The sequence below is a fragment of the Elgaria multicarinata genome, chromosome 4, assembly GCF_023053635.1.
Source record: "Elgaria multicarinata webbii isolate HBS135686 ecotype San Diego chromosome 4, rElgMul1.1.pri, whole genome shotgun sequence".
In the NCBI taxonomy this organism is placed as follows: domain Eukaryota; kingdom Metazoa; phylum Chordata; class Lepidosauria; order Squamata; family Anguidae; genus Elgaria; species Elgaria multicarinata.
The window spans coordinates 10,169,789-10,241,877 of NC_086174.1; the positions used below are offsets into that span (position 1 = coordinate 10,169,789).

Consider the following 72,089-nt stretch of genomic DNA (forward strand, 5'->3'; position numbering starts at 1 on the left):
GATTGGCAGGAGGAGGAGGAGAGGGGTTAAAAAAGGGAGAGGGAGAGGGTCGCCCTGAGGGGAAAGCCGCCTGTGACTTGTGGTGGTGGTGGGGAGGAGGCGGCCCAACTGACTGAGGAGGAGGGGTGGGTGGCGAAAAAGTGCCTGAGTGGTGGCTCGTGTGCCTGTTTCAGAGGGGCGCCCAAATTGGGGGGCTCTCCCACGTGACCGTTTTTCTTGGGGGGGTGGGGTGCCCGGCTGACCAGGGGGGGCCCTTCCGTCTCATCCTCTCCGTTGCAGTTGGGCAGAGGTGTGTGGGTGGGTGTAGGCCCCTCAGCCCTCCCAAAGGTTGGCAAATCTCTCTCCCCCCTCCTCCTCCTCCTCCCCCTCCCCAACTTCAGCGACCAGCGTGGCTGCGTACCTATGTAAGGCAGTGGAGACTCCTTGAAACCACTTTTAAGTGTGTGTATTAGATCTATATATCTTATTTCTATTCACTCTTGCGGGTGGGTGTGAGCGGGGTGGGGTGGCCTAGGAGCGTCCCCCCCGTACAACTGAGCCTTTAAGGAAAGGGCGGGAGAAGGGAACGCGAGGAGGTTGTGAGGAGTTGACTATTTCTCTCTTCCCCCCCCTCCAAAAAAAAAAAGACCCCTCCCCAACCCTGCAAAACCTGCCTGGAATCAGATCACACCCCTCTTCTTGTCTGCCTGTGTGTGTGTGTGTGTGTGTGTGTGTGTGTGTGTGTGTTTTCGGGGGTGGTGGGAGGGAAAGGGGGGGCTGGGGTGTCTGTGCATTTGAATGGGTGGCAAAGCCCTGGTGCTCTGTGTGGGTGTGTTTGCAACTTTGCTGAGTTTGAGAAACAGAAAGTGACTTCTTGTGTATTTCTCTTCCCCTCCCAAAAAAATAATCCCTCTCTCCTATTCTCCCTCCTTTTTTGATAGCTCATCCATCCCCCCCCCCACCTCCATCCTTTCCTTTTGGTAGTCAGTCGTGGTTCTTTTGGGGGGAGGAGAGGGTAGGGGCGGGTGGGCCTGAATGAAACAGACTTTTGGGCCGCGTGTGAAAATAGGATACCTCTCTTTTGTTTCTGTGTGTGTTGAGGGGAGTTGAGAAGGAAGGAAGGAAGGCTGGACAGGTCTTTTCACCCCACTCCTCCTCCTCCTCCTCGTGCTTCTTAGCTTGGCTTGATTCTTTTTTTATTTTTTTTTATTTTTTTTTTGTATTGCTCTCCGCTCCCTCTCTAGAAGAAGTAGCTGTGATACTCAATTAGGTAAGTGAGAGTTTACAATTGATGGAAACATGTGCATGGGGCATAGATGAGGGTTTGGAAAGGAGGACTGGGGAAGAAAGTTGGGATGGGTGGGGGATGGAAACAAGTTTTTTTTTCGGGGGGGGGAGGAAGGAAGACGGGAAGGGATGTCTCACAAGGATACAATATCTAGAGAAGTGAGAAGTGTGGGAACTGCAAAGTGCGAAGCCTTTGAGGTGATGCGTGATAATTCCAGGGCCTAAACGATGTAAATGGGTGTTCAGATGAAGTCCTTATTGTTTTCCAGGGGAAAATAGTGATGAGGTGGGAGGGGAAGATGGATGTGAGTAGAGGACAAAGTCCGAGGCCTTTCCATAGTACATAGACATGATATGGTTAAGCTTGGAGAGTTGTGCTTCGAGCCTCATGGAGAAGAGAGGGAGGGTGGGACGGAAAGGGGTGTGTATGCCCCAAAAAGGGCGGGGGGAAGGCCACGGGGCTTGGATGGGAGTTCTTCAAAATACGGACCTGGTTTGGAGCCTGCCTGAGTTTAAATAAGCGATGTGCTGCCTGGGAAACCTGAAACAGGCCTTAAAGTAATCGGGTGGAGGGTGGAGGAGAGCCCAGCAGGTTCCTGCAAACCTATGCCATCCTGGGAGCATGGCGGGGAGGATGGAGCAAAGCAGCAAGTGTGGGGTTAGAGGAAACAGGAGCTGGGTGGCAAAATGTGAGTAAGGGGCGGGAGGTGTGGTGGTGGGGAGATGGACTGGCGGGAGATTAGAGGAAGGGCCTTCCCTCGCGGGTAAAGGAAGAACAAGGCGGGTGGCTGGAGACCGGGTAGAGAAAACTAGGAGCATAATCTGTGAATTATTAGGAGTGGAAGTTTCCAGAAATATTTTCGTGTGTGTGTCTCTGTGCAGCAGTATTGAAACGTCCGCCTGGATCACGTGGGGGGCCCTGTATAGAAAGCAGGGATAGAGGAGGGAGGGGCTGCAGTGGCCCAGCTGCTCATTGCCGCTGCCGGGGAGCAAAGGCAACAAAAATCCCCTTTAAAGCTTCGTCTGGCCGGAGCTAGTGACTGCGTTAGATATTTCGGGGTGTTAAACAATAATAGCAGGTCTTACTTGTGTCTCGGTAGTGGCGTGAATGTTGCATGTTCTGCAGTGTGCCTGCTGTTCGGCGAAGGGCGGCAGCCGAGGCCTTTCTAGTGGGTGGGCGTGGAACTGCCGTCTTTGGAGATACCCCATGTGCGTGTGCTTAGATCTGTTTACGTTGCGTATCTATTCCTGATTTCATCGTGGCTTCCCTAATTCGTCCACGTTTTTCCGTAATCGGAAGTTAATGCCTTGTTTCGAGGAAACATTACCGAAGCTGTTATAGGAGGGGGAGGGGCAGACTGCAGTCCTAAATTCCATGTTCTGCAGTCTTCTGTAGGGTTCTTGTTGTGTGCACGTTTGTGCAGCTTTCGTGAAAAGCTTTTACACAGGTATATGATGAACCTCAGAGATAGGGGCACTGTTAGTAACACTGGGCTGATAGCTAAGCTTGTGATGAGTTAGTGGTAGTAAAGTTGTTAATGAAGTGGTTGGAATTGAGAGTACTAAAGGATGGACTGTACAGTTCTCTTCACAACTCTGTTGTAAGTTTGACATTGGGCAAATTACATAGGCATATAAAGTTTGCTGACTTTATTGGTTGCACCTGTTCCAAGTGTATTCCTGATTCAGATGACTAGAAAGTCAAGTGTCATAGATAATTTCTAAACAGATTATGTGAGACTACAGGTAAAAGTCATACTTCACATTTTCTTTTACGCTAATGATTTCTCTATGCCATTTTAAGGATGAAATGTTCCAGTATTTATTTATTTCTAGATTCATTATTTCACTTATTACATTTCTATACCACCCAATAGCTGAAACTCTTCATTAGCATATGTAGGAGTATATTAAACTTCAACTATAGCTATGATATATATCAGCTTGATGAATACTTGCCTTTTTCTTTTTTGTAGTTTGGATCAGAAGCAGGTCATTTTAAAAGAACACGAGTTCTCATCACTGATGAGTTTATAAGATACAGTCATATGGAGAAAATTGTACCTAAGTGTTATGATGCTGTTATGTGTATTAGATGAGGAGGGGTCTGATTAAAGTAAGATTAGTATTTGTGGGTGACAGTTGACAAAGATGAAGCTTTAAAGCTTGTGCATATAAGTGTTCAGCCAGAAACAGTAGATGTAGATAGAAGAGGTGTGTGGCCAAGCATAGAAGCGGTGTTGTAATTTGATACTTGGAGCTAGTGGATTAAACACTTGAGGAAAGTGTACAATTCAGTGTTGAAGTCTTAACAGTTCTTCTGAATACTGATATTATAATGGAAACTTCTGTGGGGGCAATCACAGTATGGGGAGGTTACCTGCTGTGCTTAATTCAGTCTTCAGGGTGTGCTCTTACAAAAATAAACTTAACTTGTTTCTAACAGTAGTAGGGGTATGATACTTGTCATCACAAAGGACACTGCAATCGGTTATAGGCCAATCCTATGCAAGTTTAGCCCCTCTGAGTTCATTGGAGCTTTCCCAAGTGAATGAATATAAGATTGCAGCCTTCGTTTGCTATTTATGCCAGTTCAGTAGGACATCTTCAGCATTATAAGGACTGTTATGGTCCATTATCTGTTTAGCTATTTTGTATTCTGCTACATAGATGATGATGATTGCATTTATATCCCGCCTTTTTTCCTCCAAGGAACCCAAGGCGGCGTACATAATCCTCCTCTCCATTTTATCCTCACAACGATAACCCTGTGAGGTAGGCTAGGCTGAGAGTCTGTAACTGGCCCAAAGTCACCCAGTGGGTTTCCATGGCTGAATGGGGACTAGAACCCGGATCTCCCAACTCCCACTCCAACACTTTAGCCACTACACCACACATAGATGAATGCTAATGTATCATTTCTGTAGGAATGGTATACATTGGGGCAGATTTAAACTGCAATTCTATCATTTAACCTATGAATAAACCCCATTGAATTTAACAAGGCTTTTGAGTAGACTTGCATAGAGTTGCATTGTTAAATGGGGCGGGGATTATGCAGGTGTTGAACTTTCTGAATAGGAGAGAATGCTAAAAGGACTATATAGCAAGGAGTAGCACCACTTCAACTTTTGATTATTTTTTTGTGAGTGCTTGCTGTCTGCTCCTTTGGGCCATTGAAGGCTAAAATTGTGGCAAATTATATGGGGAATCTGCAACAGCAAGGAAGAGAGAAGCAATTGTAGGGTATGGGGTAATAGAAAATCCTGTGGCTTTAAAATGCTGCTGAGCTTGGTTATCTTGTAGAGAAACATTTATCATAAAATATTTTTATGTGTTTATTTGATTCCTTATAGTACAGCTGGGCTGGACCACTAACACTTGTACTTTACTACTCAAGTAATTAATATCTCCGACTGAGTCTTATATATTTTATATGAATAATTCATTTTTATTCCTAGTTAATGAAAAAGGCTAGGCTTGGTATGCAAGAGACTTTACTTTACCAAGTCACTAAATAACAATCTCAATTCTCTCCCCCCCACACACACACAGTAAAAACAAAACTGCTTTAAGTTGTAGCATTCTTTTGATCAGAACTCTCCTAGTTGACAGTATTTGCAAACATGATGTCTTAGGGAGGGCAGAAATCAGATGTTGCTATTATACATCTTAAAGATGTACACATTTTTGTAAAACACTTAGTTGAGTGTGGGCATGGTGTGACTCATTTATTTATTTATTACATTTATATCCTGCCTTTTTTCCTCCAAGAAACTCAGGGGGCATACATAATCCTCCTCCTCTCCATGTTATCCTCACAACAACAACTCTGTGAGGTAGGTGGGGCTGAGAGCATGTGACTGGCCCAAAGTCACCCAGTGGGTTTCCATGGCTGAGTGGGGACTAGAACTCCCGACTCCCAGTCCAACATCTTAGCCACTACACCACACTGGCTCTCATTGGCCCAGTTCACATGTAACGAGATGCCATCATGGCTTCTCATTGCAGCAGTGGCCATCATTTTGAATATGCGTTGCACAGGGAGGATATACTGTAGCTTCTTGTTACATGCGAACCTGGGGAGGGAGGGTTGCTGGGGTTGTTGACAAGCTAACTGCAACCCTAAGACAGCCCCATGGGTTTTGTATGGCTTGTCAACTACGCTAACAACCCACCTTCACTGGGTCTGCACATAATGACAAAACTGCCACCACAATGAGAAAATCCCCTGGGGGAATTCACTCATAGTGGCTTCTTGTTATGTATGAACCAAGTCACTAACTTCAGTTGAGCCCTTGACCTTACTTTGAGGAGGAAATAGAAGTTAACCAAGCATATGGTGTTTTTGTGTTTTTTTTTTCATTTCTAGCAATGCTTTAGGGTGGATTCCTGCATTGAGCAGGGGGTTGGACTCGATGGCCTTGTAGGCCCCTTCCAACTCTGCGATTCTATGAATTATAGAATTTAGTATGACAGAATTATTTGCGGAATAGCTAATATATGTCACCCTTAGCGAAAGGGGAGAACTCATATTGTATTTTATATTATGGTTTTATACTTTGAATGGTTTTAATTTTTGTGAACTGCCCAGAGAGCTGGTATAGAAGTGTAATAAATAAATAAATAAAAGATCCTACAGTGAGTTGGGAAGGACTTTGAATTTCTAAGGTGTTAACCTTAAATGACTTCTTTAACTTGGTTTTTCTCTTTAAAATTTCAGTAATCTATGCCAGCAATTATGACAATGTTAGCAGACCATGCAGCACGGCAGCTGCTGGATTTCAACCAGAAATTGGATATAAATCTGTTGGATAATGTGGTGAACTGCCTGTATCACGGAGAAGGAGCCCAGGTAAAGTATATGTTTGGAAACTGGAAACCTGTGATTTCATTATGCCTAAATTGACTCAGTGCTTGCACGAGAGGTTCCTTTCCTTTCCCCAAATTCTATCTATAAAGGAAGAAACAGGTTGTTCTCTTGAAGAATGATCTTGTGTGCTGGTAAATCCTTACTTGCAATCAATCAGTGTTTAAAGAGACCTTCTAAGCAAGCAGGTACTCAAATTGTGCTGAAAAATATTTAGTCTCTAGAGTCTAGTGATTTCTTGTCAGTTGTACATATCAGTAGCAAAATGATGGAATAACTTGGCTGAACTTTACTTTGCTCTTATCCTTTAGAAAAGGATGCTTACAAATATCTGCAACTATCCCAGTTCCTGTGTCCCATTTCAGCACTGATTCCATCACACTAAATTTAAATGGAAAGCAAATAGCTTACTTAAGGTTCAGATGACAGTTCATTTACCTTAGTAGTTTGTCTATCCTTCTTAAACTACATACATGCAGTTCAGAAACTTAATGATGAAGCCTCTTACCAGTTTTGTAAAACCTCGCACTTCATAGACCTGGATATTTTGATACTTAGTTTCTTTGTATAAACTTAGTTTGTCCAGTCTGATTCCAGTGGCCATCAATGCAAGTGTTCTCTCTATGAAATAATCATCCCATTCTAACATCTAGATAGAAACTTGTCAAACTTCCCACAGTCGAATGTCAAACCTCTCACAGTCCAACCTATATACTACACATACATGCAGCTCAGAGATATGGAGGCATGTGAAGAAATTCAAAGACAAAGATACCTCAAGCAGTGCTGCATTTAATCCATTGCCTTTTCCTACAAGACCCTCATTTGCAGCCTCATTTGGTAGAACCTCATTTGGGGGAGGGGGTAAACAGAAGAACATTGAGTTGTACTCAATAGCCTGGCTGGGCAAGTTATTGTGTTGAGTCAGTTGTATTATGTGGCATAATAAGTTGACCATTCCATATATTTCATTCCTGGTACTTCGGGTTCTTAATGAAAAGAGAGTTGCAAGCGAACATAAAATGGGGTCCTGTTTTAAATTAGCTTGATGACTTTCTAGCCATTATTTATATTTGGGAATAATGTGTCCTTCAGAAGCATTTCTTTCCATTAACATTTGCTTCAAACACTAGAAATTCAGATTCTGCAAATTTGTACTACTCAGTAGAAAGTATGAATAGATTAGGATTCCAAGCACTAAAAGTATCTCTCCCCACACACTTTTTTTTTACATTGTGCACTTGAGATTTCTCACTCTAAGATGGTTCTAGGCAGCAGGTTCTATAATTGATATTCAAGTTGGTTCTGAGTGTGTGAAGTGGGAACCTCAGGCCCAGGGTCCACATCCAGCCATCTTGGGATTCCAATATGGTCCCTACCCAGATAACTATGCTCTCTCTCCCCCCCCCCCCCCCCCCACACACACACCCAACTACTTCTGATTTGGTGGCTTCCTCACTTTTTTACGGCTTTCCCCCATTCTAAGAGGTTGAAATGCCTCTCTTAACAGTTACTGGCAGAAAGCTTTAAGATAAATATGCTGGTAATTTTTGTATTTTGGACCACCAACTCTTTGGCCTTTAGTCCTGCCCCCTTTGCCTTCAGCCCTGCTCACTACTGGAATGTAGTGAGCAGGGCTGAAATGCTTAAAAAGGTTCCTATCTTTGCCTTAAAGACATCATGCCTTTGGAAGTTGGCAATCAAGTTTCTAGAATACAGCATCTATGTTCTAGTCTAAGTTTAGGATGGTTCCCCCCCCCCCCCCAATTCCTACTGGATTGCTAAATGAAAGTATAGCAATGCAGATACAGTCTGAAAAGTATGTACAAATCTGTGCCTTATCAGGTGTCTTTACTTAGGTGTGTCAAAAAAATTCTTCCAAATTTAGATGATTTGTCTTGTGTTACTGTTGTAGATTGAACTAGTGGTGTTTAGTATCAAATATATACTAATTTTTCTGATGTATAAAGACTATATTTTTGTGAACGTACAGTTTTAAAATGCAGATTTTAGTTGTTACCCATTGTAGAGAAACAATTCTAAAGCGTGTTCTTGCTTTTTGTACTTTAAAAGCCGTGGGCAGTATCCAGCGCTTCTGGTCCGCTTGCCCTGTTGATGTACCACTAGCATAAGAGACCTCTAGTGCAGGAGTTGTGACCTCGGGCCCAGGGGTCAAATCCACCCCTCCTGGAATCCTAGGCCTTACCTAGACCTAAGATTTATCCCAGGGTTGACCCTGCCTGCTCCTGGGATATCCTGTATGTTATTTACATGAACAGGGATGACCCCGGGACGATCCCGGGATAAACCTTAGGTCTAGCTAAGGCCCTAATCTGGTCCTCTCCACCATTCCCCAGATGGCCACGCACCCTTCCTCTGGTCCCCACGCTCTTTCCCCCAACCAATTTTTTTGTCAGTTTCCGGGTGTTTATGTCGTCATCGTCCCCCCATCTAAAAATTGAAATGCCTCTTTGAAGGTTTAATTACTGGCAGTAAGCTTTGAGCTACAATATGACAATATTTTGGCCCCCACTTTTTGTCTTTGACTCCACTTTTTTGCCTTCGTCTCTGCCCACCACTGGAATGCAGCCCCTCAAAAACATCTCTGAAACTAAATTCAGCCTTCAGACTGAAAGAGCTTCCCCACTCCTGCTCTGGCAATGCTCCCAATAGCAGAAGCAGGTGAAATGGGTTTTAGAGGGGAAATCTGCTGCACTAACTTACAACTAGAGGTTGCTCATGCTAGCAGTATGTCATAAGTGCAAGCAACAGCTTTGGATATTGCCCTGTGATTTTGAAAGTGAGTAAGTATAGATTACAGCTTGGAATTTAAAAAGCACATTGAGTAGCGTTGACAGGCTCCCATGTTGTGGATTGATGTTGCTTCTGTCCTAACTGAAGAATTGATGATAAAGACAGAACTGCCTAAATGTTACACACCAAGAAAAGTAAACTTAATAATTAAACCAGAAATTCTCAGGCTATGTGGCAGGGTGCACGAGTGAACTGTGAGAGAATAGCTGTTGTGCTGGGAGGGATAGAAACGGAATAATTAAAGACTTGTGTGCTCCAAGTACCAACTGCAGAGCAGGCTGCCCTCTGCATGATTCACTGTTCTGGCCATGCCTCCTTCTGGTCAGACACTATTGGGTGCAGGTCATTGTGCCGCGACACAGGCTCTTTACAGCACTCCCTGCTCAAGCTAAGCACCATCACTTTATGAGCCTGAGGTGAGGGACAAACACCACCTTTCTACAAACTATGTGGAGAAAGGGGGTAAACAGGAATAATTTCAGGTATAAAATAATGTGCTGTGAATTATATGTGCTGATGGTGAATTAATGTCAGAACGGGTGTTAGATGTATATAACTGCAGATGATAAATGCCAAGGAGACACGTGGGATTTTTGTGGTAGTAAAACAAACTGAATAAAAATGTATTTCAATGTTCACAAACTTTGTTTCATAATAAAACTTTTCAGATCCTTGTTAAGACCTCTCATCCAATCTTTTCTCCTCATACACGCTTTCCTTTCTCTCATACCTTCACTCTTGAGCTTTCTTTATTATCAGGATTGTTTAATATACACCAACTGACTATCTGCACACTACACTCAAAAGGCCATCCTCTTTACCCTGATCTCTAATTCTCCCCCGAACCAAATTACTTTAAAAACACCCCCTATCACCTCAGTCATTCCCTTATATATCCTCCTCCCCGCCTCCTAAGATCTTCAATCTCCACCCACTCAGGTCAACATTCTAAACACAATAGACTTACAAATCTTAGACATCCATTAGGGAACTGACTTGTGGGGTGTAACACCACAGTCATTCCTCTGCAAGTCTTGTTTCTGTCACTCTTGATACAGAGAAATAGAATTACTTGCCCTTTAGAAGAAATGTCTGCTGTCTGTAGTGCCTTGACACGGTAGACATAACTGATTTGAACATACCTTCTTCCAGTTAGATAGCACACACAGATTCCTTGAAGGTATTTCTTATGCACTTCATAAAGTTAACCCTTTTTCTGGTTTTGGAATGAAGTGTGCGTCTAATTGTCTTTCATCCAGGAAAAAAGTGTGTCTCAGCTTTCTGAAACTTGGAAAGCACTGTTATAAACCAAGGTGCATAAGCTATTTTGACAGCTGTTAATTATTACCCTTTTCTAGCAAAGGATGGCACAGGAGGTCTTGACTCACTTAAAGGAACACCCTGATGCGTGGACAAGAGTTGATACTATTTTGGAATTCTCTCAGAATATGAACACCAAAGTAAGTACACAATTTTTAATTGATTTCTGTCTTTCTTCCACTCAGACTTTGAGGAAGGTATCTCCATTTTTAGATTTAGCATTTGTTTTAATTTTTATTTTATTTTTGCTTGTTTCTTCAAAGCTTTTTAGTCTGACCCTGTACTACCACACAATGTTACCATGAGGTTATCAGTTACTTTTTTCTTGTAAAAGTCTTGAAAAATTCTGAGTCACTTGGGATTTGTTTAAAAATTCTGGTTGGAATATGAACAGATTTGAGTGTTATAAAATCTTGTAGCCATATCTTGTCTTTAGATAATGTATTTGGCTTTCATTTATATTAATGAGAGCCATATTCACATAACTGAGGGCAAAATACGTTCCTCTGTATTTTTGGGAAAGAGTGGTATTATTCTGTACAACTTAAAGCAGGCTAGGCACCCCAAACACTTTTCTTCAGTTGGATACAATCTGTATTGTTTGCAGTACAGTTAATCAAGCCATATAATCAGTATAGTGACTGGCTAAAGTGGATGCTCCTCAACTTTCTGTAGTTATGTTTTTCTCTAAAAATTTCAAAGATTTAAATATAAGCTGTTAAACATGTGAGCGTGGTTGTCATACAGTTTGAACACACACACACTTGACATACCTTGTATTTAGATAGAATACAGCCATGCTCCAATGAGTTCTTTCAGAATTTGGATGGCATTTATGAAAGTCTTAATTTTTTTTTATAAAAAGAAGGCTTTGTAAATTTTAGGACAAAGTTTAAGAACTTCCTCAAAGTACTAAATTTAAGTAACCATGTTTGCCTGTTTGCTTGCCTGGTAAACTTTGCTTTTTATACTCACAGACATTACTAATGTTTAAGTTGATTTATCAACAGTATTTTTTAAAACTCAAATTTGTCTTGTGAAAAATGAGATGATTAGAGGAACAGAAAGAAAGCAACAGGTAAAGAATTCTTCAATTTACATAAATTGCAAATGATTTGGTGCTAAATTTATGCACTATGACATTTGGCTTTTATGCAGTCATTTTTTTCTTAAAGCTGTTAACACTACCTGATATTAATCATAATGTTCCATTATGTTGATTGCTTGTAATAGGAAGAAAAGGGGTGTCTTCCTGTGCAACTGACACAGCTAGGCTTTGACGGCAGGCCTCCACAAGGTCTACCCTTTTGATTCCCTTTAACTGAATTCTGTTCATCAATTGCTTTTTTTCCTTGTTTTGGTTTCTTGGGTGGTGGGAGGGAATGGGTTTGGTACATAGAATAAATGTCCCATAAAAATTTCTGCCACAGGGATCATTGTATACAGTTTTTTATTCTGTGTTATATCTGTCCCATCTTTTGTAATTTGGTTACATCATATATACACACACACTTTTTGAGACCTGGAAAAAAAATGAAAAATACAGATTATCAGAAATATCTAGCAGAGGTGAGCAACTTGTGACCCTCCAGATGTTTAGGCCTACAGCTCCCATCATCCCTTGCCATTGGTTATGCTGGCTGGGGTGACGGGCATTGTAGGCCAAAATGTCTGGAGGGTGACAAGCTGCCCACCCCTGATCTAGAGGGAAGCAATGCTACATGGAACCTTGAATCATCTGTGTTTGTAAATATTTGCAGATTGTCCTGAACTTTCCCCCAAGACTAGTAGGCTTGCTACGAGACCATATTTCTATTGATTTTAACAAGGAAAGAAGTTGTAAAATAGGATGACCACTGACATACCATTAAGTCAAGAAAACAAGCTGGTCACAGTATCATTTGATTATTTTCCTTCCTTACTATGTTAGGTTTACTTTGCATGTTATGCTTGCATGTGTGTAGGTGTGTGTGCATGTATGGTCCTCATTGGTGAGAGAAGCAAGTTTCCCCTTTTCATGCTACACAGAAATATGTAAAGAAGATGCAAGAGTTGCTGCTTCTGTCACTGTTTCCTTGTAGTTTGTAAGTGGTCCTTAGTATTTTGTGTGTGGTTAATAGTAATCTGTTAGGGGCAGAGCTATAGCTCAGGATGCATGCAGAAAGTCCAGGGTAGTATCCAATTAATCCCTCCCGCTAATGGAACAGTTTCTGTCGGTGGAGTGGGGAGAAGGCGCAGGGCGGGTGCAGGGGAAGAGGTGGGTAATGTCCTGCTGTGTGACCAGACGACTGCTTGTGCAACACTGGATTTCACACTTGTTATCTCACATCTCCAGTTAAAAGGATAAGAAGGCTGGGCGAGTCTATTTGCCTGAATCCTTAGAGAGCCAGTCCTAGTCACAATAGACAATACTGGGCTAGATGGAATTAGGGAGGAATTCCTATCGGATAGCTACATAGGTTGACTGTGACTTATTTTAAACTGGTAATTGTTAGTAAAGTGGGAATGAAATAATGAGGCAGGAAAAATATATCCATAAAACTCTTTGTCAGTGCATGTCCACATGTAAGCTAAAACCAAACTTAAAATATTTTATCTCTTCTGTTCCAAATGTCTTTCTGCACCAGTTAGAAAGCAGGAACACACCCTGCAATTCAGTGCCCCTTGGACTTATTGTTGGATGGGAATGAGGCAGTTTTAGTTCTGATTTGAAGTTACTATTTTCAGCCCCCAGGGTATAGGTATAAGTATATGGTGTTTTACTTTTGAAAACATGGCTTGGTCCTGAATTCTCCTGGTGCCCTCCAGGTGTATTATGCTACAACTCCCATCATTCCCAGGCAGCATGGCTCTAATGGAGTTTCGTCATAGCGACACATTTGATGCTAGAAGCCCAATTAATGGAACTAACATTAGGGCAAGGAGGACACTTGCACTGACATATGTATCACTGTGCGGTATCGATGACAGGCGAAATCTTGTCAGGGCCACCCTATTGTGCCGATGTTGTGGACACGCTGCTCTGATCGCTGCTAAATAACTTGGGAACCTATTCAGAGTTGCTTCATGAATACCAGCACTGTTCAGTAGAAATGTTTGTTCACTTGAGATTTAGGCCACAATACAAAGAAGTTATGTACATTGGGGGGTGGGGAGGAGAGAAGAGAACCTCGCACATTGCCAGAGCTTTGCTTGCTGTTTCTTTGGCACCAGTTCCTATTGTCGAGGACACAACCTCCTGCTCTGTTTTAAACCTAGCTCTTTACTTCAGCATTGAAATTTGCTGAAGAAACAACCAGCAAAGATCAAGCTGCCAATGATATTCGTCCTCATCCTTGACATATAATCTCATTGGATTGCAGCTTCAAATTGAAATGTTTCACCAGCTTCTGTATTGGCAGACACTAGACTAGCCTGTAAACATCACAGATGTATTCCTGAATGTACACCTGATACGTAGACTTCTGTGTCATTCTAAAATATATTGAATGCTAAAGCTATGAGAGAAAGCAGGAGGCAGGTATGAGGAAAGCTAACCCGAGTCTCAAAAATATGTTGGGAGAGTACAATGTAGTTTGGGACAGTCTACATTGTGCTGTTTATTTTAAAATGAGGCCTACATGATCCCTTTGGCTGAAATTCTAATTACCCTACTTTGTATAGACACTAACAGTCTTGAAGAAGAACTTTTATTCTCAGCCAAATCTTGACCAGCCTTATAACTGAAACGTAGATTTGCCTTTCAGGTATTGCCTCCTGTATTCTCACTAACAGTTTCTGATTAAAGGGGATGAGTGCATCTCTTTGACCCCTTTTCCTCCTGTCCTGCAGTTTTGCTTTTAATTATATCCTTAGTTTGATACAAGTTGTCATAGAAGTTAGATCAAACATTTTTATGTTAAGGAGATAAAAGGAATAAAATGGGTTGAAGAGTGTTCCTCATTTTCTACTCATTGTATCATTTTGCACCATGTCTTGGCAGGCTTACCTGGAAGGTAAAACAGCTTCAAGGTGTATATATAGAAATGGTGAATTTTTGACTGAACACAAAAGTTAATCTTGAAATAGTAGATATAGCTGCTATAGGGGAGAGACTTTTGTACCTTTAAAATAAACCTGAGTTGTCTTGCTGTTCCTTAAGTAACACACCAGTGAAGTGTAGGAAATACATCTTTCAGAAGGTGTTGGTGGATGTAATGTTAAGCCCCGATCTTAACAATTCAACTATCAGAAAGCCCGTGCACACCCAAGTTGCTAAAGTTGGTTGTATTCTTGAACTTGCCAGCGGTCATTTAGGCTATGCATTTTTATGTGACTGCTATTTTTTCCCCTACAGATAATTCATTTGGCTCTCCAAAACGTTTTTTGCTTCCCCTTCTGGTGTGATCATGATCAAACAGCAGGACTTTAGAATAGCAAAGGATAAAATAAGGAAAATGCATGGGAAAAACTCAGTAAATGGGTGAATAGCCTTGTTTTTAACCAACTTAGATGTTAAGTGTGAATGATGTCAGTTTGAATGAGAATCCTGAAAGCTGCTGTTAATCATTCAACATACTCACATATTTCACTTCTCCAATTTTCAGTATTACGGCCTGCAGATCTTGGAAAACGTGATAAAAACAAGATGGAAGATTCTTCCAAGAAACCAATGCGAAGGTAGAGACATCAAGTTGTTTAGGATCACTAATGCTAGTATGTTGTGTTCTTTTTTTCCCTTTTTTTTCAAAAAAATTCTTTTTATTAACTTTTACAACAATTAACAAAAAAATAAAAGAAACATAATACATATATATATATATGTATTATATAATACATATATAATAAATAAACATAAAATATATTCAAGCTTAATCTATTAAACATATTCATGCTCAACATAAAAGTGCACCCCCCACCTCTTCCAGTTCCTAGCTACGATTAACCTTGCAGCCGTCAGCAAATTCGTTATCAGTTCCTTAATTTCTTTAGTACATTTAAGATCTTCTTGCAGTGAGAGTAATGCAATCCTTGGTGTGTCCTCTGTTTTCATTCCAACAATCTGCTCGATCTCGATGAACACCATCTTCCACAACTTTTCCACATATTTACAATCCCACCACATATGTAAATACGTTCCTTTTTCACCACAACCCCTCCAACAATCTGCTGAATGCTGATTATTATTCTTGTTTAATCTAAACGGAGTTAGATACCACCTCCATAAAATTTTATAATAATTCTCCTTTATTCTTACTGACATATTTCTCAACACTCTCTGTCTCCATAGTCCTTCCCAACTCTGCTGTCCTATCTGTATCTTTAAATCTGTCTCCCAAACCAATTTTCCTACACTATCCGACAATCCTTTCTCAGTTAATATATTATATAATTGACTCATTAACCCTTTTGTCCCTATATTTTGTCGCTTATCGATTTCTTTTTTTTCAATTAATTGCTCAAACTTCGTCATCTCTCCACACTCTCCATTTTCTCTTACCCAATTTTTAGTCCATTGTTCCAATTGCTCATAATTTAACCACGTTAATTTTATATCTTTTAAAACCTCCTCCATCTTCTCTCTTGTATTCATCCCTCTTAACCATTCTCTTAATTTCATTTTATTTTTCTCTATTAAAACTTTACTTAATCTATTCTTTAAATCTTCAGGAAAATTCTTTAACATTATCACTGGTGTTAAAAAGGAGCTGCTTGAGAGCAATTCCTTTTTATATTTGTTCCAAAGTTCCCAATGGAACTTCAGAAACTGATTACCTAAATCATCAACCCATTTTCTTTTCCCTCTTTCCTTAAAGAATACATTATGCAACTTTAATTCTATATTACTTGTGCTTTTTTCCTCCATCCAATCTAAATCACCTACACCTAAAATTGCTTCAACAATATGTCTTAACCTGTTTGCTACATAATAAGAATTAATGTTTGGGAGTCCCAATCCTCCCTTTCTTTGGCTTAAATACCATTTACTTTTATTAATCCTTGATTTCTTCTCTGCATTACAATAATAATTTATTATATTCTGCCAACTTTTTAACTCTAAATCTGAGATTCTTATTGGTAGCATCCTAAAAACAAAATTAATCTCAGGTAAAATCTTCATCTTTATTAAAGCTATTCTTCCAAACCATGAAAGGTTCAATCTCTTATATTTTTTTAATTTTTCTAATATCTCTTTTTTCAAACCACTTAAATTCTCGTTTTCTAAATCTTCTAAATTTTTAATAATCTTAATTCCCAAATATTTAATTTTTTCTTTACTTTTCAAATCTGTAACATTCCCTTCCCACTCCTTTTCTTCCTTTTTAGTATAATTAAATAACATCAATTCCGATTTTGCCCAATTTATTCTTAACCCCGTAACTTCTTCAAATTCTTTCAACTGCTGTTTAATTCTTTCCATATTATCTATAGGATCTTTAATAGTTATCAAAGTGTCATCTGCAAACATATTCAATTTTATTTTATTACTGCTACCTATCCCCTCTATCTCCCCATCCTCTCTTAATTACATTTGCCAGTAATTCCATAACCAACACAAACAGGACAGGCGAGAGTGGGCAACCTTGTCTTGTCCCTCTGGCTAGTCGTATCTTGTCCGTAACTCCATCATTTACTACCACTACGGCTGTATTTTGGGAGTATAACTGCTCTATTATTGCTTTAAATTTGTTTCCAAATCCCATTTTATTTAGAACCATCTTTAGTGCTTGCCAACTCACACAATCAAAGGCCTTAAAAATATCTAACGCTAAGATACCCGCTTTAGTCTTTGACTTTCTTATCCCCTGAATTACATTCAGAACTCTACCTACTAAAGTGTGCATCTGTCTTCCTGCTATAAAACCACATTGGTCTTCCCCTACATACTTAGCTAAAGTATGTAGGGGAATGTACTAGCCAAAATAGTTGGGGAAAAAATTGCATCTTGATTTATTAACGAAATCGGTCTATATGAATCAGGGAGAGCCAAATCCTTATCCGGCTTCGGAATTAGAATTATTAGAAAATGCTCCCATGATTGTCTTCCAATATAGCATTATATAATTTCAGTAACTTTGGCACTATTAATGGCTTAAAATTTTTATAAAGCTCTGGTCCTAGACCATCAGCCCCAGGTGATTTCCCTACTTTCAGCTGGTCTATAACCTCCTCTATTTCACTTTGCAATATAATTTTATTCATTATTTCCTTATGCTCTTGTTCTAATCCCTTCAAGAATTTGTCCACATACACTTCCATCCTCTTAGAATCATAGAATCATAGAATAGCAGAGTTGGAAGGGGCCTACAAGGCCATCGAGTCCAACCCCCTGCTCAATGCAGGAATCCACCCTAAAGCATCCCTGACAGATGGTTGTCCAGCTGCCTCTTCTTTTGGGTATCTTTTTCCTTATATAAATCTTCATCATGTGACAATAATTACCTTGCTTATTTTTTACTAATCCTATCCCATTTTTAGCTTTTTCCTTTTGTGTGAGTTTAGCAAGCATTTTTGAATTCTTATTACTATTTTGAAAATATTCCCTTTTCATATAAATTAAATTCCTCTGAACTTCTTCTAAATTTATATTCTCTAATTCCTTTTTCATTGCCTGTAATTCTATTAACTTATGTTTATTTTTTGTTTGCCAGTATTCTTTTTCCAACTTCATTATCTCTTTCTCTAGATTAACCTGCAATACATCCTGTTGTCTTTTTAGGTTGCACGTTTCCCTGATAGAAATCCCCCTAATCACAGCCTTCATGGTGTCCCAAACCACTGCCATCCTTGTTCCTCCTTTTTCATTTATTTCCCAGGTTTCTGACAATTCCTCTTGCATTTTCTCAATCACTTTAATATATTTAAATATCTTGGTATTCAATCTCCACCTTAACGCTTCTTTGTAATCCTTACTAACTGTAAAATCTAAACTTACCAATGCATGATCAGTTACTCTAATTACCCCTAATTCCATTCTGCATAGCTTAGTTACAAACTCTCTGGAGACAAAAATATGATCTATCCTAGAATATGTATGATGAACTGGAGAGTAAAAAGTAAATCCAGGATCCGCCCCTCTGAGAACTCTCCAACAATCAACAAGATCTTTTTCTTTAATTAATTTATTTAAAATACTAACGTTATTTCTCTTTTCTATCTTAGTGGGGTTTGACCTGTCTACTCTATTATCCATAACCATATTAAAATCTCCCGCCAAGATAACATATCCCTCCTTAAATTCTTCTATCTCTCTAAGTACCTCTTCATAAAATTCTCTTTGTTTATTATTTGGTGCATAAACATTAATCAAAGTATACATTTTCCCTTCAATTTGACCTTTAATCAAGAGATACCTCCCATTACCATCCTTTTTAATATTCTCCAGCATAAATCCACTTCTTTTTGAAATTAAAATGGCCACCCCATTTTTTTTTAAGTCCCCAACGACTTTTCATAATAAACTGACCATTTCAGGCAAATTACATTTGTCTCATTGTTACATTGATGCGTTTCTTGCAGAAAGATAATATCAGAACCATCTCTATTTAACAATTGTTCAATTCTCCTCCTTTTCACGACTGCCCCCAGACCCTTAACATTAAGCGTTGAGATTCTTATCTTCCTATCCATACTCAGTTCTTTGGTTTTCTTTCCAATCCCTTGTGTGTTGAGAATCTAATTTATATACATAAAAACATAAAACCCCATTCATACCCTTCCCTCCCGCCCCATTTCCCAACTCCCTCCCCCACCCTCCCTCCCATATCTTTTCCCCCCATTGCTTCCCCGGGAGTCTAGCACTCCGGCCATAATTATTAACTCTTGGGGGGGGGAAAGGTGAGCCAGGAACACAGAATCAGTAAGGCTTCTAATATAATTATACTGCTTATCATCACAATATTAACCAGTTTACATCCCACCCCCTACTGCGCCTCTTTCTTCCTCATCATCATCCTTTGCGTCATCGCCGACATCTTCTCGTGGACCCAAACCTAAATTCTCAAGAAGCTCCATGCCTTGCTGAAAAGAAAAAACTTTGTAATTTTTCTCCTTATACGCAAAACACAGAAAAACTGGATACCTCCAAGCATAGGGTATCCCCCTCTTCTTCAACTCCGCTGTTATGAACTTAACACTGCGTCTCCAATCCAAAGTTTGTTGACATAAATCATTAAAAACCTGCACTGAAACTCTTTGAAACTTCAGCTCTCCCAACGCTCTCAGCTCCCTCATCAACTGCTCTTTTTTGTAGTAATTTGAAAATTTCAACAAGACATCTCTAGGAGTTGAGCCTCCTCTGTAGCCTCCAACCCTATGGACATGCTCCACTTCTTCTTCCCTTAATTCCAGGGTTGGAACCAATTCTTTAAGCCAGCTTGGGAGGGTCTTTCTGAGGTCCTCCCCTTTCTTTTCAACCAAATTGCGAAAACGCAGTGTTGATCTTCTAGAATTATCTTCCAGAGATATCAGTCTTTTCTCATGTTCATCAAATTTCACCTCCTGCTCCTCCTGGATCTTTTTCACTTGCTTAACTTGCTTTCCCATCTGATCTACTTCTGATTTAAAAGAGCTTAATTGCTTGTCTCTCTTAGCCATCTCTGCAGCCAAACCATCCACACGTTTGTTTGTTTTCCCAACTTCATCTTCAGTTTTCATGAAAATCGCATCCTTGACTCCTTTTAAAAGGGCCGTCATCTGTTCCATAGTAACTGCCTTTGTATCTGGCTCCAAGCCAACTTTGGCGGCCATCTTAGGATCTTTCGATTCTTTTTTCTGCTCTTGTTTATTATCTTGTTTTTTATCTCCGTTTAATTCCGCTAATTTTTGAAGACGAGAGACAGTGTTATTAGAAGCGTGTTGCCTTTGCCACTTCGGTTTCACCGATAGATCCTTCTTGGGTGGCATAAATCACTTTATTTACGGGCTGCTCTTAGCTTCACTTAACCAAAACAGTTGCCGTGACCGACGGGGAATTATTGCCATAATTTAACAGTAATTACTAAAGTGGGGGTAATTCCATCAATCACTCTCTCCTGACGCTGGCTTTTTTCAAACAAGTTTCACTTTCCACATAAGCGCTCCGACAGGAAGTTCTTAAGGAAACAGTTCTTAAGGAGAACTTCTTCTCCACGCCCCCTTCCTTTCAGCCTAATTGTCCATTACGCGTAGCAAAATGATTTATTCTTTGCTTCCCCGTCTACAGCACAAAAGTTCTCATCACTTTCTTCGCCACTCCCAGCCCAATTGCTTTGGATGATAAGATTTTTAAAACCTACCATCCGGCAGGAACTATTTGCCCTACTGCTCCATTGTATGCTGGCTCCACCCCCCCAGTATGTTGTGTTCTTTGACACTGCACTGTTCTCTAACCACAATCCCTAATATATTGGGTGAGCGATTGTATAACAATGTGATGCCAAACTCATTTACAGTTTTAACATTTGGAAGGAAACAAGTACTATATGACTTTTAATGTTTGTCCTGATTATCGGATTAGGCTGTCAGATTAGACTTTGAATAAGTGTCCTGATGTAGTCTAATATAAATGCCTGTATCAATATCTTCTCCCCCCAACCCAACCCCTTTAGTTGGTTGCTACTTGTGCCGGTGATGCGATAGGCAGGCTCCAGCTCCACGCTTAAAAGCAGCTGTGTTTGGCCAGTGAACTGTAATGATTGATTTCCCTCTTCTCTTCTCCCCCACCCTGTCCTTGTGAGCAAATAGCATTGTTTTTACCACAGCACACTACATTTAGACAGCTGTTCAACACTGACAAAGGAATTTACAATGGAGATACTAAGATTTGATGCTTTGGAAAATGTACTGATGTATAAAAACAAACCATGATAAAAAAGAGTCACGTGTTTTGACAACTCTTTGGAGACATAAGCTAATCTCTGAGCCATGCAAAGCTGTTAAGTGGAACACGTTTTGTTTGGGCAGTGCGTCCTGATCTTTCTCGTTCAGATGCAAAGAAGGAAAGAAGCATTGGAGAATTGCAATGAATTAAATATTTTGTTTTGGTAAGGGGAGGAGCTCTGCTGTGAGATTGCTGATAGGGTTGATATTTGAAGATTGGATACTAAGGGGCCCTTACTAAACCAGAGGCTCTGTATTAACAATAAATAGGAATGAGAGATGGTGCTAAGTGAGACTGATTTCAGTTCCATCCTAAGAACTGCTTATATAAAACTAAGTAAAGTTTGCTGTTTTGTGTACAGTGTTAACTTTTGATGCTTAATCTGGTTGCTTGTTTAATTGAACCTAGAGTAGAGAAGCTGGTACTGGCAAAAATAGCATCAAAGTATGATACTGGCTCAGGCAAGCTGGTGCAAGAGCTGTCAGGGTGAACGTGGATTAGGTGATGTCACTACACATAAAACTTGTGTTTCAGCTGGTACACTAAGCAGGACAGTAGATTCCATTTATAGAGTAAAGTGTAAGCGGGAATGCACTGCTTGAAACTACTTTGGCATTGCTGTCATTTTTTACCCTTGGTTAAAAACCAGTAAGTAAGATGCATGTTTTTCACAACCACCATCTCTCTCTTGGAATAGGAGGGAAACTGGCCATACAAATTACTAAGCAATGCAATTTTTTTTTCTTGAAAAGTAAGGTCTTGAATAAAGAATTTGAGCCAAGTAATGTTCCTTTAAAGAAGAGAAGAGTGAAAAGCATGACATTGTAAAATGGTGAGGAGGAAGAATAGGGAGTGGTATTACCAAGCAGAGAAGGTGTTGGGTGGTAATTATTCGTAAAAGATTGGTGTCTGCACACTGGGAGCATTTCGTATAAACAATTCACAGAAAAGTGTGTTACGATATCCGTCCTCTTAAGTCACGAAGAGATCACTAATAATTTCATTTTATGAATAGGAATGGTGTCTTAAAAGTAGTTAGCTCAAAGCTACCCATTGTTGGTCAGCTTCTGGATCCAGGTTCAGGTGCTGTATTATCAGTATGGCCACCTTGAGGCCCAGTATTGGGCAAAAGGCGGGATTCAAATAAATATAATAATCATATCTACAATACTATTAAACTGATTCTGCATGTGCTTATATTGATGGCTTCTTGACTTACATCTTAACTGATGAAAATAAAAGGAGGCCTATTCTGTCAGTGCAAGAGCTTCTGCTCAAAGTCTGGATTTTGAACGCTCTTCAACAATTATCCTAGGATGCTGAGAAATTACAAAGCAGACTGCTTTTTGGCTTCACAAGAAAGAATTTAAGCTGGCTTTTCCTCTTAATCATCAGTGCAGACAAATGATGTTCTTTGTATTGAGGCTTAATATAGGTTTCAATTTAGCGAAGTTAATGAAATGTTGCTTTCCTAAATCAAAAGTACAGGTGTGTGTTGCCTATAGCTTTGGCTATTGGGCAGTATGAAAATGCAATAAATAAATGAACATATTCTTTAGATTCAGAACTGAATAAGTGATTTTCCAACTTCTAGTGTTGCACTTTGTTCCAGTTGTGGATTAAGTTGTGGAGGTCCCACGTGCTTTGTACACATGCACATTTCTATTGCTTAAACCTCTGTGGCGATGAAGAAAACACATTACATACGACATTCCCTAAACAGACCTTTTATTTAATGACATAGGTCCTGCACATGGATTTGCGCCACTTTGAGTTTATTCACACATAACAGCATAAGATATGTGCTGGCGCATTCCACAGCTTTTTGAATATTCCATCTCTGATCAAGGGTTGCTACGTGATGTCCAAATCCAGACACTATAGGGTAATCCTGAGTTAAACAACCCAGTTAACCTAACTACTATTAACCTATAGTATCCGGGTTCAGATATCATGTAGCAACCCCCTACTTTGCAGTTTTAAATTTGTATTTCTGCAATGCTGCTGATTTTATACTGCTTGTGTTTTTATATTGTATTTTATATCATGCTTTTATACTGTTCGTTTTATACTGTAAATGGTTTTAATTTTTGTGAAACACCCAGAGAACCCTCTTTCCATTGTTCAAGGGGGAGTCTTTCGAGGAGACCATCTTGTAACTGGTTAATTAGTACTAGCAAATATTGTAGCTAAAGCCTCCGTGTTTTAGGAGGGAGAGCTGTAGCTCAGTGATTGAGCCTGTTCAGACAACACGCTAAGCCATGGTTAGGCTGCTAACCCTTTTGCAGCAAATGGTCAGTGGGTGTGTTAAACCATGGTTAGGAGTGGTTCACACAACACACTAAGCCATAATGTTTAGCTCAAAATGCTTAACCAACATGGCTTAATGTGTTATCTGAACAGGGTCATCAAGTATATGCTTTGCATGAAGAAATTAGGACTAGGAAGGACTTGTGTCTGAAATCCTGCTGTTAGTATATAGAGTAACCTTATCCAACCTTGTGCCCTCCAGATGTTGTGACTATAACTCCCATCAGCCCCAGCCAGCATGGCCGATGGATATGGGTAATGGGAGTCATAGTCCAAAACATTTGAAAGGTCGCATGTTAGGGAAGGTTGGTGTAGATAATACTAACGCAATCATGTTCCTATATTAAGTTGCTAGATTCCAATCTATTACCTCTGAAAAATATTGGTTAGAGCTAGGGATTTAGTGACTCTCCATATGTAATGAGTTTGGAAGCTCTGGTACTAGGTAACTTTCTCTCAGCTATACTGGGATTACTTCTATCTCATGGTAGAGGAGGCTATTTCTTGGAGAGTTGGCCCAAGGAATACGACAGATGAATGGCAGCAGCTGCAAATTTGGTAGGGCCCAAACAACTCAGGTTATATAGGTCTGAATGCATGGCGAGTCTGATAATGGCTAAGCGAGTTTAGAACTCTACTTACTAGCTAAGGCTGAATTGACACATCAAAGATGACTTTAGGGTTCTTTCTGGTTGAGAAAAGGTGCAGGTTTCAGTACAGCATTTTTTTTAAAAAAAAAGACTGAGCCTCTTGAGGATCAAAGAACTAGACTGTTTAGTCCAAATAGTGCTTGATTTACAGCACATCTATTGCATGGAAACTTCTGAGCATAGCTGAACAAAAGTAGCACTTCGATGAAGTAGCCCTTGGTGACAGAGCAGCAGATGGAGACAAGGTCATTAGTGTGTCTTCGGCATGGCTTGCACGCTGAACATGCACAACTTCAGTGAAATTCTTAGCATATGTTTGCCCCAAACACTTAAACTCACACAGTTGCATTGTTTCGTTGTGGATGAGATTATAGTTGGACCTGCACTAGGCTGAATTCTCCCAAAAACACAAAACAAAAAACACCTTGTCTTAATTTTGTAAGCCGCCCAGAGAGCTTCGGCTATTGGGCGGTATAGAAATGCAATAAATAAATAAATAGTCTTAGAGTCAGGATCTGAGAGGGAATTTCAGAAATGTTTCACGTAGTTGTTACAAAAAGCATGGGCTTAGAACAGGTGTTTTATGCAACTGGCTTAGTTAACACTTTTCACTGGAGTATTTGCATGCATAGTCTACAATGAGAGTATAGGTTAGAGAGGCAGTGATGCGGGGCGGAAAATTTTCCACTTCATAAGTTCATTAGTAAGAATGAATGTGTACCAGTACTAAATAAAATATTAGGCACATTCAACAGTTTCAAAGTTGTAATTAATGATTTTCAGCCAATTAACTTGAGCACCTATGTGAGAGATTACATAATATGTCATTGAAATACATATACAAATAAATATACACATGTATGAGTGTGTGTTTGTGTCTCAAAGTGAAATAGAAATATATAGTGCCAGCGAAACTGAAGGAGCCCCAACAGCCTTAGAGAAAGAGAATTGAATAATAATAATATATTTATTTATTTGTTACCCGCCTCTCCCTCTGGATCAAGGCGGAGCACGACACAAATGCAAATACCACAAAATACATATAATTAAAACATTCAAAACTAATACATCATTAAAAGCAGCGCAACTCTGGTTGTCAGCATGTGTGGTACATGCTATAGTCCTATATTTTTTATAAGTATTCCAATAAAAAAATCTACTTATACATGCACTTCAATGTTTTTCCTCATAGTTCAAGTAAAATACTTGTGTATTGGAACAACAGATTACCATGGGTAACTCTTTTTTTAGCATTGTCTACTAAAAAGAAGTGATAAATTAGGTCTCTCTAGGGCATCAGAACATTTTCTGATGCAAACTGATTTTTCCCCCTATGCAAATTAACTTTAGCATTGGGAAAAAATCCAGAAAACCCATATTGCTGCACAGAAGACAAGGGTAGGATCAGAACCAAAGTAATATGTGGTTGTTCAAAGACTTAAAGCCACTCTGGGTACTTTTTGTAGAAGAGTGAGATAGACATTTTTTATTAAAGTGTTACTGTACACTGCTGCTTTCAGCACAGTTATAGCATTTGTGCTAAGATAACCCTAGAGAGGGATTGACTAAGAACAAAATGATTAAAGATGGGTGAGGTAAAGAATAACGAAAAGGGTTAGATGGAGCGTTGTCAGATAAAGTGTTGAAAATGAGGCTATACTGACCCAGGAAATGCTTTGCAGAATCAATGAGGAGGAAAACAGTGGCTTGATGAGACCAAGGAGGAGTCAAGGCAGGCTTTATCCAGGCGGTTCTCTATGAAGCAGATTTAAATCCATTTCAAGACTGCTTTGGTTGCCTTGTGGACAGGGTGGAAGTTGTAGGACTTTTTCTGTCTGCCCTTAGTGGCTTTTGATACTATCAATCATGGTATCCTTCTGAGCCATCTCTCAGGGATGGGACTGGAAGACACCATCCTATTACAACCAGGGCTGTGGAGTCTGAGTCGTGGAGTTGGAGTCAGAAACAATTCTTGGGTTACTGGAGTCGGAGTTGGTAAAAATGTACTGACTCCGACTCCTAATAAATTTAAATTTTATATAGAGTTGCGATATGTCCCTGAAAACCAAGATTGTCCTGGATTCCAGCCAATTCAAAACTGACTATAGAAGAAGCCATCCTAGTTTATCCAGCGGTTATTAGTGATGCAGCTAGAACTGTAACAGCAATGCCACCCACCCAAGTCAGTGTTGAAATACTGTTTTCGGCACTGAAAATAGTCAAATCAGATTTAAGGGCTTCTATGAGGGAGGATTTGGCAGAAGCAATTCTGTTTCTAACAGCAATATGTTAGTCTTCAATCTTCTACAATATACCGCATTTCTTCGATTGTAAGACGCACACTAATTTCAGTACCACCAACAGAAAAAAAAAGCTTTGATTCTAAGAAATAATAAATGCACCCGCGATTCTAAGACGCACCCAGTTTTTAGAGATTTTATATAGGGGGAAAAGTGTGTCTTAGAATCAAAGAAATACGGTAATGTTTATTTCATTAAATGTATATTCACTTGAATTTTATATTCAAACGATACTTTAATCTTGAAAAAGGTTTATGTTACTTATGTACCTAACTAAGTTCATTTCTTTTAAAATGGTCATTTGTTACGTTTTTTTAGGTATTCAATTATTTTTTACTTTTTTGTAGTTTTGACTTTGATATCAAAGTATATACTTTAGATTTTTGAACTAGTAGAGAAAGTTGTTTCTGATTTTCTTTTATAGTTCATATCCTATTAATTTATACTCTATAGTCTTTTGATAAACCGCCCAGAGAACTTCGGCTATGGGGCGATATAAATGCAATTAAATAAATAAAAAATATATAACTTCATTGTTTTCATTTTTGGGCTTCTTTAATAAATAAAATAAAATAAACCAGAATGTCTTAGCTATAGCCTTTAGACCCGGGCTTTAACAGGTTAGGATTCTAAAAAGTTGCGTGCTTGCAGTCGATGTAGGAAATATATAGGAAATTTATTTCCTATATCAATATATAATTAAAGAAGTTGGAGTCGGAGGTGCTATGAATAAAGGAGTCTGAGGTTTTATGTGCCGACTCCACAGCCCTGATTACAACTGCAGTCCTCCTTGGATGGGAATTTTCAGAAGGTGGTGCTAGGGAATTCTTCAGTGCCTTGACCGTTGGCCTATGGTGTCTCTCAGGTTTCCATCTTGCACCCATACTATTTAACATATACATGAAACGGCTGGGACAGGTCAAGAGTTCTGGGGTTTACCACCAACATTGAGCAGGGGGTTGGACTTGATGGCCTTATAGGCCTCTTCCAACCATTCTATACTGCTGCACATAACTCTGAAGCCCAGTCCGCACAATCACTGCAGCTTAAAGAAGCCATCGTGGCTTATTTAAGCTGTTGCGCGTGCAAGGCCCCATTAGACTAATTACCTGCACAGGTGTGGCTTGTGTGAGGGGGGAAAACACTCAAATAACCCAACAACAGGCCATGGTTTGGACCACATGAGAACTTGGCAAATGGCTGTCAGCATGTGCCACAGTTTAAGCAAGCCACCGTGGGTTATATAAGCCGCGGTGGTCTTGTGAACGAGGTCAGTCTCTCCTTTCCATCTAAATCCAAGACGCTGTTCTCATTTCAGTAATGGGCTGGATGAGGGCAAACAAATTGGAGCACTTAATCCAGACTAGATGGAGGTTCTCCTGGTCCGTCAAAAAGAAGATCTGGGAATAGGGGTTCAAGTTGTGCTGGATGGGGTTACATTCCCCTTGAAGCCACAGGTTGACAGTATGGGTGTACTCATGGATTCAGCATTGAACCTGGATGTCCGGATTTAGGCAGTGGTTATGAGTGCATATGCACAGCTGATACTAGTGCAGAAACTGCAGCTGTTCCTGGAAGTGTCTGACATGGGCATGGCATTATATGCTTTAGTTGTATCCCGTTTAGATTATTTTAATGGGTTCTCCATGGGGCTTCCGGTGAAAAGTGTTGACACTTCAGCTGGTCCAGAATTCTGAGGACCGACATGTAACTCTTGCTATAACAGCTTCACTGGCTACCAGTCTGTTTCTGGGCACAATTCAAAATGCTAGTTAGGACCTATGAAGGTCCTGTATGACTTGGTACCAGGCTATCTGAAAGACCACAAGTTTTTAAAGATCATCTAGGGAGGTCCTTCTCAGTGGCTGCTGTCAGGCTTTGGAACTCCCTGCCGAGGGAGGCTAGGTTCATCCCCTCTCCGTTATCCTTCAGCTAGCAAAGCAAAATTGCTTTTATCCAGACAAACCTTTGGCATGTACACTGGTATGTTGCTGAAGAGGCATCTGCTGGGTTGGGTGGTTTTTTGTGCTTTTAATTGTTCTTTTTAATTGTGCTTGTATTTATAATTGTTTTAATCAAGTGTCTGTTTTGTTAATTGGTTTTATTAGCTGCCTTAAAAGTCTTCTCTTGGTGGAAAGGCAGAATATAAATCAGATACATTGTATGGTGCTAGACCTGCTAAATAAGAATTGGTTTGTCTAACTTCGTATATGTATTAGAAACTTATGGCAGTGTAAATCACTCTTTTGGAGCTGGTGGAATGCTATAACAATTCTGCAGTCTCTTGCATGGCACTGGTTAATGGACTCTTCAATTACTCCTTATCAGTCTTGCTCATGGATTAGTGGTATATCCAGGGGCTGGAGCATCTCCCCTACGAGGGAAGGTTACGTCAACTGGGATTGTTTAGCTTGGAAAAAAGGAGGCTAAGGGGAGACATGCTAGAGGTGTACAAAATTATGCATGGTATGGAGAATGTGGATAAGGAGACATTTTTCTCCCTCTCTCAAAATACTAAAACCCGGGGTCATCCCATGAAACTGATTGGTGGGAGATCCAGGATAAATAAAAGGAAGTACTTTGTCGCACAGCACATAGTTAAATTATGGAACTCACTACCACAAGATGTAGTGATGGCCATCAATTTGGATGGCTTTAAAAGGGGGTTGAATAAATTCCTGGAGGCAAAGGCTATCAATGGCTACTAGCTGTGATGGTTGTGTGCTATCTCCAGTATTTGAGGCAGTAAGCCTGTGTGCACCAGTTGCTGGGGAACATGGGTGGGATGGTGCTGTTGCACCATGTCCTGTTTGTTCATCCCTGGCCGATGGCTGGTTGACCACTGTGTGAACAGAGTGCTGGACTAGATGTACCCTTCGTCTGATCCAACATGGCACGTCTTAAGTTCTTATTTAATGTTCCTCTTGGGAGCTCATAGATTTGCCTGCATTCTTTCTAGTATGTTTGGTGGGGGGGAGGAACCCAAGTCTAATTGTACCATGTGTCTTTACTGATTCTATGGAGCAGTTAGAAATTTTCAGATTTTGAAATCAAACTTTAATAGATCCAATTTCAAACATTTATGCCAGACCACAGTAATTCAGTGCAGTAAGAATGATGGAACCCAAGGGTGTTGGTGTGGTGTGAGTTGCTTAAATCATCTGCATCCAGCTTTTCTACCAAGTCTTCTTGCTTTGTAGTAATGAGTTCCCTTCTAATTTGGCATCGTCCAAGAATAGAACAACATTTTCATCTTGAGGTCTTCGAGATATTTAAATGCAATCAATTCTTAGACTGTTTTATTTTCCGTGTCCTCCATATTTTCATCATGCTATCTAGGAAACCCCTGCCAGACAAGGCACCAATCATCTTCTGTCACTTTTGGTGTACTGGTCAGATGACATGCCTTGAAAAGAATCTGTAACTGGACAAATGAAGCTGTTTGACTCCTCTCCAAGTAACCTTATAGAATAATTGATGACATAGTTGTACTACACAGAATAATTTTAGCTTGAAGAAAAGAAGAAATTGGAAGTCAAGTGCAGTGTGGGCTTATGGACATATTTAATTCCAACAGCAATAGCTCACATCCAAATACCATTTTTAACTTGCAGTTTTCACTAGGTTTTCTTACTCATTTCTGATAAAGTTGGAATTCTCTCACTTAAAATGATTGCAAAGACCTTTTAAACTGGTCTTGTTTCATTTGCATTATCTCAGCATTCAGTTGGGTTTTCTCATTATGATATCTTTAAATCAGGTGGAATAGAAAGAAACTAGGCACTGACATCTTAAGCAGCATTTTTTTATGAGCTGGCTGCCTTCAGCAATTATTAAATCACACTTTTCAGTAGATTGAATTTGTCCCACATTTGCCAATTTAATATTTTGTTCAGAGGCACTTGTGATGGCAAAGTACAATTTTGAGATTTTCACTATACGCAGAAAGTACATCACTACAATATCTCTATAAGGAAAAGACACTTTAAAGCAAGACTGTTTGTTCTGGCTACACATAAAGCTGTTTTTAAAAGAAGTAAAGAAGTGATATTTTTCCTACCAATGGTATTCAGTTCAATTGTCAAGAAGGCCAGACTCTTCTATCTTGATTCACTATCTGTCTTGATTGTCTTGTTGTTTATGATCAGGGCTGTGTATATTTGTAGCTTTTACTTTAAATGTTTGGACAGAATCCCAACAAGGCACTTAAATCCCTGCTGATTCTCCTGTCCCTGCCAATTTCCATCTGCAAGTAACGGTCACCACTCGCCAAATGGATAATTAAGCACTTCCGGGGTAACTGAAGGCAAGTAAAACTCATACTGCTGGAATGGGCATGTCAGCAACGTTCGCATAAGGGAGCTAAGCTGACCTGTCCAGATCGAGAAATGAGTGTTGCCACTTGTTCCGGCATTTCTTCTGGGAAGTGTTAAGTCTCATGTTATGCAAGTAGTGTGAAGTGTTAAATCTCATGTTATACAAGTGGTGGATCTTGCTTGCACAACAGAATCAGCTGGGCCTACCATTTGCACAACAGAATCAGCAGGGTGTAAGAGTATCAGTGAGGACATAAACACCCCTTTGGATTCTGCTCATAAGACTGGAAAGAGAGCCTGGAAGAGTATATGCAGATAACATCCGGAGCTCAGGTGTATTTTTTCAGTCCCAATACAAGCTTGTAACATGGGCCGCCCTCCCACACATACAGTGATCCCATCACATACAAACAATGTCATGAGTCATGAAAGGTGTTTCTTTTTTCTACCAGCCTCTAAACACCCTCCTTGCTATTTTTGCTTAACATAACATCCAGTCAAGACGTTCTACAAAGCTTGCTGTAAAATTTTGATCCTAATAAATATATCATTGTATTGATAATTTGATTTTGCTAATGGACCAATGCAGCTGCACCCTTTTATCAAGTGTCCAATTTATTTTAAATATTTATTTTTCTGGATTCGTTCATTGCAAAGTGATGAATTATCTCTTGAAAACCAATTTCTCATGCAAGTTTGTACTTTGTGGGCAAAGTAACTAAATGATTTAACTGTCGTTGTCCCATAGTAGAACTCCTGAAGTTTTCAGTGAGTGCTAGCTTGTTGAAACTTCTTTCCACTTCTGCCACATGCAATGGCAGTGTGCAAAAAATCCATATGGCTAGGCACATTTAATTAAAAATTAGCCGCAGACCTGACTTCATGTTATTTCAATTAAACGTGAAGATTATATTTTTTCAAATGCAACAAGCATGTAGACAGAGGTGATCCGGTGGAAGGCCTTTGATAAAGTCCCCATCAAAGATTCCTGAATAAACTAGTCATGGAATAAGAGGAGAGGTCATCTTATGGATCACTACCTGGTTAAAGAACAGGAATCAGAGAGTAGGAATAAATGGTCAATTCTCCAATGGAAGGAAGTAAATATTTATTTATTTATTTATTTATTTATTTATTACATTTCTATACCACCCAGTAGCTGGAGCTCTCTGGGCGGTTCACAAAAATTAAAACCATTCAAAGTATAAAACAGTATAAAACCATAATATAAAATACAATATAAAAGCTCTACCAGATAAAAACAGCAGCAATGCAAAATTACAAATTTAAAACACCAAGTTAAAATTTATTTATAGACTGTTAAAACGCTGGGAGAATAAAAAGGTCTTCACCTGGCATCTAAAGGCATATAATGTAGGTGCCAAGCAAACCTCCTTAGGGAGCTCATTCCACAGCCGGGTGCCACAGCAGAGAAGGCCCTCCTCCTGGTAGCCACCTGCCTCACTTCCTTTGGCAGGGGCTTGCGGAGAAGGACCCCTGAGGAATCGTAGAATCATAGAATAGCAGAGTAGGAAGGGGCCTACAAGGCCATTGAGTCCAACCCCCTGCTCAATGCAGGAATCCACCCTAAAGCATCCCTGACAGATGGTTGTCCAGCTGCCTCTTGAAGGCCTCTAGTGTGGGAGAGCCCACCACCTCCCTAGGTAACTGATTCCATTGTCGTACTGCTCTAACAGTCAGGAAGTTTTTCCTGATGTCCAGCTGGAATCTGGCTTCCTTTAACTTGAGCCCATTATTCCGTGTCCTGCACTCTGGGAGGATCGGGAAGAGATCCTGGCCCTTAAAAGGTGTGACAACCTTTTAAGTATTTGAAGAGTGCTCTCATGTCTCCCCTCAATCTTCTCTTCTCCAGGCTAAACATGCCCAGTTCTTTCAGTCTCTCTTCATAGGGCTTTGTTTCCAGACCCCTGATCATCCTGGTTGCCCTCCTCTGAACACGCTCCAGCTTGTCTGCGTCCTTCTTGAATTGTGGAGCCCAGAACTGGATGCAGTGTTCTAGATGAGGCCTAACCAGGGCCAAATAGAGAGAGGATGACCTTAGGGTCCGGGCAAGTACATATGGGAGGAGGCGTTCCTTCAGATAGTGGGGTCCCACAGGTATCAGTATTGGGACCAATTCTTTTCATCTTGTTCATGAATGATCTAGAATTCGGAGTGAGCAGTGAAGTGGCCAAGTTTGCTGACGACACCAAATTATTTAAGGTTGTTAAAACAAAGGGATTATGAAGAGCTCCAAAGGGATCTCTCCAAGCTGGGAGAGTCGGCATCCAAATGACAGATGCAGTTCAATGTAAGCAAGTGTAAGATGATGCATGTTGGGGCAAAAAAACCCAACTTCAAGTATAACCTAATGGCTTCTGAGCTGGCGGTGACAAAACAAGAAAGAGATCTTGGGATTGTGGTGGACAGCTTGATGAAAATGTCCACCCAGCGTGCGGCCGCAGACTCCATGTTAGGCATTCTAAGAAAAAGAATTGAGTTCAAAACTGCAAGTATCATACTGCCTTCATACACATCTATGGTGCGACCACACTTAGAATACTGTGTACAGTTATGGTCACCACACCTAAAAAAATATATTATAGAGCTGGGATAAGTGCAGAAAAGGGCAAGTAAAAGGGGCTGGAGCATCTCCCCTATGAGGGAAAGTTACATCAACTGGGATTGTTTAGCTTGGAAAAAAGGAGGCTAAGGGGAGACATAATAGAGGTGTACAAAATTATGCATGGTATGGAGAATGTGGATAGGGAGACATTTTTCTCCTCTCAAAATACCAGAACCCAATGGGGTCATCCCATGAAGCTGATTGGTGGAAGATCCAGGACAAATAACACAACGCATATTTAAATTATGGAACTCACTACCACAAGGTATAGTGATGGCCATCAATTTGGATGGCTTTAAAAGGGGGTTAAATAAATTCCTGGAGGCAAAAGCTAGTCCTTATGGTTGTGTGCTATCTCCAGTATTCGAGGCAGTAAGCCTGTGTGCACCAGTTGCTGGGGAACATGGGTGGGATGGTGCTGTTGCACCATGTCCTGCTTGTTGATCCCTGGCCGATGGCTGGTTGACCACTGTGTGAACAGAGTGCTGGACTAGATGGACCCTTGGTCTGATCCAGCATTAGGGCTCTTCTTATGTTCTTATTTTATTTAAAAATAAAATTCTCAAAGATCTGTATTATACTCATGTAAATTGGGCCTGTAAACTCTACCAGCAGCACAGATTCTCACTGTCCCTGGTATCAGTCTTCCTGATTATTATGTTGCTTTATCCCATCAGCTGTCCATTTTTGCATGTGCCCAAGGAACTCAGGAACTGGTAATTCTTGGAGAGCATGTCATACAGGGAAGCACAAATCTCTCTTTCAAACTATACGCTGTTGACAATTTTTGGCACATGGACCAATGGGCTAACTTAGTATAAGGTAGCTTCATAGAGTTGGAAGGGGCCTATAAGGCCATTGAGTCCAAACCCCTGCTCAATGCAGGAATCCACCCTAAAGCATCCCTGACAGATGGGTGTCCAGCTGCATCCTGAATGCCTCTAGTGTGGGAGAGCCCACAACCTCCCTAGGTAATTGGTTCCATTGTCGTACTGCTCTTACAGTCAGGAAGTTTTTCCTGATGTCCAGCCAGAATCTGGCTTCCTGTAACTTGAGCCCATTATTCTGTGTCCTGCATTCTGGGATGATGGGGAAGAGATCCTGGCCCTCCTCTGTGTGACAACCTTTCAAGTATGTGAAGAGTGCTATCATGTCGCCCCTCAGTCTTCTCTTCTCCAGGCTAAACATGCCCAGTTCTTTCAGTCTCTTTTCATAGGGCTTTGTTTCTAGACCCCTGATCATCCTGGTTGCCCTCCTCTGAACCCCCTACAGCTTGTCTGCATCCTTCTTGAAGTGTGGTGCCCAGAACCGGACGCAGTACTCAAGATGAGGCCTAACCAGTGCCGAATAGAGGGGAACTAGTACTTCGCGTGATTTGGAAGCTATACTTCTATTTATGTATCCCAAGATAGTATTTGCCTTTTTTTGCCACCACATCACACTGTTGGCTCATATTCAGCTTGTGATCTACAACAATCCCAAGATCTTTCTCACTTGTAGTATTGCCGACCCAAGTGTCCCCCATCTTATTTATTTATTTGTTTATTTATTTATTTTAAACATTGGTATCCCTCCCTATATCATTAAGATCTCAGGGCGGCATAGAGATAACCGCATTTGGTTTCTTTTCCATAGGTGTAGTACTTGGCATTTATCCCTATTACATTTCATTCTGTTGTTTTCAGCCCAGCTCTCCAGCCTATCAAGATCACTTTGAAGTTTTCTTCTGTCTTCCAGGGTATTAGCTATTCCACCCAATTTTGTGTCATCTACAGATTTGATAAGCTTTCCCTGCACCTCCTCATCCAAGTCATTAATAGAAATGTTGAAGAGCCCTGGGCCTAAAATTGAGCCCTGCTGTACCCTGCTTGTTACCTCCCCCCAGTTTGAGAAGGTACCATTGAGAAGCACCAGTTCTATAGCCAACTGTGGATCCACCTAATAGTTGTTCCATCTAGCCCACTTTTAACTAGCTTGCTGATCAGAATGTCATGTGGTACTTTGTCAAAAGCTTTGCTTAAGTCAAGATATACTATCTCCACAGCATTCCCACAGTCCACAAGGGAAGTTACCTGATTAAAGAATAAGATCAGATTAGACTGGCAGGATTTGTTCTTGACAAATCCATGCTGGCTTCTAGTAATCACTGCATTGTTTTCAAGGTGCTTACAGATCAACTTTATTTTAATCTGGTCAAAATTTTCCCAGTGATTGATGTCAGGCTAACTGGTCTGTAGTTCCCAGGTTCTTCCTTCCTATGCTCCTAAGTCTTAGTTAACTGCACAGACCCTATTCTAGAAAAGGGCCCGGACCAGCAACTCACTGTTTAGAATGTTGCTTGTGCTGCTGTAACACTGCTTTCTGATTGGCTCGGGCAAATTTTGCCAGATATAGGCAGTAGGTATGTCAATACCGGGAAATAGGTTTCTTTAAATAATCCTCGGCAATGATTTAAAATTTAGCCTTTTGGTAATTATGTCATGCTAATGGTGGTGGAGCATTCTCTGTCTCCCACCACTACCACCCCACACTCCCAACACCTAATGCTCGGGCCTCAACAATATTTGGCAAAATTAGCTGGGGAAATTTCTATTCCAGGTGTTGGCAATGTGGGACTGGAATGTGGCATGACCTGCGTTAACGGAGCAATATTGCTCCATAGTCTTCCGTAGAGGTGGGGACAAAAGTCCCATGCAAAAAAACGGTTGGAACGGGGTGGCAAAGAAAGTGAAAATCATGAAAGAAAGGGTGCTCCCAACATTTTAGCCCACACAGCAATATGTGGTGGAAGCCAGGACACTTTCCCAAAATGTCATATGTGCCCATGTGCCCAAAAATATTGCCTACTTCTGTTCTATTATTACATTGATAAAGCTTAATAACATGTTAAGTGTTTGTTTTGTTTTGTTTTAAAAAGTTGGTTCTCCAGTGCTGGTCTATGCACGAAAGGTTCTTTGATCTAGGAGAAACTTCTGTGAATGATATGGGGCGATTTTTGCCAATTCTCCCAGCAGCCCCCATGCCACATACCATGGTATTCAAGAGGGTCCCCCAATACTCAGGAGCGTGTTAGTGGGATTGGTGGCAAGTGCCCCCCCCCCCGACCTTCCATTCACAAAATTCTCCATGAGCCTTCCCTGAATGGAAGGGGTAGTAGAGGCTGAACATGCTTTCAGGTGGCATGACATCTTCAATGCTCTAGCTAGTTGTTGATTTCTCCCGGTGACCAGAAGAATACATTAATATTATCTCGCATAGCATATTCAGCAGGGTCACTGAGCACTTTTCTTCCTGGATGAAATTTAGAGGCAGAGTTCACTTTTTTTTATATATATTTTTCAGAATCTGTAAGAGAACTATAAACCAACTGTGTTTGTGTGAATCACTGTTCTGTACTGAATATGCTAGTTCTAATGGCATGTCGGTAGAAATGCAGGCAGAATTATCACCCGCAGTGCAGGCTGATTGGAAGGAATCATGGCCAGAAGAGTTAATCCGTCAGATACAGCACACAGTCATCTGTCTGGGCGCTTTAGATTCAGCACAACCTTTTGAATGATTTTATGAATTCAGCTTTATTTAACATTTTTGTGCACAACTTCATTTGTTTATTACACTTTTTTTTACTGCGCAGTAGCTGAAACTCTCTGGACGCTTCACAACAGATTTTTTTTTAATCCACTGTGCACAAGAAAAGTCTTCCTGGGGTTTCTGAAGTCTTATTTATTTATGGCATTTTTATCTCACTCTTTAGCCAGAAAAAGGCTCCCAGAGCAGCAAACTCAGATTAATAACAAACAGGGATACAATCTAAAAGACATGGCACAAAAGGAAATGGGATTGGGAGGGAGAAGGGGAAAAAGAAACTCTGGCACCAGTTCTTCATTTCAGAGTCATTATAGGTGTTCTTTCTGTTCCCTGCAGCAGTTTCTTCTCTGGCCGATGTATGGGGCTCTGCGTTGGTCTTCCCCTTGGTGTAATGTTTATCCTGGAGGGCAGAGAACACAGCCCTCAGTGGCCCTTGGTTCTCTGGCTGATGGACGAGATCAGAGTCTGCAGCCCTTTTCTTTAAAAGTTTTCTTGAAGTCCTTTTCCAAGGAGAAGTTTTCATAGTTACCGATATATGTTTGAATACATGCACTGGCCTGGTTTGCACTAACAACAATAAGTTGTTTCATCTATTGCACCTGCTTTCTAAAACAACCCCATTCCTTTGTTATTACTACATTGTACTCTTTCCAGCGCCAGGTGAAAACCTTGTTTTCCCAACATTTTAACATTCCAGTTTTTAAATCTGATATTGTATTTTAAATCTGTGCATTGATTCTAGGTTTTATTCTGGTTGTATTTTTATACTGTAGTTTTAAGCTTCTATATTTTCTATATTTTATATTGTTTTTATGCTGCACTTTGTGGTTTTAATCTTTGTGAACCACCTAGTGAGCTTTGGCTATTGGGTGTTATAGAAAATAAAGTTATCGGTCATGGGATCCAAATCCTGGACTCTGGTTGAGGATTAAGCAATCCAGAGTTTCAAACATTGGTTTCTGGTTGGGGTCAAGTTCTGGGTTTAATCCTCAATCAGAGTGCCAGGCTTGGACGTCATGACTAAAAGCCTAGGAATGGGTCATTTCTGAATTGTTTCAGGAAGTAGATTCAAAGTGGAAGTGGTGAACAGGCAGAAGGCAGCTCGCTCCTGCATAGCTCTTGCCAATTCATGAGTTGTTTAATCCATGAATTGGTGTTACATGCAAACCAGGTCACTCTGTGGCAAGTAGCAATTATCTTGACTCAAGATGTGAATATATATCTTTTATCCCTTATTAACACCTGGAATGTTTTGGACTAAAGAGTGTGCTAGCCTATGTTTCTTCCTTTATTTTGTTTTCCTTGTGTTCTACCTTTCTGAATTTGGAATTTCCTCTTGCTGTCCCATATCCACCTTCTCCAGCAGAAAAATACATTCCCTATCTCCTTCTCACAGGTAGTTAAGTAGAGACTAGATGAACCATTGCTCTATGAAGTCAATTGACTTAAGTAATGAGGTCACGGTTTAGTGCTTATGGTGAAGTTGGATATGTTAATAGGTAAGACTGACTGAGTTGACGTTTGTATTCAGTTGTTCGTGCGCATGCAAGGACACTGAATGCAATGGATTTTGAGAGGTCTTGACTGCTCAGATCTTTCTTACAAAAAGGCTGGTAGACAAAGCGGATCAATGTTTTCCTGTGAGTTAAAAAATAAATGTCTGATATACTTGCTTGGTAAGTAATCATAACTATTCATAACTTTAAGGATGCAGGTAGCTAAAAGGAATAAGAAATCACCTAGATGTCAAAATTGATTTTTAAATCACCAGAAGAAAACCAAAAGTATCCTCATACCTTTATTAGGCTTAGCATGGACAATGCATCTGCAGGAATGGTCCGAAGCAGTGAAGCAGAGGATGCTTATACAAGGAAAAAGGGTTTAATAAGAAGCTGGAGAGCTTGAATCAGTTCAGTGGACGTTTTCCCTTATGTAGAGCTGAAAAAGTAGTAAAGTAGTTAATAGTGCTGAAAAAGTAGTAAAGTAAAAAAATCCTATGTCTGCTGAAAAAAGATCCTATGTCAATTCGCTGTACACGTAAAAATTAACTTTTTGAAGGCCAAAAATGGTAACTAATGTCACAGTCTTAAATGCTGTTACTTAACATGTTAAGTGAGTCCAAATAAGTGAATGCATACAAAATTACATTCTTGTTTCGTTGTCTGCTGTGAGGCAGAATATATGCAACCAACAGTCACGGAGGTCTGTGAGAAACACACATCTTTCAATCACTGCGGTGACCATGTTGGTGCCGTGATTTGACTGACTGAGTTGACGTTTGTATTCAGTTGTTCGTGCGCATGCAAGGACACTGAATGCAATGGATTTTGAGAGGTCTTGACTGCCCAGATCTTTCTTATAGAAAGGCTGGTAGACAAGGTGGACCAGTGTTTTCCTATGAGTTGAAAAATAAATGTCTGATATACCTGCTTGGTAGGTAAGGATGCAGGTAGCTAAAAGGCATAAGAAATCACCTAGGTGGACTCAGTGTATATAGCAGAGGTGAGGAACCACTTGAGACTGAAGGCAAAGGGGATTGGGGGAAGATAAAAATGTTGGAGCAAAAATGCAAAAAATACCAGCATATTGTAGCTTAAAACTCTTGCTGACAGTAACCAAGACTTAGAGGAGACATTTCAACTTTGCAGAATGAGGAAAAATGCCTACAAAAATGGGCCGTGGCCATTGGGGGAACCTAATTTAGCCCCCAGGTCTGATGTTTGCTACCCTTGGTATATAAGGTAGTGTCCCCTGAAGCTAAGGACCAGAGTTGAGTGATAATGCAGTACATTACCTATTGGGTCATTCTTATAATGCTTGAACTCTAAAGATTTCTCAACCCATGGCTTTTGCGTGGAAAAAACAGCCTTTGACCCAGTGTGCAAGCATTTTTCTACTAGGTACAAGAGGTGAATATACCAGAGCTTGCATTTGCCCTCTTCTCTGAGCTTAATTTCGTTGGATAGAAAGTAATATAGGGTCTGGCAGAATTTCAGCTATTTCTTTACCTTGGATCTTCTTGTACTTGTTATTCATATCTGTATCGAATCTTTCTTTGAGATGTGAAGGCCACCTAAATTTACTTAGCAGTTGCTTTATGTGAATGAGCCAGCCTGAGTGCATTTTGGAGTTCATTATTTTGAGAATCCCATTTCCGTATGTTCGCGTGTATAGGCTTTTTGGTAAAGTATGCAATCTAATATTTGTAAGTGCCGTTATGTAACATTGGCACAGCTTGTTCTTTATTGATGCTTTGTGGCTTCATAGGTAACTATTATTTAATGTCTTGTAGGTATAAAAAAATACGTTGTTGGCTTAATTATCAAGACTTCGTCTGATCCAGCATGTGTTGAAGTAAGTTAAATCGTAATATTTCTTCAGGGGATTGAAAAGTGGGATGCTTGCTGACGAAGTGAAGACAGGCCTTAACTTTTTTTTTCTCATTCTCCAGAAAGAGAAAGTATACATTGGAAAGCTAAATATGATTCTTGTTCAGGTAAGCTTTATCTCTGGATTCAACATAGTGATGCCAAAAGAGTTAATTTAGTTAATCTTACACCATGTTTCTCATGCTTTGCAGATACTAAAACAAGAATGGCCAAAACATTGGCCAACGTTCATCAGTGACATAGTTGGGGCCAGCAGGACAAGTGAAAGCCTTTGCCAGAACAACATGGTCATCTTAAAACTGTTAAGCGAAGAGGTTTTTGACTTCTCCAGTGGACAGATAACTCAAGTGAAAGCCAAACACTTGAAAGACAGGCAAGTGATTTTTCCTTATGTTGTATGTGAATAGTTTTTTTGCCTTTTTCGGTTCTAACCATCCGTTTTGCCTTGCAAACGTAGGCATAAAATGCCTACAAGATTTGATACAACTGCCCCTTTTCTTTCTAACTATAACAGAACATAAGTGTATCAAGCAGGTCGTGGTAAACAAATAGAACTATGTTCAGAAGTTCTGCTCTTAAAAAGAACCTCCTGAATAAGTTACACATGTTTATATATTCCTTGCTTTGTTTGAATTGGTACTTCATAATCTGCTGGTTATTGACTGGTCAACTCTGAAAAGTCGAGAGAAATACTGAAGTCTTAGTTAGCGGTAGCACCATATATTAAACATAACAGATAACTGAATTTCTTTTCTATTCTAGCATGTGCAATGAATTCTCGCAGATATTTCAACTGTGTCAATTTGTGATGGTAAGTTTGATTGCAATTTATTCATCTTTACAAAGTTTTCATTTATTTTAAAGACAGATTTGCTTATATGTAGCTTTGTTAACAGGAAAATTCACAAAATGCTCCTCTTGTTCATGCGACACTGGAAACTTTGCTTCGATTTCTCAACTGGATTCCACTGGGCTATATTTTTGAGACCAAGCTAATCAGCACACTAATATACAAAGTGAGTATTTACTCTAACCTGACTAACCTACTGAGAGGGAAAATGGGATTTTGGTTGTAGCTAAAAAGTGATGCCTTTTTACTGCAGCTAACTTTTCTTCTTCTATAGTTTTTAAATGTCCCCATGTTCCGAAACGTCTCTTTGAAGTGCCTCACAGAAATTGCTGGTGTCAGTGTAAGTCAATATGAGGAACAGTTCGTCACACTATTTACCTTGACAATGATGCAGCTGAAACAGGTAAGCTTGAAATGGTACCATGTTGAGACTTTGGATTTGCTTACTTAAGTAGAAATCAAGTTTCAGTCCCCTCTGTGTTGGTCCTGCCCACGCTGAGTAAGCTGTTTTTTCCCCAGAAGCTTTTTCTTGTCCTCCCTACTCTACCTAGATTAGATTAGGTAGACAATGAATACACATTTTGAAGCAGTTGGTTTCTCTGTTATGCTAGCCTCCAGGCAACACAGGCCATAGCTAGACCTAAGGTTTATCCCTGGATCGTTCAAGGGTCAAACTTGTTCATCTAGGTGACACACGGGATCCAGTGCTCAGGCAGGGGTGAACCCTGAATGATCCCAGGATAAACCTTAGGTCTAGCTGTGGCCTAGGTGACACGCAGGGGTGAACCCTGGATGATCCCAGGATAAACTTTAGGTCTAGCTATGGCCTAGGTGATACGCAGGGGTGAACCTTGGATGATCCCAGGATAAACTTTATTATTATTATTATTATTTATTTATATAGCACCATCGATGTACATGGTGCTGCACAGACCACACAGTAAATAGCAAGACCCTGCCGCATAGGCTTACAATCTAATAAAGTTGTAGTAAACAATAAGGAGGGAAAGAGAATGCAAACAGGCACAGGGAAGTGTAAACAGGCACCGGGTAGGGTGAAGCTGACAGTATAGAGTCAGAACAAACTCAATGTTTAAAAGCTATAGGGAAAAGAAAAGTTTTTAGCTGAGTTTTAAAAGCTGTGATTGAGTTGGTAATTCTCAAGTGTTCTGGAAGAGCGTTCCAGGCATGAGGGGCAGCAGGGGAAAAAGGACGAAGCCGAGTAAGGGAAGTGGAGGTCCTTGGGCAGGCGAGAAGCATGGCATCAGAGGAGCGGAGAGCACGAGCGGGGCAATAGTGTGAGATGAGAGAGGAGAGATAGGCAGGAGCTAGACCGTGAAGAGCTTTGAAGGTCAGCAGGAGAAGTTTATATTGGATTCTGGAGTGAATTGGAAGCCAATGAAGAGATTTCAGAAGCGGTCTAGCTAGACTTTAGGTCTAGCTGTGGCCTAGGTGACACACAGGGGATCCAGTGCTCAGGCAGGGGCGAACCCTGGATGATCCCAGGGTCTACCTTAGGTCTAGCTGTGGCCACAGTCTGTTTCCCTTGAATGGTAGTGGAGCCACATGGGAGGGTCAGTGCAGACTGGCAGCCAGTGTAAGCCCCCACTAAGAGTTGTGCAGAATGGCAGTGCCAGCAAATGGCAGTCGACGTGCTAGTTGCAGACTCTTATATATAATTTGGCTGCGTTCCGGATACTTAAGCATATATTTGTAGATAGTTTGCCAAGTTCCACAGAAACTAGTAGGACTTACAACATGGCCAGAAATCCCATTGATCTCAGTGGAAAATTTTATGGCTGAAATCCAGAAAAAAACAAGCCCAAAGTATGTAATTGAAGCTTTATACCAGGTTAACTGCCTGGATGTAGTTGGGATGTAGTTTTTGCTGTTCTATTAATGTTAGTATTTGGGGGATAGAGGTTGAATGTTATTCTCCGCCAGTTTGTCACGTTGTACGCGGTGTAATGCTGACATGTAATGTTCGGCATGAAGTGTGTGTATGTGTGGAATGTTTTGTCTGGATTGTTGTTTCCTTTGATTGTAATACACAACTCTAGTCTTCTGTATAGGGAGCCTATTTCTCAGAAAACAACTGAAAAGAAGGGAGCGTGGGAAGTAGGGATAGATGAATACCGCAAAATGACTTCATTTATTTGTGGTTATGGTTCACAATGGAAACTATGCAAACTATCAATAAGGTATTCGTGTTAAAAAAACTTCCTTTTCAAAATCATAACTGTGTCCCACTTGTTCTTAGATGCTTCCTTTGAACACCAATATTCGACTTGCGTATTCCAATGGGAAAGATGATGAGCAGAACTTCATTCAGAATCTCAGCTTGTTTCTCTGTACCTTTCTAAAAGAGCATGGTCAACTTATAGAAAAACGTTTAAATCTGAGGGAAACATTAATGGAAGTAAGTTCTTAATTTGTTTCGTCTATGTCAGCTGTTGCTTTTGAGGGACAAATCTCAAAGCGTCCTGTGATACTGCAAGTACTGCAACTTAATACTCCTGATAAAAGCAGATGAAATGTGTGGTGTATTCCTGTTTGTTTACTTATTTGCATTAGTTTTTGGATAAGTGGCCTCCATATCTCATAGGCTTTACTGAAAAATAAATTGAGAATTCAGTGAACAAAGTGGGTGGACTAACTTTGAGTACTCACCTGATAAATCTGTGTGTCAAATCCTAGCTCCTCCATCAACTGGGTAACTGTCCCAGTCCCAATGTTTCTATTCAGCTTGCGTAGCACAAATAAGATGCTGCACAGGGAGTGTCATAAACATGGAAAAGTCAAGATAGGAATTGCCTAGCATTTTTAGACCGGCAACCCTCTCCACTAGAGAATATAACGGCCTCATCCAGTCAGTTATGCCTGTCCTGTGCACCTGCTCTTTTTGGTATCAGAAGTCAGTGTTAACAAAATGACGTTTGCACTCGTATTCATTATGTGGTTTGTTCTAAGGACACTAGCTTGTGTTTCCTTTCGTGAGAAAGTAATCACAAAATTGTTTTAGAGCAATTCCACCAAAAACGGTCTCAGATTGTAAAGTTGCTATTTTAGCGTGCTTTAAACCAGTTATCAAGTGATTCTTGATCGTTTCAAATGTTGTTTCAGTAATTAAGCTCCTATATAAATTTACTTTAGGCTCTTCACTACATGCTGTTGGTGTCTGAAGTTGAAGAAACTGAGATCTTTAAGATTTGCCTGGAGTACTGGAATCATCTGGCGGCTGAACTATATAGAGAGAGTCCATTTTCAACATCTGCTTCTCCATTACTTTCGGGCACTCAGCATTTTGATGTTCCTCCCAGGAGACAACTTTATCTGCCTGTTCTGTCTAAGGTAATGGGAGTCTTCCAGCTTGCTTTATAATCCCTGTCATAACTGTGAATAAAATCCTTTCTCTGCTTATCTAGTGGCCTGCTGTATTCAGCAAGGGATTTCCAGTTTTACTCTGTAGGGGTTCCTTGCTTCCATCCATGATGTAACGTCCCGTTTATCTTAGGAATGATTCTAATCGCTAGTTTTCTGGAAGGCTTTTGCCATGCGGTCGAAAACATGCTGCCTTTGGGTACCACTGGACCTGCAAATACATCTGCCCTATGCCTGCGAACTGCCCTGTGGGTTCTTAAAATTTATTTTAAATTTAAATATTGGACAGCTGGGAGCACTGGTCTCCAGCTGTCTGCCATCTTTATTCCTCAGAAAGTTCTGCACCCCTGTGCACCCATAAGGCAGTAAAGATGGCAGGCAGTTGGAGGCCAGAGCTTTGCTTTGAAGCAGTCCCAACTACCTGAAAAGGAGCAGACTGCATTGCTGCTGCCTGGTAAGGGAGGGGGGTGGCTCAGGCTTAGCAATGCGGGGAGGGCTGGGGGTGACCCAATGGAGTGGAAAGAAGCAGGGAGACTCAGTCTGGGCTGGGTGGGGGCCCAGTGGGAGTGTGGGAAAGGAGAACTTAGGAACACTGAGCAACCTGAGGGCTTAGGGAGTCCTGCGGGGAGGGTTAAGGAAGTTTTCCGAACTGTAGGGAGGGACAAAGTGGCAAAGGGTCTGTGTACATGATGGGTGTAGAGTATCTTTTGAGTGTGAGAGTTTGAGGGGGTGATCCTGAAAGTGAGAAATTAGTGATATGAGGTGTAAGAGACTCTTGAAATGCTGGGAGTGCGGGATAATTGTGGACCAGCCATTTTGACCCTTACCCAAAATTCCTGAAGTGCCCACCAGCCCAAGAAGGTTGGGGACCCATACATGTCATTATTCCATGTTACTAACATAATAAAACCAAGATCACTGCTTTATAAATTCACTTCATGTAGAGACTCCAAGCTTGCTTAATTGTAGTCAAATGAAAGTAGCCCATAGATGTTTCTATTATTATTATTATTTATTTATTTATTTATTTATATAGCACCAACAATGTACTTGGTGCTGTACAAAATATACAAATAAAACAGCTTCATGGCAGGTGCACCCGACCCTTAAGTTTAACTGTGATGTAGGTTGGTTCAGAAATATCCTTGCCTGAAAATGTTCTGTGAATTCCTGCCTGATTGTGACATTTTTCCTAAATATAGGTGCGACTGTTGATGGTTAGCCGCATGGCGAAGCCGGAGGAAGTACTTGTTGTGGAAAATGACCAGGGGGAAGTTGTCCGAGAATTCATGAAAGACACCGATTCTATCAATTTGTATAAGAACATGAGGGAAACACTAGGTAAGTTACTTCATATTTGCCAAATTGCCAAGCTCCATTCTGTACTCTTATTTCAGTATGCAGTGTTGCCTCTTGAGTCATTGGTATGAATCTCTGACTTGTCCCAATTAATGAGGGGGTGCACGCGCGCACCCCAATCCCACCTGACAAAAAACAGCAGCAAGATAAAATAGGGCTTTCTGTATGATAAAATAGGACTTTCTCCCCAAGGCAAAGGAAGTACGTAAATGTGCATCACTGCTGACTTTTTGTAAGCAGCCTAAGGCAAATTTGTTCTACCATATTTTTGGCAGCTGAGGTTTGCCACACTGAGCTTGGAAATGGTGGGACATAAATGCCTGGAAAAGCCCAGTAAACCAAATAGGACGTTTACAAAAAATCTAGCTGTGATGCACGCTTAATATGCATTCCTTGGCAGAGACCGCTATAGCCTCAGGGCGCCGGCAGAGAAAAAAAGGCACTTTTGTTTACCCTAATCATGCATAATATACATGCACAGTGAAACAGAATTGCATCAAACATAAACTGCAGTAGTACAGGAACATTTTCTTCAATTCCCGATTGATTTATAGTATTATACCAAATGTTGTTCAGTTGTATATTTTCTTTTAACTACAACTATCTAATTCACGGCAAGACTTGAGCGGTGTCATTTGCTAAGTAGCAATGGCGTTCTGAATCCTTGGAAATACTCCCATGCTCGTTTTCAAAGATGATCAGTTTTTAAAATATTGTTTCTCCCAGTTTACCTTACCCATCTGGATTATGCGGACACAGAACGAATAATGACAGAGAAGCTTCACAATCAAGTAAATGGTACTGAATGGTCATGGAAAAATCTAAACACTCTGTGTTGGGCTATAGGTTCAATCAGTGGAGCAATGCATGAAGAAGATGAAAAGAGGTTTCTTGTAACAGTAATAAAGGTATGGAAGTAATAAAGAGCAATGTTACTAGCTTCCCTGTTTGCTGTGAGGAAGCATCCAACAAAGTATTATCTCCCCACCACCCAGGGAAAGGCAGGGGTCTTGTTACCAAGACTTAGTGCTAGTTGTCTTGGGTCCAGTTTGTTTCTGCACCCAGGACAGAGCTAGTTTCGTTTCTTTACACAATCTCATGCATCATCTATTTACTTTCAGGCTTGTTTATCTTCCTGTTTTCCTATTACCTTCTGTTCCTTGCTTTTCCTTTTTTCCTTGTTAATTTAAAAAGAGAGAGAGAGAGAGGAGTGTTACTAGCTTCTCTAGAAAACTTTTCCAGAATGATTTGACGTAGCAGCCTTTTTGCAAGTGAGCAGCTGTACCAGGTTATGCTAAGGTTATGAGACTTAACCTAGAAAAGGCTGGTTATTTTATGGCATTCAAACATAATTACAAATTTAAATATAAAATATCGATGGTTGGAATAACATAATCTATTTCGTTTTGAAGACTTTGATCCCACCTTTTGATTGGTAGGTTTACAAAGGGGGGGGGGTTGAAATATTTTGGGAGGAGACAACCTTGTATTCTGGATTTACAACTTCCTTCAGCCCCAGCCAACATACATAGTGGTCAGGGATTGTGGGAATCGCAGTTCAAAACATTTGGAGGGCACGAGGTTGCCTGCCCCTGCGAAGCGAAACTCCACACCTACCTACCAGCAGGACTCAAGTCTTCTGGCCAATGGACGGAGCCAGAGTGTGCTTCCCTGCAGGTCCAGGGCAACTGGCCGTAGGAGCAGACTGCTCTCTCCAGTAGGATGGAGGAGACACAAATCTCCCGGTAGCTGCTCCTTCTCTAGCTGATGGATGGGGCCAGGTTGGTCTTGCCCTTGCTCTAATGTTTTCCCTAGGAGGCAGGGGTTATAAGCTCCAAACTGCACTCAGTCTTCTGGCTGTTGGATGGGGCCAGGGTGTGCTTAACTTCAACTTGAGAAATGGAGCAGCCTCAAAGGTAATGCATTCGTTTATTGAAAAGAAAAACCAGGGACATAGTAGAAGTTTCATAAAACTTTGTGAATGCTGTGAATAGAAAGCATTTTTCAAATATTGAAAATCTAGTGAAATTGCCATTAGGGTGGACTGTTAATTAGTAGGCTATTTGGGGGAGGACTTGTCCCACTTTGGCTTATGTTTCTGTATGGTGTATGTTGGTGCTATAATAATAATAATAATAATAAAAAAAAAATAGATTCAGGAGAAATCATGCAGTACACAATTTCAGAAGTATCTCAAGATAAAGTAAAGGTCGCTAGCTTACGTATCTTTGAAAGAAGATTTGAAATCTACAAAACTAGCAATTTAAAAAGTGAGCCTTCCGATGATTGCTAACTTAATATCATCAGTAAAATGGAACTTTCAGTTGTGCAGCTCAAATGTATATTGTTTTCCTTTGTAGGACCTTCTGGGACTCTGCGAGCAAAAGCGAGGGAAAGATAACAAAGCTATTATTGCATCCAATATAATGTATATAGTAGGGCAATATCCAAGGTTTTTGAGAGCCCACTGGAAATTTCTGAAGACTGTCGTCAACAAGCTATTTGAATTTATGCATGGTAACTTACTTGGAGTTTCTTATGGTCTTTTCAGTAATGTGTTCCTTATATACCCTAGATGTTGAAATTGTTTTTACTTTTGATACTGAAATATATTAACATATAGGACTTTGAGAGTGTTGCTATGTGTGCATCTAACTCAAGAGTCTAAGAAGCATCTCTATTCCAGATTTCATTTCCTTAGATCCTGATGTATTACTTAGAGTTGGTAAGAAACTATTTAAAGTATTACATAGATTTAGAAAAGTGAGCCAGTCAAATTTTGTTCTACACACTTGTTAAATTAGATAAAGAAAGGGGGAAACGTACATCCGACTAAGTATCCCCAAAACTGGGAAAGAGCAACACAACTTATAAAATGAGGTTCTTGAATCCACAACTTTATTCTCACTCTCTTCAGAAACCCATGATGGTGTCCAGGACATGGCTTGTGATACTTTCATAAAAATAGCTCAGAAATGCCGCAGACACTTTGTTCAAGTCCAGGTGGGAGAGGTCATGCCATTCATTGATGAGATCCTGAACAATATTAATACAATCATTTGTGATCTTCAGCCACAACAGGTATGTTGCTCTCAGCTATTGATGTTGGTATAGCTCAAAACAAAAATACTTTTAAGGGACGTGCAGAAAACTTGGTGTAAAATCAGTATCTCAGTGAGTTGGATCTGAAGGAGCCCATTCATTCACAGAAGGGGATATTCTGTGAGTGAAAGGACTCAGGCACTTATGTCCTGCTGCTCCAAATATCCAACCCAGTGTCTTAGGAGCAGGAGGACATATGTGCTTGTTATAAAACAATGTCAGGCTACAACTACCATTCTTTGATCTCCAATCTTCTGTACAAAATACCCCTTCAACCTTCAGATTTAGCCACCTATATGAGTGGCAAATTTGTCACATCATAGTGTAGATTGTGTTCTCTTAAAGGTGAAAGTTTATTCCTTGTCTAATTGCTGCTATAGGTTCATGTATGTTCTTCATTTGTGTTAACCTCTGTGTGTGTGTGTGTGTACACGTGTACATTTGGGCTAAATGGTACCTATTCATCCTGTAGCAGTAAAGTAATTTACATTTTGATATTGTAGGAATATGAAACTTCAAACTGTTGAACACATCTGGAATAGGAGCATTTATTTTATTTATTTTTATTTATTGCATTATTATACCACCCAATAGCCAAAGCTGCCTGGGCGGTTCTTTTATTTTAAAGAAGAACCTAAATTATCAAATGCATTTATATCCTAGTCTGTTTAGTAGAGTTCTTCAGTTCTCGGCATAGTCATTTATATATTATGACATGTTTTACTTCAATTAGGTGCATACTTTCTACGAAGCAGTTGGATACATGATTGGGGCACAGACTGACCAGACTGTACAAGAGCATTTGATAGAGAAATATATGTTACTCCCCAATCAAGTATGGGACAGCATCATTCAACAGGCCACAAAAGTAAGCAGATGTACAGTAGATGTTTGCAAGCATAGAAAATTTTGACTTTTTGATAGGGCATGATTTGGCATGTGGCTTGTTTCTAGGGAAAATTGGTTAATAGAAAGTCTTCTTTTTTTTTTTTGCATGTGTGGGTTTTTTTGTGGTCCAACATTTAGCATGCACTGACCACAGCATAGAAATATCAGAGATCAAAAGGCATTAGACTCTCACTTCTGCAAATTTTCATACTCTTTACACAAGCTGATTTCAGCTTCCTGCTCAGTCCTCTACTGCCTGCCAGAAGAAACCGCTTTAGGGAGGTTTTGGTCTCACCTTTGTTTTCCCCCTTGGGGATTTAGATAGTTAACTGTGCTTAGTTCTCCTATTGTTAATGTAGCCCTTTTAATCTAGCCTCTTAAATTATGTCGTTGTAATGTCCTGGTGTTTTACTATTTTAATGTCCTTATTTTTATTTTAAAGTTTTATTGTTTTAGTTGCTGTGCAGCACCTTGATGGCTTTTTATCAAATAAGACAGTATATCAATGTTAATAATAATTTTTTAAAACATGTTCCGCCAATACACAAGACTTTTAAGTTTTCTCTTAATTTGAAACTTAAGATGCCACTCCTCCTGGGCAAGACATTTGGGTGTAGGTTTACTGTGTGTAACAGTTCTGTAGCTTTATCTGCCCATATTGAACTGACAGTAGCAAAGTTCACTTTTCATGGTATTAGTTGAAAGTCTGCCTTGTTTGCCAAATACACAAACTTGGTTCATTTCTATTCAACAGAATGTTGATATCCTAAAGGACTCTGAAACAGTTAAGCAGTTGGGTAGTATCCTGAAAACAAATGTAAGGGCGTGTAAAGCTGTCGGCCATCCCTTTGTGATTCAGCTAGGAAGAATCTACTTAGATATGCTGAATGTGTACAAGTGCCTAAGTGAAAATATTTCTGCAGCTATTCAAGCAAATGGTAAGAATTACTGTCTTAGCAGAACTCTGGTTAATGCTCACCATGACTTGCTAGGGTTTGGGGACCAGTGGCCTGGGTTTGAGGCTAGATTAACCATGGTTAAGGACAGAGCTGACAAATGTGTTCAAAGTCTGAAGGAGGGCAGGGGGATTTGTACCAGAGAGGAGGTATATAATTCTACAGCCCAATCCTTAACTATACTAAAGGAATCAGAAGTCTCTCCCTAAGGAGAGATAAAGACAAACAGCTGTGGTTTTTTTATATCCCCAAATCAGAGTTTGCACTTAAACTCTGTGATAATTGTGTATCGTTAGGTGTAGGCTTTCTGTAATTACAAATGTATGCGATTGCCAGCTCATTAAGCAAGCCTGCCTGTTACAAAGATCATCAGCGGAGGCTCTCTTGTTGTGCCACTAATGTGCAGAGCACATTTGGTTAACCAAAGGAAGGGCCTACTCTGGCTATGCCTGGGCTTTGGAACTCTGCCTTGCTGTCTTTCCTAATGGCCTTCACCCATAGTGTTAAGACTTTCCCTTTAAGAAAGGGTTTTGGGATATAGGAAGTTCTTGTGACCCACGTGGTATTGGATTTTGAAGATGGGTTGGATTTCTTTTTTCCTGCTGGTCCCCTCTACTTGATGTTTTTAAATAAGTATTTAGTGATGAGCTGCTTGGCTCTGGTTTAAACTGCTGTTTTTCTAATTGCTTTTCTTTTGTTGATTTTTCAATTATGGTAGCCACCTTGGACGTTTTCATAGAATCATAGAATAGCAGAGTTGGAAGGGGCCTACAAGGCCATTGAGTCCAACCCAGAAAGGTGGAATGAAAATGTGCAAAATAAACTGAATTTACAAAGTCTATGTTCCTGGCTTGTAACTGGTTTCAAACTCTTCCAGGTGAAATGGTTACAAAACAACCTCTGATTAGAAGTATGAGAACAGTAAAAAGGGAAACATTAAAACTAATTTCTGGCTGGGTGAGCAGATCCAATGATCCCCAGATGGTAAGTGTACTCCTGAACTTCAACAGCCTCAATGAATTATATGCCCACGCACACATACAAAATTAATTTTATAGGAGATTGTGTATTAAAATCTTACTGTTCCTTTTTTCAGGTAGCTGAAAACTTCGTTCCACCTTTGCTAGACGCGGTTCTTATTGACTACCAGAGGAATGTTCCAGCCGCTAGGGAGCCTGAAGTGCTTAGTACAATGGCTATCATAGTAAACAAGCTGGGGGGACACATTACTGCTGAAATACCTCAGATATTTGATGCTGTGTTTGAATGCACACTGAATATGATCAATAAGGTAACTGAACATTGTAATACCCAAAGCTTTTCTGTAGATTCCCCTCATGTGTACAAACAGGAATGCCTCCAGTTCTTCATTGTGAACCACATTCTGCTGTCTCTGTTTGAAATCGTAATATTCCGCGTGTGTGTGTGTGTATGTGTGAGACATTTATAAGGCTGCTGCTAATGAAGAGTCTTGCTGTGCAGTGACTATTAGACTTTATTTCCACATTCCTAATATAAAGGAGAATAACTCTAGGAAAGAGGCCTATAAAAACTGATTGGTTGCCTTTCTGTAAAGTACAGGCAATATACAAATTTCTGTAGGCTCTATACGTGGCCCTCTACTGTTCTCTCTCTTTCGTTTGTCCCTGGGTAGCCTCATCAATTCTCACGGCTTTCAATACCACCTATACCCGAACAGCTATTTCTGCCCCAGATCTTCCATTCTTCACCCAATGTTGTTACCCCATTAGGTGTGAGGAAGCATCTAAGAAAAGCAGTGATCACATGATAAAAGTTTGTCTTGGTGCTGATGAACTCTGGCTCCTCCAGCCTTTTGCCCAGGATGGAGCCTTTCTGAACTCCCTGATTTCCTTAGCTTTCAGAATTTCTCATGCTGCTTAGTTCTTACTATTGTCCATCTGCCTATTTTTACCTTACATAAATTGAACACCTTTGCCATTGCAGACGCTGCCTACAGGACAGTGTGTGATACCTCCTTTCTAATCACAACCACCTACAGTTACCCATCCAACTAATTGGGTTAGTTGGGGGACTTCCTCTCACCATACTGGGAGGAGAACATTGGTCACTTATCACGAGGATTCCTTCCAGTTTGGTGTAGCAGAGACATCCAAAACACATCCTAGTATCAGTTGGTTGACTCATCTCAGTTTAGGGGGCATTCCAGTGCATATTGACCAGCTCTGTCATGAGAGGGCTTCTTTCCTTCCTCTGTTTTCTCCCATTGCATGTGATGCTTGCGGTGGTAGGCTCCCTGTTTCTAGGAGGCTTGGCCACAGGATGGAACTGGGGAAGAAGCCGGAGGTTACTAGCACTAAAATCTTGCAATCCCTGCATTTCCTGGGAAGTAAACAAGATCAGAGATGACTGCAGTCCATGAGATGCCTCCATTACATCAAACTGGAAGGAACTTTCATGGTGACCAGTCTCCAGCTGCCTCGCTGATATTTTGGCTTGGATGCATCATCACTGTCTTAAGCTCAGTATGTCCAAATCAGAACATCTCATCTTTCCTCCCAATTTTTCATTTTATTCATTCTCCTCATTCATTGACAGTGCCACCATTCTTTGACTCTTCTCTCTCCTTTGCCTCCCCCATACACATTCAGCCCATCAACAAAATATTTTGCTTCCCTCTATCACTTCAGTGAAAAATCTTGTCTACACCTGGGCCACTACAGTCTTCTTCTCTGATCTTCTATTGTCTCACCTTTGTCTATTAGCATTCATCTAGCATTTTGCTCTCAAAATTATTCACCCCCGTCATCATTCTGACCATGAGACTCCATTCCTTAAATCCCTTCACTGGCTTTCTGTCTGCTCCTGGATCCTGCACAAGGTTTTGTCGCATCTGGAGTGCACCAGAGTGCTTACTCCTGTTATTGGAACTAAGTCAAACTATATATAACTAAAGCAATAACTTTTCTTCCCCATATCTCAATTTCCCCCTGTGTCAATGTTAAATTGTAAGTCTGTTCTTGTAGAAACCAGTCATACCTGTTCTTTGTAAAGTGCTGCTGCTGCTATTATTATTATTAATGATGCTCTACTAATGCGTCATTATAATAATAATGAAAATCCTACTCTTGTGGAAATATACTAGACGTTCAAAGTATAGAGTTGAAAACTGTCCAGATTAATGTGATGGTGTGAACGGTGTCTGTCCCATACTGCCAAGTGCCAAGGAATTCAAATTCATGTATTAACTTGTATGTGAGTTGCAGCCTTGAAATCTAGTACTAGTGGTCTGTCCATTGTATATCAAGCCATGATTTGTGTTGTGTTGAAACTATTTCTCAAATTGGGGCTATTGGTGCTTAAAAAGAAGTGTGTGGGTGTGTTGGAGCAGCTGCTGTGTTTAAGATTGGGTTCTTTTGTTTAGACTTTTTAAAAAGAAATGTTAAGAAATGTTAACCCCAAACTAATTTCTGCCTGAATATGTGTGTGTCAAAGGTACAGCTTTTTCATTTTTTCCTCCCTTCCCTGCCATTAGGACTTTGAAGAGTATCCTGAACACAGAACAAACTTTTTCTTACTACTACAAGCGGTAAATTCTCATTGCTTCCCAGCATTCCTGGCCATTCCACCTGCACAGTTCAAATTAGTACTGGACTCTATCATTTGGGCTTTCAAGCACACAATGAGAAATGTTGCAGATACAGGTGAATAAATTTTATCCTGATTTTCTAAGCTTTCATGCTTGAATAAAGGTAGCTGAGCTTGTTTAACTATCGCCCTCTGCCCCAAAACATAAGACAACCCTCAAATAACCCTAAAACAAGCCATGGGTGATTTGAGGGGTTGTCTAACCCACAAACAACTTTTGCTGTCTGGGTTCACACAACACGTGGGTGTCCAGCACAACCCAGGAGCCCGTGCAAGTAAATTAAGCCACAATGGGCTGTGGTGTTGTGTGAACCAGGTCAGTGTCTTCCATATATTTACCTAATCTATTTGAAACTTGATTTTAAGCTTCTCAAGAATGTCAAGGAATTCCTTCATCAGAGGGGAGAACTGACAGTTAAACCAGTGTGGCTTGGCTTGCGTGGACCTCTTCGGGTCTCTGTTTCACTAATCAGACCCATGATTTTTCCTCCTTGACAATGAACCAGTTGAATTCCAAGAACAGTAATATTGTTTCATGTAGATCATACACATAAACTTGAATTTTTCTCTGGATTATTTTAACTTCGTAAAGTGTTTTTTTCCCCACTTTGTGCTTTTTACCAGGCCTTCAGATCCTTTATACACTTCTACAAAATGTTGCACAAGAAGAAGCTGCTGCCCAGAGCTTTTATCAGACTTATTTCTGTGATATTCTTCAACACATTTTCTCTGTTGTAACAGACACGTCTCACACTGCTGGTAAGAATTGTGGAGCGAAGTGAGGGGACAGTGGGTCCAGTGCTATAGTGAGCAAGAAAAAGTGCCTATGCAAGTTCTAAATACTATCTCTCCCCCCCCTTGTGTATTTTAACCAGGTTTAACGATGCATGCATCAATTCTTGCATACATGTTCAACTTAGTAGAAGAAGGAAAAATAAGTACTCCTCTAAACCCTGGAAATCCAGTAAACAACCAAATGTTTATTCAGGAGTATGTTGCTAATCTCCTTAAATCTGCATTTCCTCATCTGCAAGAGTAAGTGTGTTTAATTTCGAAAGTTTTAAGAAGAATTTGTGTATAAGTGTTAGTGTTGTTAATTGGCTCTTCTGTGTCTTTTTTTTTTTTTTTTTTTTTTTTTTTTTGAAATCTTAGTGCACAGGTTAAACTGTTTGTAACAGGACTCTTCAGTTTAAATCAGGATATTCCTGCTTTCAAGGAGCACCTTAGGGACTTCCTAGTGCAGATAAAGGTACGTCTGGAATTTCGTCTCTATACGCATGTTGGTTTAAAACATGGTTTGTTGTTAAGATCTGTAATAGTCGCTCATGCGCCGTTAACTGATATTGCCCAATTAGGAGATAGGCTTGTATTTTTAAAAAACCAAAGCTATTCACTCTTTATATTGATGCTGTTAATTTCGCCATATTAGTAAATGTAGCCATCATCTTAGTTCCTGAGCTAATTTTGGTTCCCAGTTCCGTCATATGGGGTTATCCAACCACAGCATAGTATCTAATCCTGTGAGGACTGTGCTGTGTGCTTTTCCTGAATGTTTGAATTGACTCTTCAGTTGAAGGGAAAATACAGTTTTAGCTTTACAGGGTAACAAGCAAAAAGATCAGTCCTTGTCCAAGGAGCATTCAGTCTCAATTTTGACATAGTGAAAGGATGGCAATGGGGAAAGCATAATCATAAACGCAGTTAAGTGAACGCGGCCTTCGTTTCAGTAGAGCAGGGGCCACAGGATCCTTTCCAGCCCAAGGACTGAATGGCATTACAGAAAAGCTCTTGGCCGCATTCCAGTGGGCCCGAGCCGCAGGCGAAAGGGTGGGGCCGAAATACCCAAAACATTGCCAGTAACTAAGCCTTAGGAGAGGCGTTCCAGTCTTTTAGAATGGGGGAGAAAAAAACTGCACAGAAGCTGGGAAAAACCACCCAACAATCAGTGGTTGGGGGCAACGGGGTGGGGCCAGGGAAGAGGACGGGGCTCCCCCAGAGGGCCAGATGGGAACCCCTGGAGGGGCTTAACATTTGTAGGAAGGGAAAGCAACTATGTACCCTTTTCTACAAGGGTGCCCCTTTTAGGCCTTAGTGTGGTGGCCCCTTCTCTGTGGAACTCCCTGCCCCTGGAGGTCAGGCAGGCACCAACCCTAGGCTGCTTCCAGCGCCTCCTGAAAACAACTCTATTTCAAAAAACCTTCCCCAACCGATTAGCCACTTTTTCTGCCCCTGGTCCTTTATTTTAAATTGAACAATTTTAATTTGCTTTTTAAATCTTCTTTCTTTTTACTGTTTTTTTTTTTTTTTAGATATTGAACAGTATAGAAATATTATAAATAAATAATAAGCAAGGAAGAATCATTAGAATCATTTTAAGAGAGCAGGAGACCTGAGAATGATAGTTGGAGGAGCAAATGTTATGAGCAGGGTTATATCCAGGATATGAGGGCAATAGAGAAAGTCTGCACTAATTGAGGCATCTGCTTTCTAAAATTGATTCTCTGTTTTAAATATACAAATGCCAACAAAGATACTCTTCAGTGCAAGGTTGTTGTTTTTAATAATAATTACTGTATAAAACTAAATTCCTGATAACTAGTTCTGGAACTTTACGAATTAGATGTATTTCTAGCTTTTGGCAAACTTCGCTACCTGTTTGGATTATAACGGCTTTTTAAAATTGCTTTTATTTCTGCAGGAGTTTGCAGGTGAAGACACATCTGACTTATTCCTGGAAGAAAGAGAAACAGCTCTTCGACAGGCTCAGGAGGAGAAACACAAACTTCAGATGTCTGTCCCTGGCATCCTTAATCCACATGAAATTCCTGAGGAAATGTGTGATTAAAAATAACCAGTTATGCTGTTTTCTTTCTGTACAGCTGCTTTGTTGTAAAAGAAAACAGGACTTGGATATTTGTTGACCAAAATGATGCCAATTTGTAAATTTAAGATGTCACCTAGTGGCCCTTTTTTCTTATGTGTTTTTGTATAAGAAATTTTCTGTGAAATATCCTTCCATTGTTTAAGCTTTTTGTTTTGGTCATCTTTATTTAGATTTGCATGAAGTTGAAAATTAAGGCATTTTAAAAAATAAAAATAAAACACTTCATGCCCATTTTGTGGCTAAGGGTAAAAGAGGCAAAACATATAACTTGTAAAGTCTATTGCAAAATTATACATTTTTCCAGTTAGAACACAGATTTTTTTTTTTTTAAATTAGGGATCACTTTCTTTCTAGCCTGCCCTGCAGTCTAGAAGAGAAGGGTAATAAGTAAATCCATCAGATTAATCGTTAGGGATAGGGGGATGAGTGCTGCGTCATCAGACATAAGCAGCTTTGGGGCTAAAGTGCAAGACTAGGCTACCGGGATTTTCAAGTCGTATGGCAAGTTTGCAGCAAGATCATGTGCATATCATCCCATTGTAAAGCAACTTGGGGGAAAAAAGAGAGTATGGGAACACAGTACAGTTAGTTATTTTTACACAGTTCTTTTGTTTTTGTGCGTGTGCTGTCGCTTTGTCGACAACAGCTTTTTGTTTTCCTCAATGAGGAGTGTTGCTCATTTGTGAGCCTTCATTAACTCGAAGTGAAATGGTTAAAATATTTATCCTGTTAGAATAGGCTGCATCTTTTTAACAAGCTCATTAAAGAAGAACTCTGGCTTTTGAGATGACTTCTACTAATTTACATTGTTTACCATGCTGTAGTGCTTTAAGAACACTACTTAAAAAAAGCAAAATAAACTTGGTTTACATTTATTTTTCTTTCCTTGACTTTATTCTTTTATTGGAATGCTCTGATCACCTTAAAATTGAAATAGCGTTTAGAGTAGAAGAAGAAAATTCCCATGAGGACATGCAAGACCTGCGTCAAGCAGATACTCGCACAATTGCTGTGAGGCTTCTGCAAGCAATTTCTGCTGTGGTAGTTACTCAGCAAATGTATTCTCTCAATCGAGGTTTTCAACATGTATCCTTAATGGCCTACCCAGCATTGTCATACCTTTTTCACCTGAGTTATTTGTGGCTCTTCTCAAGCAGTGTATTAACATGACCAAAAACAAAACAAAAAAATTTAACATTTGGCAGCATCAATGTTACTTTTGCTTAACATTTCTCCAGAATTTTCTCTTCTGTATATCAAACTCCAACCTGTTTGTCTTGCTTTTCCTCGGGCAGTTGGCATCCGTGTTGCCTACAGTCCTTGGACTGTCACACTGATTTAAAAATGCAACATTCATGTGCCGTTGTTAAAGAAAATGAGGGTAGATGATTAGTGTTAATCTTTTTATATAAAATTTGAATATCATAATTAAATAGTTGTATTGTGCCTTTGTTATCTATTTAGAGTTTTAGTTGGAAATCCTCTATGCACTATCTGAGCAGAAGAACACATAGGGTGAGTTTGCACAACAACCCCCTGCGAATAAGCTATTGCAGTGTGGGTTATTTTCAGAACAACTCACAGTGCGCCCAACAGATGATCGGGCTTACCATGGGTTGTTGTTCCCTCTCAGTCCTCCTTGCAGGGTCCTGTGTGGCAGAACCTGTCTTGTCTTTTCATCCCTTCACTGTACCAATTGTGACACCTTTTTGTTCCCCCGGAATTTGCACAAACCTCATTTTTTATTGGCCTTTCCCAGTTGCGCAAGTGCACACATATGGCTGTCAAATTTATATACACTTGCCTTGTCAGTGCTTTTTTGTTTTTGCTGTCAAAGGGAAGGAAGTTGTTACGTGATGTGCTCCCATTAGAGTCATGTACAAACTTGCGCACATTCCAACGAGACCTACACCCGCTTATAAGGAATCTTTAGACATTGGCCATAGAGTGTTTGTGGCTAAGTAAGACGATCCACACCATTGAAGAGGATAACACCACAATGGCACATTTATTGAGGTTTAAACAGATTCAAATGCACAAGCTGGTTTTGGGGGAATAAGCTGAGCGAGTGGAAGCTTAGAAGTAGTTTCAAGACTGAGAAGGAGATTTTCTTAGCAGTTTCACACAGCAGGGGAAAGAGTAGAGGGAATCTCTAAAAGCAATATACCTTTCCGTGGGCTGGAGCCCTTTCCTGTAGACATGAACTAGTGAGTGTTGCAAGTCCTGGTCTCAGGTGAAGGAGAAAGGAGGAGCAGGAGCCTTTCCTCTGGGAGGAGAGACTCAGCAATTTTGGCAGCAGTGTGGCACCTTGGGGGGGGGTGAGTAAGGTACCTAGTGGTTTCAGCAGCATGGTCCCATGCCTCTGGGAAGAGGGGCCCTGACTCAAAACCTGAGGGTTTTTATACCATCTAGAGAAAAGCAGTGATATCACTGCTCATAAGCACTGGAAGTGATGCTAATTGTTGTGGGAGAAACAAAAGAGGGTGTTTGGGGATGATGGCTGTACTTGCTGGAAACATTATTTCAACAAAGGATGACTTTACATAATAATGACTGTCTTAAGGACAGGTGTCCCGGCTAGAGTTTAACAATAGGAACATATTAGCATGTGCATGATCAGGTAGATTACCAGTTATCACTCCTGCTATTCAGCCATTCATATTATGCTCAATTTTACCCCCACTTTTGCTTCTGGGGAATGCATTTTAGGAAGGCTATGAGAAAATGGATTACTTGACCTAGCCTTGTGTGATTGATCTCAGTCCTATCTCTGCTGGAGGTGGGGGATGAAGATGCCTGGACTTTTTTTAGCTGCCTCAAAATGGAGTCAGTACTGCTCACAAGAGAACTACTTTGTAAGAAAGTCCGGTATGAAACATACAAGATAATTGCATATAGGCTCATTTGACTGCCTTTGACTGTAACAGGTTTTGGGGGGGGGGGAGACAAGATTGCCTGCTTAGCAAAGTGTTCCCCATAGCTTTAAGTGTTGGATAGACCTTTGTGGGTGCCCTGCTTCCATTCCGCACTACTCTGAATTCCAGCATGTTCTTTTTCAGGGATCTAGGGTCCCACCCCCTTTTAGCAGCTCCCATTCACATGAACTGCTTCACAGTATTAATTGCTCCTAGATCTCTCTTAAAAGGACTTGATGGAGTCTCAAGGAAGTGTGGAATAAAAGCAGGGCACCCACAAATGAACAACATAAACTTTGTTGCCTGCTCAAACATGCAGAACTTCCAATTGAAGTTAGAGGAGTTCAAGCACTAGCTGGTAAATGTGTGGTTTCTAAGCTGCAAATCTGTATAGTGACCAGACAATGGGTTAAACCTTCTGTTTTGAATGTGAGGTTGTGCATACTTTGTGACACTGGAGAATGTGTGTGGCAACTGATGTTCTGCCTTTCCATTCAACTTGCAATGACCCCAAGAAACACAAAACCTACTTTTAACTTAACATAGAACTAAATACATAAAATAACCAAGTAAGAAATGAAATTAGAGATCACGCAGAATACCCTTTGAAATACCAGTTATAAGCTAAACAGCCCAAAAAAATAATTTTGCAGCAGTCTAGAATTCAAATGTCTCCCATTGATTTCTTTCCTGCTTAACATCCTTTTTCAACCCATTTTGTTATGTAGGTTTCATCCTCTTTAAGCAAAGAAGAAACATTGAGATGCATATCTAGTGAGTGTTCGTGTATATACTGACAGCAAATATGTAAAGGAATGGGCTTTTTACAAAGTTACAAAATGTATTGTGTGTCAATACTGGAGGATCAGTGTACAGAGAGTAGGTTTATTGTTTCCCAGTGCAAACACAAACTGCTCATTCACACTAAATACACAATCCTCAAAAAGGGAGGCAAGCAAACTATCTCTTGTTGCAGTATCTTTTCAAGATATGCCAAGTTGAATCACTTTATCCTTTTAAGGAAACCTTTTACCCATTTACCTAGGAGTTATCCACCATTGGACTCAATGGGACTTACTTTTGAGTAGCATTGTATTGGATTGTGCTGTAAAAGGTATCTATCACACAGTTCTGAGCATACACAATGTCAGTGCTATGTGAGATAATAACAATAATAAATTTATTTCTTACCCGCCTCTGTTTGGATCGAGGCGGGAAACAACAGTAAGTATAAAATACATAAAATACTGATTAAAAACATAGTATACATTGTTAAAACATCCTAAAAGCATACTAAAATTCCACTGGATAGGCCTGCCGGAAGAGATCAGTCTTTATAGCTTTCTTAAATGCTAAAAGACTGTTAAAGTTGACGAATCTCCTCCAGCAGGCCATTCCACAGTCTGGGAGCAGCAGAAGAAAAGGTCCTCTGGGTAATACCTGTCAGCCTAATTTTGGCTGGCTGAAGGAAGTTCTTTCCAGAGGACCTGAGTGTGCAGGGTGGATTGTACGGGAGGAGGTGATCCCGCAGGTGGCCTGGACCCAAACTATCCCAAAGTCCCAATAGGAATGGTTCATCAACTGCCGCATTAGTTTTTTGTGCTGCTTTTTTTTAACAAAGGTTGTGATGGAAGAGAAGGACTATACTTCATGGCAAGGCACACCTATATGTACAGAAGGTTTCATTCTATCTAGTTAAAAACCAAGATTTCCGCAGTCTCCTTGGCATCAGTTGAAAAAGATTGGGTGTTGTCAGCACAGACAAAACCCCAGATGACGTCTCCCAGTGATGTCACATAGATGCCTTCAGTTAGTAAAACCAAGGAAAAGGGACACTGATGTCACTTCTACGATTGGCAAGTGGAATCAGGGATACTGGACAGCTGTTACGATGTAAGCACCATTGATAATTTGATCAGAAGGTGAGGTATGTCTCTTAGATCTTTAGCATGGATTCCTTCATTGTTGTAAACCGCCCAGAGAGCTTTGGCTTTGGGGCGGTATATAAATGTAATTAAATAAATAAATTGAGCAGGGGGTTGGACTTGATGACCTTATAGGCCCCTTCCAATTCTACTATCATAGAATCATAGAATAGCACAGTTGGAAGGGGCCTACAAGGCCATCGAGTCCAACCCCCTGCTCAATGCAGGAATCCACCCTAAAGCATCCCTGACAGATGCTTGTCCAGCTGCCTCTTGAAGGCCTCTAGTGTGGGAGAGGCCACAACCTCCCTAGGTAACTGATTCCATTGTCGTACTGCTCTAACAATCAGGAAGTTTTCCTGATGTCCAGCTGGAATCTGGTTTCCTTTAACTTGAGCCCATTATTCCGTGTCCTGCACTCTGGGAGGATCGAGAAGAGATCCTGGCCCTCCTCTGTGTGACAACATTTTAACTATTTGAAGAGTGCTATCATGTCTCCCTTTCAATATTCCTCTACTTCGGCTCAGACAGTTTGTAACAATATACTACCAAATGCTGGTAAAATCTTAACTCATTCACTGCCACAGAGTACCTGCCCTTATACAAATATGAATTGCCTCCAGATTATGCTGAGAGTTCTATGGCAAACCTCTAGGCCAGCCTCCCCCAACCTGGTCCCCTCCAGATGAGTTGGGCTACAATTCCCATAATCCCCCAGCCCAGAAAGGCTGTCCTTGGCAATGGCTTCAATAGTCACCAAGAATGCCTGCACACACGCTTCCTCTTGGTTTCTTTACTGATACTGCGTAAGTGGCCTGGAAAAGCCCCCACACATGATTGCATAACACTGTGATGATCTTGGCCTGTTCAACAAAACCATAGCCTTTCAAAGCCACTTTTAAACTGAACCGTGTGCAGGTAATCAGTTTGACTTCTTATGTGCATTGTTTGTTACTTAAACAACCACCATCTTTGTCCCCTACCCTCTTTTCAATCCTGCGTATTCCAAACGGTTAATGCTTTCCCATAAGTTTAGGGGAATTTCCCAATTCCTGACCTTATCAACCCTGGCAAGGTGAAAATCAGATACTCCCCCTGTAGTCTATTCATTGGAATTAACCGGGGAGACGGGAATCTCATCTTTGAATGGGCTTCCCACGTTGGGTTCTCCCAAGCAGTCTTTGCAGTTTCCATTGCTTCTAAGATACTGAACGGTCTATGTTGCAAGACATGAGTCATCAATCTCCACTCTAGAAGGTTTCAGGGTTTTCAAAAGAGGATCTGAGACTCTCTTGTTCCTGAATTCTTACCTCTGATGTGTAGAAACTATGGATCATGTGTTCAGTGCCATTTTCCTCCCTTTGATGTGCCTTAAAGGACTTTGGAATTTTGAATGCCTTGCTAGTTCATTCTTCTTGAGCCACAAAGATGGAATACCATTAGCTTGTTTTGCCTCTTTTCTGCTGTATTTTTCTTTATAATAAAATAGTTAATAGTTTTGCTGCCCTAAAGTGTATCAAGTGTGCAGTCATGTTTCGTGTAAGAGACTTCCTAGATGGGTAGGTCAAACATTTTCTTATAGAAGGTCCTCATGCCGAGATTAGTTCCAAGGAATCTGCTCACTTCCCCACGGCAGATTCAGACTTTTACAACGGGACATTTTCAGACTGGATCAGCAGTTGCTTATTTCCTGGACATAATTGAAGATTTATGTTTATTTATTTATTTATTTATTACATTTTTATACCGCCCAATAGCCGATGCTCTCTGGGCGGTTCACAAAAATTAAAACCACAATAAAACAACCAACAGGTTAAAAGCACAATTACAAAATACAGTATAAAAAGCACAACCAGGATAAACCCACACAGCAAAATTGATATAAGATAGGCTGGTGGCAATGATAAAACATCACCCTGACTGACAGATTAAGGCTGCAATCCCATACATGCACCTGAGAGTAAATTTCATTGAACTCAATGGTGTTTACTTCAGTGTAACATGTTGCACTGTTACTTGCTTAGTAGACTTGGATCGAGTGTTCTCCCGTCCATCAATGTATGCATTCTGTAAAATCATGGTATGCTTGACTATTGCTATCAAACTTTTACACACACACCCAAAATCCAGAAGTATTAAATTAGAAGGACACTAATATTTGCCTTTTTCACAGGTCACACACTGAGTTGTCATTTTCTGGTGACAGAAAAGAGAGAGAATATAGAAATAATATGTTAGGAAATTTAATCCATCTTTTTCACAGTAAAGCCATTCCTTTTGTTGTTCTGATTGACTTTGCTGTTTTACAGTTTCCTCTAAATATCCTGTGATTTGCAATGAAAACATGATGAAACAATGCATTCCATTTCTTTGTTTCTGTTTTCCTTCATGGGGTTCCTGGATGCCTTTAAGCAAAATTGTTCCATTCACTGCTTCTCTCTCTCTCTCTCTCTAGCTTAATTTCTCTCACAGTTTGCTCTTCTTATTTTTTCTTGGAATGCTTCCTTGTGAGGTATTGAAGTCTATTATTATTATTATTATTATTATTATTATTATTATTATTATATTTATTTGTATCCCGCCTTTTGCCCAATACTGGGCCTCAAGGCAGCCTTACAAACTTTAAAACATGTACGTTTTAAAAACTAGGAAAAGAAATGTACAGAAAATTTTAAAAATACACTATTAAAACATTAAACATTTAAAATACACGACCAGTCTAGCCATCTTGGAATTCACATCTGCTGACTGGAACACTTAGCATCAACAGGTGAATGGTTCTGGTTTTTCTCTACATGCTCAGAGGCACTCCTATTTATTAATTGCATCTTTCAGGGGTATGATATGGCATTTCAAAGAAGGAATAGGACAGCTTCTTCACACACCACATCTCTTTGGGGCACTGGACTGCACAGTACTGTGTGTCCTTGCTGCTGCTCACTGCCACACACCACATTTATTTATTTATTTATTTTATTTATTTAAGGATTTTTATGCCGCCATTCAGCCAAAAAAGGCTCTCATGGCGGCTTACAAAAGTATTTCTTGACAGTCCCTGCCCACAGGCTTACAATCTAAAAGACATGACACAAAAGGAAAGGGGATTGGGAGGGAGGAGGAGGAATGAGTAGACACATCATTCTTACAGGGCAGCAACCCATCCAGGTAGTGCTGCTTAGTGCGCCCCCCACTCCAAACCACGCACCAGCCCTGATTATGTTTCACAGATGTCCACATGCACAGTTACTTTTATGCTTGGTGTCTCTATAATGAGTAAAAGTAACTCTGCCCCCCAGAAACTATGTGCTGTTAACAATGAGGTAGCTTTGTAAATTTAAAACTTTTAGCTCTGTTTTATATCTTTCTAAGACAGGATTAGTGACCATGTATTTTATTTATTTATATTTATTTACTTATTACATTTATATACCGAAGCTCTCTGGGCAGTTTACAAAGATTAAAAAGATCGGATTAAGAAGACTGAACATTAAAAATCAATATACAAAATTTAAAACATAAAACCTTAAAAAAAAAGTTAACTTTTTTTTTTTTAATTAAACACCCAGCCAGGCCAAAGCTATTGGAGTCAGTTAAAACTCAGTATATGCTCTTAGATGCCTGGGTGAAAAGGAAAGTCTTAACCTGGCGCTGAAAAGATAACAATGTTGGCGCCAGGCAGGCCTCATCGGGGAGATCATTCCATAATTGGGGGGCCACCCCAGAAAAGACCCTCTCCCTTGTTGCCATCCTCCGAACTTCCGTCAGAGTAGACACCCAGAGTTGAGGGTAGTGTACGGGCAAGGTTCATGTCAGAAGAGGCGTTCTGTCAGGTATTGTGGTCCCAAGCCGTTTAAGGCTTTATAGGTTAAAACCAGCACCTTGAATTGGGCTTGGAAACGTACAGGCAGCCAATGCAAGCAGGCCAGAGTCGTTCTTATATGTTCGAACTTTCTGGTGCCTGTTACCAATCTGGCCGCTGCATTTTGCACAAGCTGCAGGTTCCGAACCGTCTTCAAAGGCAGCCCCACATAGAATGCATTGCAGTAATCTAACTTGGAGGTTACCAGAGTGTAGACAAATGAAGCCAGGTTATCCCTGTCCAGATAGGGGCATAGCTGGGCCACCAACCAAAGGGCACTCCGTTCCACCGAGGCCACCTGGGCCTTAAGTGACAGAGATGGTTATGTCTTTTAGGCTGCAATCCTACACACACATTTTCTTACATGTCCTGTTGTTTTCCTAAATAAACTTTGTGTTTGTTTCATTCTTTGCCTTGGGTTATTCTGCAGCTCTGGTCCCCACAAAAAGCCTCTTGCCAACAGAGGAGGGTTTGAAGAAGAATTTGGGAAGCCACCTGGAGTAATTAAGGACAAACTTCTCAGTCCTACTTCTGTTTCTTAGAAACCACAGGAATCTATTTCTGTCTGGTGTTAAATCGAGGTATTTGCTGGGCAGGTACCTTGGGTTAGAAGTCTGTGAAAGAGACTTTTTTCTGACTGTAAAGTCATTTCAGAGCGGCCTCCTAATGATGTTGGTCCCCCAGAGTTTTCTCTGGTATCGGGACACATTAATACAAATCATCCAGGATACATCAGCCATAATCTTCTCTTTCTCAGAAGCAGGAGGACATGAACAAGAGAATGGTTGAAAGTTGGCTGTGATCGCAGCATTAATGGAAGAGGAAGATATTCTGGAAAAAAAGAAGTGTTTGAGAATTCTTCTTCCACATTATTTCGTGTGTTTCTTAATAGGTTGATTTGACTGATTGCCAAAGAACCGTAACATATTTAAACAACTGTGGATAGCAATTGATTTCACTGCCAGCCATGGTGACTGGATTTTAGGTCCTGGAAAATTAAGAACACGAAAGACATAAAAATACACTCAACAAGTGAGATCAATGGCCTATCTAGTATTGTATCCTTTCTGCCTCCAATTGAAGTCAGTGCTTTAGGGAGTGAGCAGATGAAATATAAAAAGGGGCAAAGCTTGTTCATAAACACTGGAAGTACATGTGGTTGTTTCAAACCAGCAAATTGAACATCAGCAGTGGAAAAACATGGGAGGGTTATGAGCAGAAAATGATGAATCTGGATCCCCATAAAATTCTGTGAATTTATTTATTTATTGCATTTATATACCGCCCCATAGTCAAAGCTCTCTGGGTAATTCACATAAGATAAAACATTTAAAAACAATATACAAAAAATAAAATGAGGCAGAACAGATTTGGCTTAGCAGAAAGATGAGTATATCTTGTGCTATCAGTGGCTTTACTAGGCCCGGTCCAGTGGATGGAAGTCCAGGGGTCCCAAAGCCCCCAGTCTGTATGCAAGAAGAGCGCAACATAGTAGGTTCTCATGGCAAACAATTCAGATGATCGGAAGGAAGGAAGGTGGTCGGGAGGAACTTTGTCAGCCTGACTGGGCAACGTATGCTAGCCCTGTGCCTCATTACATTTTTGAAGCCCTTGGAACAGCTTCAAAAATGAATTGAGTCAGCACAAAACGAGCTCAGATTAGGACATTTTGTTTTGTTGTTTATTCGTTCAGTCACTTCCAACGCTTCGTGACTTCATGGACCAGCCCACGCCAGAGCTTTCTGTCGGCTGCCGCCACCCCTAGCTCCCCCAAGGTCAAGTCTGTCACCTCCAGAATATCATCCATCCATCTTGCCCTTGGTCGGCCCCTCTTCCTTTTGCCTTCCACTTTCCCTAGCATCTGCATCTTCTCCAGGACATACTGTCTTCCAACTGTGCTTATTAAATAAGTACAGTGCTTACTTTCCCTTTGTACACACAGTTGCTGAAACTGTACCTGGATTCAGGACCTTACTTGTCAACTGCATTTATTTTGGCTGGCAGAAGACAACTGGCCCAGTTCAGAAGACACCTTAAACCATGGCGAATAAGGCTTTTTGCCTTATTCACCGTGGTTAAAGCCATGGTTTAAGGTGTCTTCTGAACAGGCCCAATTTGGTCAGGCACTGCCTCTCCCAGTCTCATGCACACTAAGGGTGGCTAAAGGATATCATCCAGTTTAACTGTACGATTTAAAAGATTTGGTAGTGTTGTTTCTGCTGTGGCCTGAGCCAAAGAAACGCACACCCAGACTGGCACTAGTCCTAAGCTTTTGGAAGCAGGGTTTCTCAAGCAGCATCCTTAAGCATGCATGATTTATGGCAAGCCTATTTCAAAAGGGAGGGGACTTTCTAAAGTAGTCTGTGGTATGGTATGGATAGATTTGCTGGTCAACAGACAAACAATAGCATGTACTTCATGCAGGGCCGGTGCCAGACTATTTTGCGCCCTTGGCAGGCGCACTGTACTGAAGCCGCCCCCCCAACCCCAGCGCCCACTCCTGGCTTCGAAGCCAGGACACTGGGGTTGGGGGGCGGTGGCTTTGGAACAGCACACCTGGAAGCCGCTTCCGGGCGTGCCATTCAGCACCCTCCTTTGCTTGGCGCTCTAGGATGCCGCCTGAGCTGCCTCTATGGTAGTGCCAGCCTTGACTGCATGTATACCCTACTGAGAGTCTAGAATGCTTGTCTTCAACTGCTGGGTCAAGACCCACTACTTAGTTGCAGCCAACTAGCTTGTGTGTGTGTGTTTAAAGTAATATTTTATTGTAAATGTCAACAAAACCGTAAAAGAGAAAAGGAAAAAATGTTAGTACATAAAAGAATGTATCAATTTCAATTGATGCATACAAAATGTGTGTGTGTGTGTGTGTATGGAAGTAAAGCTTTCTTAAAATAAAATATATTATACATAGACTTAAACAAAAGCAGACAAAATATCAGTGTATGAATCCATTCACAAGTAGCACCGATGTACCACCTGTTCAAATGTTGAAAGCATGATATTACAACATTGGAAGGTCCTCAGTCCATTACATTATAGGAGGTGGGAATTTATCTTTCCAATGCAGCAAATCCATTTACACTGGATATTCATTAACTTCCAAGAAGCAGGTAGACTATTTAAGAGAATATGTACATCAGTAAATATTAAAGAGTGTTCAGATACGAAGCTTTTCCATCCCAAAAAAAGCAACTATTGGATATTGCGAAAACATATGATTAAGAGAAGCATTAGCAGTATTATACCTCCAATGGTTAGTCAACTTATAAAACCCTTATTAAAAAGGCATTGGGGGGTTCAATAGACATGGAAGAACAGGTTGCTTACCTGTAACTGTGGTTCTTCGAGTGGTCATCTGTGCATTCACACATATGGGCTCTGCACCTGCGCTGAGCTCGAACCGGAACGTCTAAAGCTGAGTAGTTTTGGCGGGAACCCCTCCCCCACCATCTACTACGCATGTCCACAGGTTCCCGCCACAGGGCAAACTGCCATCTTGGTCCTGTGGGGAAGAAGAAGGACCGATGGGACAGGAGCAGGCCGAGGAAACATCGGGGCCTGCTCCTGTTGGACTCTTCCCCCACCCCCATAGGGCAAACTGCCATCTTGGTCCTGTGGGGAAGAAGAAGGACCGATGGGACAGGAGCAGGCCGAGGAAACATCGGGGCCTGCTCCTGTTGGGACTCTTCCCCCACCCCCACAGGGCAAACTGCCATCTTGGTCCTGTGGGGAAGAAGAAAGACCGAGGGGACAGGAGCAGGCCGAGGAAACATCGGGGCCTGCTCCTGTTGGACTCTTCCCCCACCCCCACAGGGCAAACTGCCATCTTGGTCCTGTGGGGAAGAAGAAAGACCGAGGGGACAGGAGCAGGCCGAGGAAACATCGGGGCCTGCTCCAGTTGGGACTCTCCCCCCACCCCCGCAGGGCAAACTGCCATCTTGGTCCTGTGGGGAAGAAGAAAGACCGAGGGGACAGGAGCAGGCCGAGGAAACATCGGGGCCTCCTCCTGTTGGGACTCTCCCCCCACCCCCGCAGGGCAAACTGTCATCTTGGTCCTGTGGGAAAGAAGAAAGACCGAGGGGACAGGAGCAGGCCGAGGAAACATCGGGGCCTGCTCCTGTTGGGACTCTTCCCCCACCCCCACAGGGCAAACTGCCATCTTGGTCCTATGGGGAAGAAGAAAGACCGAGGGGACAGGAGCAGGCCGAGGAAACATCGGGGCCTGCTCCTGTTGGACTCTTCCCCTACCCCCACAGGGCAAACTGCCATCTTGGTCCTGTGGGGAAGAAGAAGGACCGAGGGGACAGGAGCAGGCCGAGGAAACATCGGGGCCTGCTCTTGTTGGACTCTTCCCCCACCCCCACAGGGCAAACTGCCATCTTGGTCCTGTGGGGAAGAAGAAGGACCGAGGGGACAGGAGCAGGCTGAGGAAACATCGGGGCCTGCTCCAGTTGGACTCCCCTCCTTCGGGAGCAAGGCAGTCCCATCAGCCTTTTCCCCAGTCCACTTAATTTCTCTCTCTCTTTACCTCTTCCCTCCTGAACTCCTTTTCCTTGTGTGTCATGTCTTTATTAGACTGTAAGCCTGAGGGCAGGGACTGTCTTTTTTGCTAAGTGTAAGCCGCTCCGAGAGCCTTTTTTGGCTGAGCAGCGGGGTATAAATATGATAAATAAATAAATAAATAAATAATACTCCCTCAGCTCTCTGAGACCACTTCAGGTCCCAAAACGAGGAAGTAGCCACTTTATATCGACATCAAAGACTGACAAAAAGCGGGGATGGTGGGAAGGTTGTGTGAATGCAGATGACCACTTGAAGAACCACAGTTACAGGTAAGCAACCTGTTCTTCTTCATCGTGGTCTCTGTGCATCACACATATGGGCGATTAATAAGCTCACTTACCGGAGGTGGGTAGGTGGAGATGTCTCAGGCCAAAATCGAAGACAAAATTGCACGTCCAAAATTGCAGTCAGCCCTGGATCGCACATCTAGGTGATAATGTGAGATAAGTTGGGACCATGTAGCTGCTCTGCAGAGGTCCGGTATAGTCACTCCTCTGAGGAAAGCCGTCGACGTTGACACTGCCCTGGTTGAGTGAGCTGTGACAGTATTGTCAAGAGGCAGACCAGCAATTTGGTAGGCTAACTTAATAGCACTAACAATCCACCTTGACAGCCTTTGTGAAGACAGTGGTTGTCCTTTTGTAGGTCCACTAAAACAAACAAACAGTCTTTGTGTTTTATGGAATGAGTCAGTGCGTGACTTGTAAAACGCAAGCGCTCTCCTAACATCTAGAGAGTGCAACTTTGACTCCAGAGTTGTTGCTGGACGTGGAAAGAACGTTGGGAGGATTATATCTTGGTTTAAGTGGAACTTGGACACAACTTTGGGCAGAAAATGCAGGTCTTTGTGCAAGATCACCTTATCCTTATGGAAGGTCAGATATGGTGGGTCTATCCGCAGGGCAGCCAATTCACTAGCTCTCCGAGCCAAAGTGATGGCTATTAAAAATGCAACTTTCCATGAGAGTAAACTGAGGCTCAAAGTGGCCATGGGTTCAAATGGCTTAGACGTTAGGGACTGTAGCACAACAGATAAACTCCACACTGGAACTATAGCGTGAACAGGGGGTGCTAAATTCCGTAGTCCCCTCAGAAATTGTTGAACTATAGGGTGAGTAAAAACCGAAACGCCTTAGATCAGAGGATGAGATGCTGAAATGGCTGCCAAGTAAACCCGTATGGAGGATAATTTAAGAGCTTTTTCGTATAATGAATTGAGGAAAAGCAGTATATCCTTTAGGGATGCAGAAGAAGGGTTAAAACCCATTGTAGTAGCAAAGGATGAGAATCTCTTCCACTTTGCCTCATAAGATTTTCTTGTTGCAGGTTTCCTAGCCGCTGTTAGAATGGAATTAATTGCGTCCCCAAATCCTCCCATCACATCATGATCCTCCAAGCTGTCAGATTGAGTGTCTCTGATTCCAGGCATCTCATTCGGCCTCTGTCCTTGGTTAGAAGAGTCACAGATGATGGGAGGCGAATGAAGCA

The 72,089-nt window shown here is 40.8% G+C and overlaps 1 protein-coding gene across 1 annotated transcript; it reads left to right on the forward strand.

The window, feature by feature from the left end:
* The first annotated feature begins 774 nt into the window (after positions 1 to 774).
* Positions 775 to 58,211, forward strand: XPO1 (exportin 1). Its single transcript, XM_063123789.1, has 25 exons — positions 775 to 1,249; positions 5,990 to 6,121; positions 10,309 to 10,410; positions 14,857 to 14,929; positions 40,193 to 40,254; positions 40,352 to 40,396; positions 40,481 to 40,662; positions 41,052 to 41,100; positions 41,186 to 41,305; positions 41,414 to 41,542; positions 43,400 to 43,558; positions 44,293 to 44,490; positions 45,723 to 45,861; positions 46,606 to 46,787; positions 48,240 to 48,396; positions 48,797 to 48,960; positions 49,715 to 49,849; positions 50,624 to 50,807; positions 51,703 to 51,809; positions 51,922 to 52,116; positions 54,340 to 54,508; positions 55,077 to 55,211; positions 55,328 to 55,487; positions 55,605 to 55,701; positions 57,151 to 58,211. Exons 2-25 carry the CDS (start codon positions 5,996 to 5,998, stop codon positions 57,295 to 57,297), a joined length of 3,216 nt encoding a protein of 1,071 aa, XP_062979859.1. The 5' UTR covers positions 775 to 1,249; positions 5,990 to 5,995; the 3' UTR covers positions 57,298 to 58,211.
* Positions 58,212 to 72,089: the final 13,878 nt, after the last annotated feature.

What these genes read in the sequence shown, in the direction of transcription:
- XPO1 (XM_063123789.1), top strand. Translation starts at nt 5,996, where the DNA reads ATGCCAGCAATTATGACAATGTTAGCAGACCATGCAGCACGGCAGCTG. An exon ending in TCCAAGAAACCAATGCGAAG is followed by an intron (nt 14,930 to 40,192) that starts GTAGAGACATCA and finishes AATGTCTTGTAG; the next exon opens with GTATAAAAAAATACGTTGTT. An exon ending in ATCTGCCTGTTCTGTCTAAG is followed by an intron (nt 44,491 to 45,722) that starts GTAATGGGAGTC and finishes TCCTAAATATAG; the next exon opens with GTGCGACTGTTGATGGTTAG.